The sequence below is a fragment of the Biomphalaria glabrata genome, chromosome 4, assembly GCF_947242115.1.
Source record: "Biomphalaria glabrata chromosome 4, xgBioGlab47.1, whole genome shotgun sequence".
In the NCBI taxonomy this organism is placed as follows: Eukaryota; Metazoa; Mollusca; class Gastropoda; family Planorbidae; genus Biomphalaria; species Biomphalaria glabrata.
Genome location: NC_074714.1, coordinates 18,178,946 through 18,234,081, shown reverse-complemented (window position 1 = coordinate 18,234,081; position 55,136 = coordinate 18,178,946). Strand labels below are relative to the sequence as shown.

Below are 55,136 nucleotides of genomic sequence, written 5' to 3'. Positions count from 1 at the left end.
TGCCTTCGAAGAGTTTCTTTTTCTTGGGGCAGATAATTTCACACGTCTGTAGCGTACACTCTTTTACAAACTTGCCTTCAGTGAATGGTCGTGATGCCTTTGCTATCATCTCGCTGACAATAAAGCCTGCTTTCACAGAATCCTCCCTTGCAGTGGGCGGACACCTCATTTACTGATTTGTGCAGTTGTAAATCATTTCACGGCTTATATGCAATCATTGTAAATTTTAGCTATTTTTTTTGAATTCGCGGACGTGGCCGCGGGCCACACAAAATTGTTTCGCGGGCCACGGGCCATGTGTTTGAGACCCCTGGTTTAGAGCTATCTATTGTTAGTTTCAAACTTTTAAGCGATGACTTAATTCTCTACAAAAATATATATATATATGCCATCACATCTGTCAAGCACAATTTCTTTCCCTTGTTCGATACCAAACAAAATAGTTAATTAACTATTTTTATTTATTTTTTAATTGATTCTTGTTTGTCAGGTACAAGAAATAATTGTGCAAAATTTATAACTACTTTCTTTGGGTAGGGGATAAATAACGTTTATTTTTTTTTATCAGAGTTGAATTAAGCTTTGAAAAAAAGGATTGAAAATGCTCTTTTGACTTATATTTCAATTAATTTTCTTACTTAAGCATAGACAAATCTCATTGTTCATAATAGATTTTTACAAATGTAAATTAATTCAACGCTGAAATTTTGTTTCAAATCGAACTATTGACTTATATTTGTTCTACCCAAAACTTTGAGAAATCTTATTATCGATAATTGGTTATTCCGGATTTTTTAAATTGATAAAATAAATCGATGCCAAATGATTGTAAAAAATTGCTCTCCTGAGATATAAGTTGTTCCAAATTTTTCTTTTATGAAAAGCAAAACATTTTTTTCTAAGTTCAAAATAAATTAACGCCAAAAGATTTGTTAAAATCTCTCTTCTGAATTATATAACAATTGAATATCTTGATAGAAAGTCCAGAAGTTTACATTTCAATGGGTACCTCGATTCCTCGCTGGTTTAAAGGATTTGTTTGAGAGGCACGAGAGGTAAGATTTTCACTAGTTGATATTTGAAACATTGATGCAAATGCTTTAAAAAATCGTAAGCAAATGTTTTTAGTCCTCGTGAATAATTTAAACGCTCTCGTTTTTATAAAATAATCATAATTTTTTTGTAAGAATTTAATTGCTATTAAAGATCTTTATATCGTTGCGATATCACTTTTTTTTTCAAGCAAAAGAACATGGCTTGAATATTACTTATCCATCGGCGGATACCATGGGGGGCTGGGGGCCGACTCTGAGTACAAACTCTCTATGTAATCTTTGTTTTCATATTGTGTCAATTTGACTAAAAAATATATATTTCTAATTTCCTTATTTAATTAATCAATTTAGAACTTCCTATCATATGTATCCATGGGCGTAGCCAGGATTTTTTTTCGGGGAGGGTTTTGGGGGGGGGATTCCCCCCGACCCCCCCCCCCCCGCGGAAAAATATTATATATATATATATATATATATATATATATATGTGTGTGTGTGTGTGTGTGTGTGTACATAATTAATCTTTATTACATTCTGACCCTTTCAGAAGACGTTTATTGTTTATTGTAGACTCCCCGTCCTTGCTAGCAAGGGGGTCTGGGGGAGTTCGCAGCGCGAAGCCCCGCCGCCGAGCACTATTTCTGGTATTGAAAGCCAACAAAATGCATATTCTGAGGTATCTACAGTGCATTATCTTGCTTTTAAAAAGTTTTATTTCAAAAACCTAATGTGCTATTGTTACTAACTTAGACCCTCTCGCGCCGTTCGGTGCATTTTCCGGCAAGCTGTTTCCGCAACTCTTATTTTGCGTAATTCATTTTGTCGGAGAACATGTCCCGCAAAACCTCATGCGACGCTCTGTCACAACCTTACTAAGGATTTGACTCCCAGTTCGGCATATGATTTATTTGATTTAGATTCGATCTCAATGACTGACTCCTAAAATCTGTATTAGCCATCTTTGTTGAGACACATTTAATGATTTTCAATTTCGGCAGAAGACTATTCACACTGTATTAATGGAGCCCAAGCCACTGGTAGAAATTTGTAACCTTTCTTGACTACGCTCTTGGAATTTCGCTTTGGATTTTATAGCGAAAAGGAAAGTTTTTTCGTCAAATCATCTGTTGAGGGGTTTTAAACTAAGAAATCTCTAAATCTCTGGAGTTTTTTGTTTTGTTTTTAATTCAAAACCCCATTAAGCTACGATCATAGAATTTGGTGACTGTAGTTTCCTTTAAAATAATATTGAAGAGAGAGGTTTTCAACTCTAAACGCTCTGTAGGGGAATTTTAAACTCAAAACCATCTGGAGGGGTTTTAAACTTTAAAGAAAAAGCCATCTGGAGGAGGGGGGTTTAAACTAAAAACCCCTTTGGCTACGCTCATATATTTTATAGTGTGTAATTTGCTTTTTTTTTATATTGAAGAGGTACTTTTTAGCTTCAAACCCCAACTGGAGAGGGGGGGGGTTAAAACTCAAAAAACCCCTTTGGCTACGCTCATAGAATTTTGAGTGTGTAATTTGCTTTTTTTATATTGAAGATGGGGTTTATCGTAAATTTTGGAAAGGGTTTTAAAATCAAAATCTTCCTCAACTGTGCTGTTGGAATTTGGGGATTGTTGTTTGCATTTTTTTTTGTTTTATAGCAGAGGGGGATTTAACTACAAAAACCTCTGGTAGGGCGTTTTAAACTCAAAGCCCCCTGGTAGAGGGATTTGTATCTCAAAACCCCCTGATAGGGGTTTTTTAAATCTCAAAACCCCCTGGTAGGGGGATTTAAACTAAAAACCCCCTGGTAGAGGGTTTTTAACTCAAAACTGCCTCGGCTGTGCTGTGGTAAGTGATGATTTAGTATTAAAATCTCACCTAAAATAAACAAAATGAAAGCAAAAATCAGTCACTTAATTCCGCCCCCCCCCCCCGCAGGGGGGGGGAATTTCATTTCGGGGGTGGTTTGAACCCCAAGAACCCCCCCCCCCCCGGCTACGTCCATGTATGTATCTAAATTACCTTGCAATACTTCGATTGTTTATACTTATCTAACATATGATGCGAATATAATTTTTCAGCGCCCTTTTAAAAAATATTTTGTTTTTTTAATGTAACTATGGTCTACGATACCGTCACCATATGGGCAAGTCTGCTTTTTAGCTAGTCAACTTTAAAACGGTTACGGAAGAGGTCTATTTATTCAAATAAAAATACTTTGAGAATATAGCCGTATATTAAGAAAACCGATACGCCTTATCGTGCCCTCCCCCCCCCCCCCCACTTCCCTCCTTAACCAACATGGATAAACTGGAACAGATCGCACAATAATCTACAGGGTCATCCAAATATCCCTCCAAACGGAACTGTTCAACACTTCACCTGTTGATTTTTTTCCCGTTTAGTGGAACAGGTAGACTGATACGGAGAAAGAAACAGGAAGTGATATAGATCTAGACTCTGGTGACACAGACTACACATCTCTAGGACAGTCCTCCTGGCTGGTATGTTGTTTAGTTCGAAAACTAGACTTGGACTAATAAGGTGTGTGCTGGGAAATTTGAGAAGGTTAGATTTCATGTGTATATGTTAAATGATATGATGATGTTTTTTCTTGTATTAAGTATGCATATATGTGTGTATGTATGAATCTCTCTCTCTCTCTCTTTATCTGCCTACCAACCTATAGATCTATTTATTTATCATTTTATGTACCTCCCTCCCTCCCTATTTATCTATCTATCTATCTATCTATCTATCTATCTATCTATCTATCTATCTATCTATCTATCTATCTATCTATCTATCTATCTATCTATCTACATACCTACCTACCTATCTACCTACCTACATACCTATCTCTCTTTATTTACCTACCTATCTACCTACCTACCTACCTATCTCTCTTTATTTACCTACCTATCTACCTACGTACGTTCCTATCTCTCTTTATTTACCTACCTATCTACCTACCTACGTTCCTATCTCTCTCTATTTACCTACCTATCTACCTACGTACCTATCTCTCTCTATTTACCTACCTATCTATCTACCTACGTACCTATCTCCCTCTATTTACCTACCTATCTACGTACCTATCTCTCTCTATTTACCTACCTATCTACCTACCTACCTATCTCTCTCTATTTACCTACCTATCTACCTACCTACGTTCCTATCTCTCTCTATTTACCTACCTATCTACCTACCTACGTTCCTATCTGTCTCTATTTACCTACTTATCTACCTACCTACGTACCTATCTCTCTTTATTTACCTACCTATCTACCTACCTACGTACCTATCTCTCTCTATTTACCTACCTATCTACGTACCTACGTTCCTATCTCTCTTTATTTACCTACCTATCTACCTACCTACGTTCCTATCTCTCTCTATTTACCTACCTATCTACGTACCTACGTTCCTATCTCTCTTTATTTACCTACCTATCTACCTACCTACGTTCCTATCTCTTTTTATTTACCTACCTATCTACCTACCTACCTATCTCTCTCTATTTACCTACCTATCTACCTACGTTCCTATCTCTCTTTATTTACCCACCTATCTATCTACCTACGTACCTACCTATCTACCTTCCTACCTATCTTTCTTGTTTAATTCTCACCATTACTTGTACTTCTATATTTAGTTAGTGTATGCATGTGAACCATTAAGGCTATGATTCCATTTCGCACCAACACACTAGACAGTCAGGCATGCCTTAGAAGAACAGACTATGTTTACGTCGCATATCCTTGAGAAACTAAACAGACCGGTGTCAATTCAGTGATTGTTCTCTTACCAAGAAAGAGCTATCAGATTTCTTGTTCAATTTAGACGGGTGAGATATTTGGAAATGAAATCATGAGAAGCAGACGATGACAGTCCTATGCCGAGAGCCCCAATGACTCCTTCATGTGAAGGCACACTCTTTGGCAAACTCTTTGCAAGATTCTAAAGGCCACATCGTTCTATTTGTTCGGCTCTAACCTTCTCTAGTGTCATCTATTACTCATGAGCCACAATGGAAGGGGAGTTATGAAGTAATGATGTACACTGCCACTTTCTAAACAGAAAAGTGTTGCCTCTCTTTCTCTCCCTCTCTTCTATGTATATGTATATAATAGCTTACAGACGTACAAGCAATTAATAACAAATATCTTCTATTTTCAGGGGCAGCTCTTGTGGATATGAACTACACTGACACGGACATAGAGGAAGATGGCTTACGATTTCATCCCGAACAGCTGACACTAAAACAAATTGTCAAGAAATTTCCTTTACCTGCGTAAGTTAAGACTTTATGTAAATATAATTGTACATAAACATACAACACACATATATATTGAAGAAAAGCGTGACACACGGAAAATGGCCACCTCCTCTACCACCAAAGCGAAAGCCACCTTGACATGCAATATATGTGGACGGGAGTGTCTCTTCAATATAGGGCTCCACAGCCATATGAAAAAGTGTTCCAGATGAACCATAGTCGTTTCACGACTGAAGGAGGCCACTGATATATATATATATATATTTGAAAATCCCCGGAGCCCACACTTAAGGGGGGGGGCCCAAATGAGTTTTTTTTTACATTAAATATTAAATATTACTCAAAATGCAGGGGCCCCTAAGAGGTCAAGCCCCCCAAACCCCCAAATGGTAGAAAATTCGTAGCTACGCCCCTGATATATATATATATATATATTTCGATCAAAACTAAATAGGTATTTTAGACAGAAATAAAAGACAAGATAGAACTTACGTGAAATGAATGCAACTTACAATAAGACATCAATACAATTTTGAACATGACATTTATTATGATAGTTATCATGTTATGTATGTGTTGCGGCTGAGTGGCTGAAACCGCTTGGCTAACCAACTGAAGGGTTCCATTTTTTTCATTTGCCTCGAGCTGAGCTCTGATCGCCTAAAGGCAGCACGGAAACCTTCTCCCTTGTCTCCCCCCTTGCCCTAAAAGAGATTGACCAGAACGCACTAAGCATGTTGCAAAGGCAAACATAATAATGCTTTGCCACACTGTCAATTGTTCTATTAATAGTTGCGGGTGTAAATATTTTGAAATTCAATGCCACAATTTATCCTTTAACATCAGTATATAAATATCACATTAAAAAAGGTAGTTCTATTTATGATTCTGTGTAACGCGAAACACTTGGTTTTCAATGTTGGTAGATAAACATAAGGACTGTCTCTCAATGCAGAAAGTCTTGGCTGATATGTTTAGAACTATTGAAATGTATAATCTATGTATGTGGGTTAACTAGGCAGTATCTATCTATCTATCTATCTATCTATCTATCTATCTATCTATCTATCTATCTATCTATCTATCTATCTATCTATCTATCTATCTATCTATATCTATCTATCTATCTATCTATCTATCTATCTATCTATCTATCTATCTATCTATCTATCTATCTATCTATCTATCTATCTATCTATCTATATCTATCTATCTATCTATCTATCTATCTATCTATCTATCTATCTATCTATCTATCTATCTATCTATCTATCTATCTATCTATCTATCTATCTATCTATCTATCTATCTATCTATTTATATCTATCTATCTATCTATCTATCTATCTATCTATCTATCTATCTATCTATCTATCTATCTATCTATCTATCTATCTATCTATCTATCTATCTATCTATCTATATCTATCTATCTATCTATCTATCTATCTATCTATCTATCTATCTATCTATCTATCTATCTATCTATCTATCTATCTATCTGTCTCTCACCCTTCTGTTTTTATAAGTATTACACATTTCATAATGATCGTTTACTTATTTAAAACCTAATGTATTTGGTAAATTCTTCTTCGTTCTCATCTATATGTTGGAGGGTTCAGACTCAATTTACAATATCTGTGATGAACTGTGCAGTGTTTTCTAGATCTGAAGTGGTAACAAGAAACCGAAGCACAAAGTTGACGCTCAGACAGTAGTCTTTAATACCAATCGCAACCAATCTCCGTTCAACAACTACCTTATCTGCGCGTTATTTGCTTGGCAGCTTTCCATATAGTTTGTATTCTATAGATGGACTTTGGGGCCAGTGTCTTTTTCAGACCTCTCAAAAGAGTATGCAGCTTTGAAGGACATGGTCGGGCATTCTCTGGTGATGCAAGGGCGAGTCTTACTAGCACCTTTTATTTACTTCCTGAACAAAATGTGTTTTCTCTTTCTGTTGTGCCCAGTTCTGATATTGGTATAGATATTGTTCACTTTGGCATGGACTTGTACTAAACTAAAATGCATGAATGGATTCTGAAGCATGTACTCAACGAAACCATGACCATCCACTGAAACCATGAAACTATGACCATCCACTGAAACCATGAAACTATGACCATTCACTGAAACCATGAAACTATGACCATTCACTGAAACCATGAAACTATGACCATCCACTGAAACCATAACCATCCACTGAAACCATGAAACTATGACCATCCACTGAAACCATGAAACTATGACCATTCACTGAAACGATGAAACTATGACCATCCACTGAAACCATGAAACTATGACCATTCACTGAAACCATGAAACTATGACCATCCACTGAAACCATGAAACTATGACCATCCACTGAAACCATGAAACTATGACCATTCACTGAAACCATGAAACTATGACCATCCACTGAAACCATGAAACTATGACCATCCACTGAAACCATGACCATCCACTGAAACCATGAAACTATGACCATCCACTGAAACCATGAAACTATGACCATCCACTGAAACCATGACCATTCACTGAAGCCATGACCATTCACTGAAACCATGACCATCCACTTAAAACAATGACCATCCACTGAGCACAATTTAGTGAATTTTTCACCTTTTACAATTGGTGTCAGTAAAGAAAAAAAGTTTTAATAAATAAAATAGCAATAAAATATTTTACTCTAAGTAATAAAGAAATAGTAAGGTGAGAAAAAATGAAGAAAAAACTACAAACACACAATCTGTTCCACATGCAAGAATCGTCAGAAAACTAATTCTTTTGTGAAGGTCATTGAAGCATTAGGAGGCGCAGTGGCTGTGTGATAAATTCGCTTGGCTTCCGAACAGGGATTCCGGGTTTAAATCCTGGTGAAGACTGGGATTTTTAATTTCGGGATCTTTGGGCGTTTCTGAGTCCACCCAGCTCTAATTTGTACCTGACATTAGTTGGGGAAAAGTAAAGTTGGTCGTTGTGCTGGTCACATGACACTCTTGTAAACCGTAGGCCACAGAACAGAAGGTCTTTTAGTGAAACATTTATTAGCCACGGAAATCAAGGTAATTGTTTATAGCACAGTTTGTTTTAGTTTAAATGTTTCGTTTGTTCTTTCATAATTAAAGATTATTACATGTAAACCTCTCGAAGGGGGGGGGGGGGCGGGGATAGCGGCGGGAAGGGTTCGAATCCGGGATCATCGAGGCGACAGTCCAAATTGCATACCACACGACCAGCCTGGCGCTCCTATTCATTGTCTCGGCTATAAGGCCCTTAAAATTCTTAGAAATGAGACACCTATCTAGATCCTGGTGAGGTCAACACTTTAATATGGTCTTAAAAGAAACACTTCATCACTCATGTCATCTTACTAGTGAACAGAAACATGTTTGCGTTGTGCATATGTTGAGATCCAGTTGTTGCCCAAAATATTTGTACACATTTTGTTTTATATCTTTCTGTTATAGAAAGTGACAGACCAATGTTGTATAACTTACTCCAGTGTTACTCTCCTCTTAGCGTTACAATCTACTGCTTCAGTCTTGAGGCTTCAGCTTTTTAAGGCTTTCTTTTTTTTATATTGTTGTTTCCAGAAATAGTCTGAGATTTATTTAAGAAACAGATTAAGAAACTCCCCTTCATAACTAACAATTCATCACTAGTCTATATGAACTTAGTCTTAACGGTATATTCTTTATTACTGCGATTATCCTCTCCCTTTCTCTCTCTCTCTCTCTCTGTCTCTCTCTGTCTCTCTCTCCAAAATAATGTGGGCTAATCTAATCTGACTTCATGTTGTGCAATTATTACTTTAACATTAGCCACAGAACATTACAAAATAGATATACTTGATAACAACATTCAGTTCTATAAAATGATGCTTTAATAACCACTGGGAAATCCGTCCAGTCTTTCTAAAACGTCGCTATAACTAACTACTATTCAATTACTATTCAAAACAGCCTACTTCTAACATAACGCCATGTTGGTCCCTTGTTCGCCTAAGTCTACTACGTCATTAGTCTGTCTTACTACGTCATTACTTTTACCGTCGCTAAAAGTATACACAATATATTTAACTAACTGTCTCTCTCTCTCTCTCTCTGTTGATTTAGAATGCGGGAAATATCAGGGATTTTTTTCAGATCATTAAAACACTTAAATAACAAGAAAGCATATTTGTGGAAACAATCAGAATTGTACATTTTTAAACAAAATATAGATTCTGTCGAGAGTATTTCTAATTTTTACAAAGCTTATATTAACTTACTCTGTCTCTTTACAAAGCTTATATTAACTTACTCTGTCTCTTTACAAAGCTTATATTAACTTTCTCTGTCTCTTTACAAAGCTTATATTAACTTACTCTGTCTCTTTACAAAGCTTATATTAACTTACTCTGTCTCTTTACAAAGCTTATATTAACTTACTCTGTCTCTCAGGTACAAAGTTTGTCAACATTTTTTTCTCAACTTCCCAATCTCGGATCAAGTTGAAATTTTGCACATAGTCCATGACAATATGTGAATCAATAAAAAAAAATTAATTAGTTACCAATTAATGGTAATTAATTGTGTGTTTTATAGTATTGTGTTTTATAGTATTGGCGGTTCTTCCCCATGGAAACACTTTTTTTTTCCAAATTTTGTTTTTTATTGTTAGAACAAGTTGCATCTCGAATGTGTTAACTCATCCAAACAGAAGAATTACCTTTTTGAAACATTGAGTCAAATCGTTGTCAGGATTTGGATCTAACTTAATTGACATATGGTTTCATACCTTTGTATTATCAATAGTCATACATTCGATTGACGAGCTAGAGGTCAGGGCTTTCCAGGTTATAGTCCATTGGAAGCTAGTGTATTGCTGACATTGTCACGAGGCTTTAGCTTCACTGCATATTTTCAACTAGGAAGCTTCCACACACAAACACACACACACAACCACTGACACACAAAACACGGACACTTTTTCTTTGAAAAGAAAATGAGAAAAGAATAAAACAGAAGGCTGTTTTTCTTGACTTTTTAATCGTTGGCTAATTTTAGCCGTCTCCGAAAAGGGAAAAACCGACATTTTTTTGTTATTGTTTATTTCGTCCGTCTGTCACATTTTAAATATACATGTTAACAACAAAAATAAAATAACTATAACTATGTCAAAGTGCAACGACAAGTTTTTATGTCCTGATAGTGAACATTAAAAAATATATGCAAGCCTTTTTTTTCTTTTACGAAATAAACTATTTTTAAAACACTACTTGAAAGGCAAAGGTAACTCGTAAATACGACCTCCTCATTGCTCAATTAGACATATTCTTTTCCAAAGCTACATAATGAATACCTACAATGTTCCAGGGACGCTGTTCCCCAACCGTAGCCCCCTCCCAACGTCAAGTACTCCTGTCGTTTCTTCGGGAGCATAAAAATGAACCACATTTTAAAAAAAAAATGTAAGCGAGATTATATTTATACAATTTTTAATATTTTTTTTTTGGTAACATGAATGCTTACAGTTTTTCCAATGGACCTCATTCACCAATTGTAAACAAACAACATCCGATTGGCTGAATATTTTAGCCTCGTTCATATCCGTGAGTATGTTATCTAAAGCAGCAAGGTTCCTTAAGTAAAACCTTATTCAGGGCTTATGGATCTATGCAAATTCTAATTTTTCCATTAGCTTATTCTACGATGACATCTGACTAACCCACTTAGTAGGCTCTGAACTGTCTGAACTAGAGTCTTTAACTTCTACTTTACTCTTTCTTGTCAAGCAATTCGGATTTTTCTACTCGGCAGAATCTTAGGCCTAATGCTGCTATCAATCTTTAAAGACACTTCTAAACCACCCAAATCATCAGTAAATTTTGTCTACAGCCTTCATTTTGGTTATTCACTACTGATGCTAAGAACCTCTCTTTATTGACGTTGATTAACTTCATTCTTGTTAAAGTTTCATGACTTAGAAGGCATGGCTAGATTGTTTGGTACAACTATATATTCTATTTTAAATGTTTCGTTAGTTTTCTCATCGTTAGTGTGGCTTTTCCTATGGGGTTCATTTCAGTCTTATTCCACATGAGTAATCATTGCGTTGCCTTTTCTATCTGATTCCTATTGACGTATCTCTCCTGTATGGTATTTACATCAGCTGTCACGATGACCCTTCACTGCCATAACTTCTGTCATCCGTTCCGTTTTGCGCTTCTCTAAAGACATCCACCATTAGTTGTCGATCGTCATGGTTTCATCTATTGTGTCCCCAACTGCAGCTGTGTTTCATCCTCAGAAATACTTTCTGACACCTTCTGAATTTTACATTTGCACATCAAAGCGAAATGATGTCTCCCCTTACAAGCTAGGCGCAGTTTACCCCATGCAGGGCACTTCTCCTTCAATGCGTTTTTTTTTTGCCAGTTAATAGCGCATAATGCACAACTAGAAACATTTTCTTCCAAAATTTCCAACATTAATTTTTTTTCAACCAAAACATGGCATTGACATAAACATTCCTTGTATTCTACAAACAGAAATCTGCACTGTGCTAATGTTTATATTACGTCATTATTTGCTGTGAATGTTTTTGTGAGAAAGTAGGCTACTTAAAAGGATGTCATGTAATAAAAACGATAGCTTTCAATGTCTAATTTATGGACACGAAGTCTCTTAATTTATTGTTTTGTTTAATGGACCTCATTCACCAATCGTAAATAAACATATTTAGCCACGTCATAATATTGATAAAACAATGAAAAATACGTATCACGGGACAGCCACTATGGATTACATAATTTGTATAGAAGATATATAGAATCACGTGGCTAAATGTTGTTTGTCTACAATTGGTGTATGAGGTTCATTGTCTACAGTCTATAGTAATGTATGAATCTCTCTGTGAAAACAGAACATGCACTACGGACCCTTGGACGGAAATATGGGGGGGGGGGGGGGAGAGCCTCTGGAGCTTATGTAAAAATATCTTTCTGTAATCTTCTTCATTTTTCTTTCATTGCAATGTCCTTGCACGTGTTTTAATACGCATCACGTGTCAGCCTTGTACTGGGTGAATTTAAATGTGACAGTATAATTAACACATGGATTAGTAATTAGTACTAATTAAAAAAAAGAATTTAAACAAAATGTAATAACTGTACAGGGATTTTATAATAGATTTTTTAAAATAGAAAAACAAAATAATGATCCTTAAATAAGGCTACACTTGTCTATAAGGAGAGAGAAGGTTTCGATGACCTAATTCTCTTTCTGCCGTAGCTTTTAATGGTTTAATTTTTAAATATTTATTTTAGCCCCACCCCCTTTCCTCTGATTTGGGAGGGCAACTAAACATGTCCTTTATGCTGCTGCTATATTATTAGTGGCGAATACGGTAGTAAGGTATAAATAGCACTGAACTATGACTTGGCTGATACAAGTGAATGTTATCTTAGTGGATCAAGTGGAGAATGATGGTCTCTTTAAACTTATCGCTACTCTCTCACTCTCTATCTCGAAATTTCGCACTGTCTCATTCTCTCATATTTTGCTGTCTTTCTCTCTTTCTTTCTCTCTCTCTGTCTCACTCTCTATTTCGCTGTCTCTCTCTCTCTCTCTCTCTCCATCTTTTGTTTAAAAGAAGTAAGTGTCCAATGTTGAGTTTGTAATTTCATCCTTTTATTTCCTTCCCTCCAACGCTAACTGGAACATCTGATTCCATCTGACTAATTCTCGCTCATAGGATTCTCAGCGTGCTCTGGTCCAATCAGTTTTGTGGACATTTTCAGAGAGTGGGGGAAATCTAAGACAAGATTTACGCGCTGCCTTTAGGGTTAAGGTGCTCAGCAAACATATGTCAACTGCAGTCAAATCTTGTTATGGAATTACAGGTTTAAATCAGGATTTGAACCAATGTCCTCTTTATTATCAACTTACCTTCATAGGTTTCTCTTATTGATTATATATGGATACTTATTTGTTTTCTAGCATTGTTAGCCAATTATCTAAATAGCTAGTGAGATATATTTTTGTAAAGAAAAAAAAATACTATTGATATGTTTGAAGCTAGTGGAAATGAATGAGCTTTTCCACGAAACACCCCCCCCCTCCCTCCTCCCTCATTTTTATCTTTGCCTCTACCCAACAAGTAGATAGCGAGGGTAAAATCTAGTTTACTAGCTACAAACTTAAATTCACATCCGTATTGCAAACAAGACGAGTCCGCTCCGCTATGCATGAAGATATTGCGACATTTTCAACAAGAGTATCAGAAGCTATGAACTACACACCAACTCTAACCACAACCCTATCTCCGCGATACCAAAAATTAATATGTAGGCTACACTTCCGTGTTTGCAATATGTTCAATTTAATTTCTCCAACATTTAAGTGTTGCATAATTAATTTTAAAAGCTAAAACAGTTTGCTTTCAGAAGACAAAAATTAGCCATTAAACTTGGCAAGCCACCAAAATAGGATGAAATTACCTTTATAGTTTTGAGCTCTCGGTGTGACAGTCGGTCAGACAGACTACACACACACAATTAATTGCGGGCTCTTTCCCTTACACTGGCCCTTGAAAACAGAAGGCAGTTTGATCTTGAGGTTTAGTTTAAGATATTTAATATTTAAATGTTCATTATTTCTTCACAAAAACTGATGATCAATGTATTGCCACCTTAAGTAAACTATTTGTCATTGTGTCGACAGAGATACGCAACCAACCGACATCTAGTAGTGTTAAACCCTATATTTGTTGGATTATAAAATGTCTCCCATGAAGCTTACATCCACATCTTAATGTTCTGAAAGTCAATCAAAAGGAGTAGGCCACTCTATGCTCAATAAAGGATTTAATTGTTCGATGTCTACCAAAGTGCATTTAATGTGTGCTGTTGTGATGGATAAATAGTACTTTTAAATATCAATAATTTAAGTTTATTTTGTAAAACTCAAACTTAGCTTTAGAGGATAATTCTAACATCTTTAGAAACATCACGTCGCAGTGAGCGCTCAAGAGACTCAAATCCTATAGTGAAAAAGCCCTGGACAGAAATCCTGCTGTTGTGCTTATTGTACGTATGGCACCCTACAGGTCAAGAGCTTGAGGCTTCCCAGATGGAGGTCAACAAGTCTGGGGCAGTCGAAAAGAATGAGACACTGTTTTCTTTTCCTCCCAGCAGCGGAGTCATGGTGAAACGAAGTTTGGCTCGAGTCGTGCCTGGGACGTTTCTACTACGGGGGTGGGGGAGGCTGTCAGGGCGCCTGATATCCGCCTAGACTCTGCCTTTTGGGGATCGTCCTAACACCCAAACCATTCTTTAGATTTTAATATCTAGAATCTAAGAGAACGAAATGTACCTCTCATGCTCACACCGTTTGTCATAACTAAAGCGACCTGCAGAATTGCGTTATTTAAATGTTTTTCACTAATTGTAATGTTTCAAACCAACAGCGTGATTCAGAGTGACCTGGGCTTCCTGAAAGAGAAGCGGCTAGACCTGTCCCAACCTTTATTTGCATACAGCACGAGGTCAATCAATAAAGTCAGTGCCAAGAGTGTGCGGTGGTCGAGCAGTAAACCTGCAGACTACGACTTGGTCGGTGATGATTTACTCATCCCAGAAGACTATTCAGGTGAGTAGATTGTAGTGGTTAGAGTCAACTAGACCTTCACCTTGCTCTAGGACAAAAGAACAGGAACGTTTTTCTCTAGAGATATTTATATAAAAATAAAATATGACTTTTTTATAACAATAATTTCAAATAACACTAATAATAAAATATATTATAAATATTTAAGCAATATTTAGCAGAAGGAAAACTCTGAATCCAAACCTCCGTTGCCTTGCGGCTATACCCAAACACGGGAAAGGCTTCGGGAGACAACCCTGAGGAAAAATCAGGAGCTGGTGACCCTTAGGCAGATTGCTGCACACTGTGCTGCAGTTTGTCAGAGCCTGCGGCGCTACTGATCCCAAACTGTATCGGAGATTCCGTTCCTTTGAGCTCATCAGCTGCGCGGAACTGCTGTGGGCGACATCGTTCCGACCATAAACAATGCCCAGGCTTTCATCTCGCTTGTTCGAGATGAACCATAGTCGTTTCAAGACTGAAGGAGGCTAATGAGATGGATTAAAATGACATTGTGGTACTTAAAAATACAAATGCATTGGATTTTATACATAGATTGAGAATTTCAGAATCAAACTAGTGTATTGTTATTTTTGATTTTATCATTATATTGGGTAGGGGGGAGTATGAGGGAATAGATTAATCAAAATAATTTTGTACAATAAAATGTCATTTCAAGAACTCCTATGTTCCTTTTATATTTTTTTCTTATTTGGTTATTTTCGTAGCGTTCGACATTTCTGCCACAAAAACACTGCTTCTGAGATCAATTTATATTTTGTTTTTCTGAAAGTTGATGTGGCTTTTTTTTTTAAATTTAAAACATCCTTCACCGAATAAGCTACCTGTTTCTTTTATGTCGTTTAGAATGAGTTATACAAAAATTTTACCGAGAAACTACTATCCCCCTGCGTTCTGAAGATCAGAGCGTAATAATCTTCCCTAATGAAGAAACATACGAAACGTAGACAACAAAAATTAGCCAAATGAATGAATACGTGCTAGGAAAAAAAAAGTTCATAGCCATTGATAATAATGAAAATGTTTACTGTAAGCCCTGTAATAGTCGATTCAATGTAAAACACATTTTCATTTTTGCATTTTCTTTGCCAGGATGGTTCACCGTTTTGAAAGAAAATACCAATAAGCCATCCTCGCCCTACAGACGTGTGTCAGAAATAAACCAATCAAGCATGACTATGTTTTTAGTGGCGGGAATATCTCCAGTCCAGTGTTATTTTGTGAGTCACTCAGTTTTTTTTTATCTGCAAAGGAATTCTTTAAGGAAGTAGACCTCAGGGGAATTCGGCAATTGAGAAATTCCATTTGTAAAGATAATTTAGTTTCATTATTCTGTAGTGCATGATTTCACATTGCTCAGTATCCACTAACTGAAGCATGCCAAAACGTTCTCATATGCCGATGTCTAGGTATTTTCCCACTTTTCGAGTTTTCCCCCCAACCATTTGATCTTTCATTCACCTCACTAAAGGCTAGAAATATTCAAATGTAACATGACTAAGAGCTGAAAGTGGTTTAATATCGTAGGAAAACGTAACTGTTATACATAGTAAACTGAAGTTTGATGTCCATTTCATTACTGAGCACTTAAATATGTTTTATCTTTTATATTATTTTTACTTTATACTGGCATATTACTTTTATTAGAAGAAAATTATAAAAACAAACAAATAAAGTTTCAATCCAGTCCAAAGTACTAAGTCGAAGAAAGCAAAGCGTTGTTTATATGTTAGGCTATATGTCTGCCTAGATAGTCCATATCTGTAATTCTGTATCTTTCTTTCCTCCTTTGTTCTTCCATAGTATGTAGTACACTGAACTAGGTCAACTGTAAAAACGTTTCATCAGCGCACAGTAACATGATTCTAAGACGACCCTAGTGACCTAGTTATTCTGTCAGACCACTATTGTTACTACACTTTGTTTGAGTCGTTCTGTCAGAAATGGAGTTTGTCCTGGTCCGAGCAGTCTGCAAGATATTTCTCATTCGGAACCATTGTGATGTCAGTCTGATCAAACGCATACCACACGATCAGTTATCTATTCCAATTAATTTGAAACTCTCAGCCATAGGGTCCTGAAACTCTAGGTCAGCTAAAACCAACAAGAGCTCCCTCTCAACGTCCTGATTGAACAATGTGTTCTGTCTAGAAAAGGCTCATACAAGTGTCTAGAATGAAACAGTTATTTCCAGTGACTCGATCACTACGAACTTGTGAACTAGAGAGGGGAAGGCCGAGAACACCGGGAACCACTACCATTTTCTTTATCCACACCAGGCTAACCGTGCAGGACTTACCATTTTCGAGACGGCCCTTTAGGAACGGCCCCAGGTGTGTTAACAAGGGGATGAGAGCTCTTTTAAAATGTGGGAAATGTGAACACGATCTTCTTTTTTTTTTATTTTTATTTTTACAAAGCTTATAACAACTACCTATCTGTCCTTCTGTCTGTCTGTGTAGTAAAAAGTTTGAACTTGTTTTTTCTCATATGTCCCATTCTCGGATCAAGCTGAACTTTGCACCATTATTCATTGAACCTGACAAGACATGAATCAATTTAAAAAAAATTAGTTTATTAATAGTTGGTGATTAACTATTTTGTGAATAAATGCTACTTAATTAGAGATGCATATATATATATATATGTATGTATGTATGTATGTATGTATGTATGTATGTATGTATGTATGTATGTATGTATGTATGTATGTATGTATGTATGTATGTATGTATGTATGTATGTATGTATGTATGTATGTATGTATATTTGTATGTATGTGTGTATGTGTGTGTATGTGTGTGTATGTGTGTGTGTATGTGTGTGTGTGTGTGGATTTAACCCCCCCCCTTATTACGCTAATTCACGTTTTCTTTTCCTCGTTCTTTTCTTGGATCAAGTTGAAATTTGGCATCATTGTTCCTAGTTGATAACAATACACGAATCTATCAAAAAATTAACCAATTAGTTTTTCATTTAGTACTAATTAATTAATTTTGTTTTACTTATCAGAAAGGGATCTACACCCTGTAATTGTCAGATACATGGGGCAGTACTTAGCATTCCCTTCACTTAGAGAAGCTTTGTTTTTAAAAGTAGTTTGTTTTTTCTTTTACTCGTTTTTAACTTAGCTTCAACATTTTTAAAGGAATTATGTTTTCAAAATTGATAAAAACGACTTTTATTATTATGTAGGATCAAATAAAAGATTCTTTTTAAAAAAATTTGTCCCGTATGAGTAAATAATTTTTTTTATCCATTAATATAAATTTGTCGTACAATATATGGAAGAACATTGAAGCTCAATCTAGCGTCCAATCGTCACATTGTTTAGTTGTTCGTGAATATCTACGCTCAGAGGATAAGGTTATAAACGTGAGATTAGGGCGCCGAAGTAAGAATTACTCTAGCTTTGAAGACTTTTATAAACGATAACCCTTAGGTTGGGGTGTTGCGCACGCAGACGCCTTGGTCCCCGTTAAGGTTTTTTTCTGTCAACATTCACTCCAAAATCTGCCCAAGCATCAATCTTAAATGTAAACTAGCTGATCCCCGGATACGCTATGGTTTAATAATAATAAGGCTAGTCTGAAGAGTCCGAAGTGAGGAATGCAGTATTTCACGTGGCTGCGCTGTCCCAGCTGTGACCTACATATTTTGCCACATCCAGAGCAAGCATAACCATTGTTCACAGGTGGTCGATTTAGATTTTCTTTTCGCCGTCTGCGTTTGTCCTCGGCAGCAGATTTTCTTTTGGTCTCAAATGTGTATACCGCGGCCTTCGTGAGTGACCTCCAGCTGTTTCGTTCTGAGGCCGCATGCAACGCTACGGTTTAAATAGTTGGTGTATATCTTGCCAGGAACACTCTTAAACTCTTTAATAAAATATGGCCAGCATTACAATGCTACCCCACCACACAATTTTCTAGCCATTTAATTCTAGTGTGCTTTTTTGTTTCTTTCATTTAAGCTGACATAATTTTCTAGCACTTCATACTTTAATCAAACGGCACGTATTATATATTATGGAGAATGCACAAACAATTCTTAGGCCCATAAGTTGTAGCCTTCCATCTCCCTGCACTACAATACCCACCTCCCCCCACATATACACACAATGTTTTCAAAGGAAACGCCCCTTCCCGTGGAACAGTTTGAAGAAGAAACATCACTATTCCCAACGAAGTCCACTCTTTACATATTGCTCCAAGTAGGTTATCTAGAATAAGCCATGGATTCCAGAATTGTACAGTGGAATTGTAGAGGCCTCAAGGCCAATTACGAGGAAATGCAGCTACTGATGGACTCTGAGACTCCTGTAGCTGTCTGCTTACAGGAAACATTTCTGAAAGATTGCATCAGCTTCCGAAGCTACCGTGCTTACACCAAGAATGTTGAGGATGCAGAGAGAGCATCAGGTGGAGTCTGTATCCTTGTGAAGGATAGCATCCCCCATGAGAGGATAGAACTACAGACCACACTACAGGCCGTAGCAGCTAGGATAACCCTTCACAAGGTTATCACTTGCTGCAGCCTGTATCTACCACCAGGCGCTCCATTAAACCGAACAGACATGGAGGACCTATTGAAACAACTCCCCCGGCCTTATTTAATCCTTGAAGATTTCAATGCCCATAACACCATGTGGGGATCCAACAATACCGACACAAGAGGTCGTATGCTGGAGGATATCTTCCTCCAACATGATTTATGCATACTTAATGATGCATCACCGACCTACTTGCACCCAGGAACTGGATCATTCACATACATTGACCTCACCGTATGCGTCCCCGGACTTCTGGACGATTTTAAATGGTCAGTTAGCAATGATCTACGGGGAAATGATCACTTCCCAATCATCATTACTAACAATCTCCCTTCTTGGGACGACCTCAGCGGTGGAAACTGAATAAGGCCGATTGGGAACAATTCCAAAAAAGATGCTCTGAGGATATCACAGAAAATATCCTCCATGAACAGAACCCAGCTGATACCTTTGCTAGCAAGCTACTAAGTATAGCCAGGAAAGTTGTACCCCTAACCTCTGCAAATCCAAAACGGCCTAGCAAACCATGGTTTGATACAGCTTGCAAAAGTGCTATTGGTGATAGGAAAAAACGACTGGCTGCATTTATAAAGAATCCTTCCCAGGAAAACCTAAAGCTATTCAGGATAGCTAGAGCAAAGGCTAGACAAACCATACGGTCAGCCAAAAGGAATTCCTGGAGAAGTTTTGTCGGCAGTCTGGATGCCAAAACTTCTGCTAGAGCGGTTTGGAAGGCAGTAAGGCGAATCAAAGGGAAAGAATCAAATGCAATAGGGCATTTGAAAAACCAAGGACGAACTGTCACGTCCCCCAGAGAAATAGCTGACTGCCTTGCATCCTCAATAGCAGAAAAATCATCCACTGCACACTACACGCCAGAGTTCCAAAAAGTCAAAACCAGGGAGGAAAGACACCCCATTGATTTCAGGTCAGAGAACAATGAAGACTACAACAAACCGTTCTCGCTTGAGGAACTGAGGGAATCGCTGGACAAGTCACATGACACAGCGCCTGGAGAAGACGAAATCCATTACCAGTTCCTCAAGCACCTTCCCGAACCCTCATTGGCAGTCCTGCTAGGGGTCTATAACTGTGTGTGGCAAACAGGCGCTTTCCCAAACAGCTGGAGGAAAGCCACAGTTATACCGATACCTAAACCGGGAAGAGACGGCTCTGACCCAGCTAACTATCGACCAATAGCACTAACAAGCTGCATCTGCAAAACCATGGAAAGAATGATTAACAGTAGGCTGGTCTGGTACCTGGAAAGGAATAAAGTGATCTCAAACTACCAGTGCGGATTCCGGCAGGGGCGGACAACAACTGACCACCTGGTAAGGCTGGAAGCTTATATTAGAAATGCATTACTCGGAAGAGAACATCTAGTAGCTGTATTCTTCGATATAGAAAAGGCCTATGACACAACCTGGAAACATGGCATTCTACGTGACCTGGCGCTTATGGGGCTTAAGGGACACCTCCCCCGTTTTGTGGAGGAATTTCTGAAAGATCGAAAATTTCAGGTTCGAGTGGGCAACTCCGCTTCTGACACTCATGACCAGGAAATGGGTGTACCCCAGGGCAGCATTCTGTCAGTCACCCTGTTCAACATTAAAATAAATAGCATCATAAATGCGCTGTCCCCTGGCATAGAGTGCTCTTTGTATGTTGATGACTTTGTCATTCTTACTTATGGGAAAAACATGAACACCTTAGAAAGAAAATTACAGTTATGTTTAAACAAAATTCAGGGTTGGGCAAACTATAATGGTTTCAAATTCTCAGACTCCAAAACAGTTAGTATACATTTTTGTAATCTAAGGGGACTCCACCCAGACCCTGAACTATTTATACACAAAAAGAAGATCCCTGTCGTGAAAACTACAAAATTTTTAGGCCTCACCTTAGATTCCAAATTTAATTTTCTCCCCCACATTAAGGAACTTAAGAAGAAATGCCAAAAGTCATTAAACATACTAAGAGTACTCAGCCATACGGACTGGGGAGCTGACAGAGATACCTTGCTGCTGCTCTATCGGAGTCTAATTCGATCCAAGCTAGACTACGGATCCATAATATATGGAGCAGCAAGGAAGTCGTACCTAAAAATACTGGAACCAATAAAAATGCTGCCCTGCGTCTCTGTCTCGGCGCGTTTCGTACATCACCTATCCCAAGTCTCCATGTGGAGGCTGGAGAACTCCCCATGGATATAAGAATGAAAAAGCTTGCAATGCAGTATATAGTCAAGCTAAAATCCAACCCCACGAACCCTGCTTTTGACTCCATATTTAACCCCACAGAGGTAGAATTATACAATCGAAGGCCTAACGTCATACAGCCGTTGGGCCTTCGAATGAGAGAACCCATCCAAAATTTAACCCCACCCATTGACCAAATCTCTGAAATAGAAACCCCTCAGAATCCTCCTTGGCTAATGAATAAACCCAAATTAAATTTATCCCTCCTTAATTTCAAAAAAGAAAATACAGACCCAAGCATACTACAAGTCCACTTTAGGGAACTGCAGGAGAGCTACGGAGATTGTGGCACCATCTACACAGACGGATCCAAAATGGAGGGAAAGGTCGCGTGTGCCTGCTCCTTTCGGAACAAAACAATCTCCCGTAGACTCCCCGATGGCTGCTCCATCTTTACGGCTGAATTGCACGCAATATTGCTTGCACTTATGGCCGTAAAAGCATCAGAAAGGAGTAAATTTATAATGTTCTCCGACTCCAAATCTGCATTGCAAGCTTTGGGGCGGATGAAGACTGACATCCCATTGGTACATAAGAGCCTGAAGCTGTTGGACCAAATAACAGCCGACCATAGGGATGTCACCTTCATCTGGGTCCCCTCCCATGTTGGCATTGAGGGAAACGAAGCCGCAGACAGAGAAGCAAAGAGAGCCCTAAATCATGCGGTGTCAGGAACCCAAATTCCCTACTCGGACCTGAGACAAAGTATTGCCTCTGCCACCTATCGAGAGTGGCAGAACCGATGGGAGGCTGAGACTCACAGTAAACTCAGGCAGATTGTGGCGGATGTCAGGTGGCGGCCCACATCTAAGGGTCTGACAAGGCGTGGTAGCACAACCATGTCCAGACTTAGGATTGGCCACACCTACATCACGCACTCTTTTGTACTGAAGAGAGAGGAGCCCCCACTTTGCGAGTACTGTGACTCTCGCCTCACCGTGGAACATATCCTCGTTGATTGCCCCAGATACCAGGATGTCAGGCGAAATATTTTAGAGCCACTAATCTAAAAACACTATTTAATAATGTCGACCCTGGGAAGGTACTGGGCTTTATTCGGGAAGTGGGGCTATCTACGAAGATCTGATTTCTGAATTTGTGAACATGCACTATTTACATTAGATTTTTACCAAATATTTAAATTTTTACTACCTTTACTATTTTAACTGTGAATAGACCTTGATTTTAATTATATGACTGTATAGAATCTGGCCCTCGTTGTTTAGAGAAAGAGTAGTCCTTAAGGGACTGCAGGCACGACATGGCCTAAATTGTGCCGATGTGCCTCAAATCAAAAATCAAAAATCAAAAAAATCTTTACATATTTATTTTTATTTTCTCAGTCATGGATCTAAATCTAGAGAGTGACAAACCGTTGCGACATACACAATGATGTAAGGATAATTCCTGACATACACTCTGACAATTATCTAGACCTAGAGTCAAATTACATTGATGATCTAGATCTGTGTAGAAATATACATAAAAAACTAATTGTTAAGAAATAAAGTTATGCACCAAAAACAAAAAAATGTTCATCAAAGCTAAAGGACTTATTGTTTGGTACTGTAGACATTAAAACGTCGGCTTTCAAATACAAAGATCTGCAAAGTTGGTAGAAATTGGGAATAAATCTTATTGGAAGAAGCATGATAGAAGTAGGCGTAGCAACCATGGCACGAAAAGGTGCATTGAGACTAATACGGGCCCACAAGGGCCATAGAATGTCTCTTTTTCACCCACGCTTACGAAGATTTGTAAGCATCTGAATGTGACATCAATATTACTTGTAAAGCATATGCAACATGGAGGCGCGGTGGCTGAGTGGTAAAGCGATTGACTTCCGAACAGGGGGTCTCGGGATCGAATCCTGGTGAAGACTAGGATTTAATGTTGGGATCTTTGGGCGCCTCTGAGTTCACCCAGCTCTAATGGGTACCTGATATTAGTTGGGGAAAAGTAAAGGTGGTTGGTGGTTGTGCTGGACACATGACACCCTCGTTAACTGTGAGCCACAGTAACAGATGACCTTTACATCATCTGCCCCATAGATCGCAAGATCTGAAAGGGGAACTATATGCAACATACATGTAATATTCAAATGTCTTTTGGTCAATGTGCTGATACATACAAGATGATTTTTTGGGGGTCAAATTCATGGTTTTTAGTGAGGGGGCCCCATCATGACATTCATGAGCTTGAGCCCACGTGTAAACAACTTTGCTACGCCACTGAAGAGAGTGACGTCACTTGTTAAGTAGGCCATCTCTCCACACAAAACCAACTCTCCATTTATTAAAAATTAAAAACATCAAAGATAAGATGTTTGGTCATGTTTATGTGTTAGGCTTAGATCTACATTTGATCTCCTTCAACAGATGACGAAGAACAAAACGGCTGTCACTCATGCGCCCCACCAGCTACTTCCTGGTGATGTCATACGCAAGGGCAGCAAGCAGGTTTTACACGAGGGCTCGGAGGCTTTGAAAGCCCTTTACGAGCAGCACAGTGAGTGCAGTGGCGTGTCCTTCTCACTCTTTCACGACGAAAAGGACAGGAACATTCTGCTGAGCTCAGAGCAGAGCGGCGTGTTTTATCCCATATATCAGGAAGGTGGTAAAAAGACAGAGGAGAGAACTCTAGCAATACAGTTAGCTGACTTAATAAAGATGTAAGTTACCTCCCTTCTATGTTTAAAAAATAAATGTGTGGGGAATGTGTTCAAACACTCAAAATGGAAATGAAAATAAATATCGAAAATTCAGTTCAAATATATTTAACACTTGATAATTGAGACTAAAGACAGGGAGAAGGCTGACAAGCTTCATACTGGTCATAAATGATGATAGCACTCTAATTAGCAGCAATGCAGGACTAAGCCTTCAAACCACTAGATCAGTGTTTCCCAAACTGTGTTCCGTGGGACAAGAGGCCTGAACAGGTCTTCCACGAACTACTAGAATAACTAACTAGTAGACTACCACTTGATTTAATCTCTCTATAAAAATATGTAGGCCTAAAAGTGCCCCATTATAAATACTGAAAATGTGCAAAGTGTTCCGTTAAAGAAGACATTTGGGAAACACTGCAATAGATCATCCGAGCTGCAAGTCGGAAGTGGAATTGAAAGGTTGCATGCATAGACATATATATATATAGACTGGACGATAAAGTAAAAATTATTATGGGAAACATTTGGGAAAAGATAAGTTTGTATGAGCTATACAGCAGTTATGAGCAGTGTAAAATTAAAAGTATTTATAGTTGGTTTTTTTTTTCAGCCATAACCTATACAATTGATAGAACCCCTTCTGTATTATTATATCTCTAATCGTGCCTACCAAATCTAGACTCTATGTCAGGCGAGCATTCTGATTATCTTTTGTTATAAAATGTTTTCATTTTAGCTTATTTGGGTCTTCTGCTGAAAAAAGATCCGTTAATAGATGCCATGTTTTTTTTTACTATTAAATTTACATAATTAAAATAATTATAAATAGTTTTAAATACTAGATTTAGATCTAGTCTATATAAATACTATAGTAAAAAAAAATACTACTTACTACTAGTACTATACTACTATACTATAGTCTATATTATAAACTATAATTGTAATCTGTATAGTCTAGTCTAGTCTATAGTCTATAGTTAGTATATAAATAGTCTAGACTAGATTGTCACTAGATCTATAATCTATACTTAATACTTATACTAGATCTAGTCTATAGTCTGCATGCATAGATGATAGACTGACTAGTTTAATAGTTAGTAGTAAAAAGTATGAAAAGTATTAGACCTAGTTATTACAAATATTAGTCATATTTATTTGATTTAGATTCTATCAATATTAAATTAGTCAGTCACAGTGATACTGAATTATTCTGACTTACTGAAACTGAAAGTTACTGTGTATAATATTCATTTTTTTTTCAACCTTTAGAATTTATCCTTGGCCTATCGTACTACGAACATTAGAGCACGTTCTGCTCATTTTCTTTGACTTTTTTGACTAAAAACTAATTCTAACAATTTGAATCGATAAGACGACCGCCATACATTAATAAAGAAGCCATGTCAACAAACATAGATCCACATCACAAACCTATATATATTTGCCTATGTCTATGATTATGAAACAAAGGCAAAATATTGGGAATATGGCAGTTTTGTACTTTTCAAAACTAAAGATCATAATTATATATTGGCTGAAATGTTGGTCCAAAAATTTATAGCTCAATTGCCGCCATTTTTTTTTCACATAGATATAGTACATAAAACATATTTGACTTCCCCCAAATAAAAATAACTTCCTACTTCCAGTCTATATTTATTTATGTCTATGGTTGCATGCTTCGAGCATTAATCAATACTGTCCCCATTTGTTTCTTTAATTAATTTGTCATTGTCTCGCATTAAAACATTGGTCCCTGAACCAATAATGTTCCTTGTTGTTTGTTTTTTTTTAAATCTAACATTCATTAGTTATTAAGAACAAAATTATGGCTCTCTATGGAGGAACTATCTTTTAAAAGGAGTAATTTTTTGTTTTGTTTTGTTTAGATCTATCAAGGAAATTTGTTTTGTTAAATCAAATTTAATTACAAGCAATATTTGAACTTTTGATGCTTCTTTTCTAGAATCATTCCATTTCATTTAGGTTTATTTAAGTAAATTACGATGCAGATATCATATTTAAAACAACTTACTTTAACGGATTTGTCTAGATTAGAATAATCGTGACCTGCTTTTTTCTATTATTGTTTTTTTTTCTCTTTTTTTTTTTAAATTTGGACATGTATGTTTAATGTAATGTAGCTAATGAAAAGAAAAAAAAAACTTTTTATGTTTTGTGAATCCTTCCCTAACACACACCCCACCCCCCTCCCAACACACTTTCTTGAAAGCTTTAACAAGTAAGAAATGTTACTTCTACAGAAGCAAATTGTATAATTAACTAACTGACTATGCATAACTATGAGAAGCAAATTGTATAATTAACTAACTCATTATATATAATTTTGAGAAGCAAATTGTATAATTAACTAACTCATTATATATAATTTTGAGAAGCAAATTGTGTAATTAACTAACTGATTATATATAATTTTGAACTGATTTGTGTAACATTATGAATAGACCCAATGGATCACTTAGTCAGTCTTGGAAGCTTGAGCCAAAAATAACCAATCATATTACAGAGCAAAAACATCAATATTTGTGTTTTGAGCTTTCTAGCTAATATTGATTTAACCACCGCGTTGGTAATGGTACAAAAATAAATATCTAAATTTCCTTTTTTTCCCTAGCACTACGCTTCCTGTGATAGTCAAGTTACTCCACGGTTGGGTGCCGATGATACAGTGTGACTTCACGGGAACACTGTACTTGTTTGATATGGACCTGGAGGACACTGTGGTCGCCTCAACTTTCGTCAGAGAGATCGTCGTCAGCCTGGAAATTCCACTAGGTCAGCGGACATCTGATTTTATGTATAAATTAGAGCTTTTGATGGTCTCATTAATAATAATGTTGTCTCAAACAATCATGCATATCAGCCATAAGACAATTAAGTTTAGAGCTGTAAACTTATACAAAATATTGGTGAGGTTTTTATTACAACACTTCTATTCAAGTCAAAACTTCATGGAGGGTGGAACATGGACACAGATCTCAAAAAAAAAAGGCTCTAAAGATTTCCCAAGAAATGTAACAGTTGATGTATATCACTGAGAAGAGAACAGCTTATTGGCCACACTGGAATAAATCTAGTTTGAAGGTTTTAATTTTTCAAATAAAAAAGAATTAAACTTAAATTTGGCAGAGAACTAAATGTAGATCACAGAGCTATATATTATACCTAGACTGGAAAACGGAAACAAATTCCCTAACCCTAACCCTTTTCCTTTTGGTTTCCATTGAGATAATATCCAAAATATCCTAGATTGATTGATTGGTTTATCTAATAATTTTAAATTGTACATTTCAATAGATTGATTACCTAGATGTTTCTAGATCCAGATTATGCATCTAAAAATTAAAAAATAATAATTATAAGTCGAGAGTAGTCTTATTGTCTATGTTTAATTAATGGACTACTAGATCTAGGTCTCTATATTAAATGTTAAACAGGTTAGGGTTAAAAAAACAATAACAACTCTACTTCTTTTTATTGCTTTACAGAACAACACCTTGTTTCAGCTTTTTACAATTTTTGTGTAGTCTTAGAGATCTCCATGTCCAGTCTAGCAATAGTGGATCCAGAACTTTTCAGGGGGGTAGGGGGCTTTTTTTTTTCCAAACCCTAACCCTAACACCCAGTAAACCCTAACCTTATGCTCCGCTCTGAATCCAGAGAAACATCGCTCTAGTTGTAATATGACCACTCTTTGTAATTCTCTGTTATATATATATATAATACATCCATCTTTTTTAGATCTGCCCAGCACAACCACCTATTTAGATCTACCTATCACATTCATCTATTGAGATCTACCTAAGACATCCACCTTTTCCAAATCAACCTCCCCCCCCCCCCCAATTTCGATTTACCTAACACATCCACTGTTGGGTTACTAAATATTTTCCTTCGATACCAGTGAAATTACAAAAAAACACAAAAGAAAAAAAAAACAATTTTGCTAAAACAGTTTAAACATCCTTGAACTTTCATCTTCTTATTATCTACCATTCCCACACACAACAAAAAATGTAATATACAAGAAATATGCATCGAATGCACAAGATATACCACTAACATTCAACCTATGATCTTCACTTCAGAATCTGATATCAAGTTTCAAGTAGCCAATACAAATGTGCAACTCAAAAGCAGCCCTGAGTGGACCAGCGCCTTAAGGCATTGCAAAGCCAATGCACCCAATTTCACTAAAGCGATGAAGGTAACACATTGTGACACCTAGGCTATCATCTTTTTGATGTTTACATTCTTATAGTATGACATCTTTGTCATCATCTTTTTGTTGTTAACATTTTTATAGTATGACATCTTTGTCATCATCTTTTTGATGTTTACATCCTTATAGTATGACATCTTTGTCATCATCTTTTTGATGTTTACATCCTTATAGTATGACATCTTTGTCATCATCTTTTTGATGTTTACATTCTTATAGTATGACATCTTTGTCATCATCTTTTTGATGTTTACATTCTTATAGTATGACATCTTTGTCATCTTCTTTTTGATGTTTACATTCTTATAGTATGACATCTTTGTCATCTTCTTTTTGATGTTTACATTCTTATAGTATGACATCTTTGTGTAAATGTTGTATGTGCGTTGACCTAGTATTATACTATTACACCTGAGGCTGGTTACTATTAGTGTGTCGCGACTACTGGGTTCGTGCTTCCTGGAGTCACACTTGACACGTGACAGACACAGACATTACAGATTGACTCAAGTTCTCTTTGGCAGACAAATATAATGTTTATTTAATGACGATAATAACAATACTGCACCTTATTGGCAGTTACATCAAGACTTCCAATGTGAAACATAATTACATCCGCATAACAGCGGTATTGAATATCCAAGATGATTAGTTACAGAATAAATCAGAAGTAATGTCCGCATCACAATGGGTAACGATAAACTTCACAGTTACTACTTTACTATCTAAATTCAGAGAAAAACTATCAAAATACTTAAATGCGTACTGGGCCAAAAGATACTACTTGACTCAAGTTACAACTCGACTCTCAAAGTCGCTACTCCTAAGATAATACATAGCTGCCTCGTTCAAAGGATAACACTTGACTCTCTGACTGAACTGATTGAACTCTAAGTTAATTTTATTCATTCTACTTCCTGTTTTCTACATCAGGAATTCACGGGACTTTTCAATGTCTTACCATGAGGTGAACATTCAATCAGGCAATGTCAACTGAGACAGGGACATTCAATCAGGCAATGTCAACTGAGACTGGGACATTCAATCAGGCAATGTCAACTGAGACTGGGACATTTAATCAGGCAATGTCAACTGAGACTGGGACATTCAATCAGACAATGTCAACTGAGACTGGGACATTCAATTATTAAACACACACCTCAGAGGTCTACATGAAAAAAAAATAACACACAATAAAAAATTAAACATTTCTACTTTTCATCTGCAACTGTAGTTTTAATCGAAGGCATTCATAGGACTAAAGTTCAGTATTTTTTAATTTTTTTTTGTGCAGATGTGGAGGGAGTGGGAGAGAAACAATGTGACAATCTTTGGGTAAATTTCAGAACCAGATGATGTGAGAAATACAAAGTTCCAAATTTTTCACTTTATTGTGCTACGATCATAAATGTAATATGTAAAGATCTTCTATTGTAGAGGTGAACAGATGTATAGAATATGCAATGGGGAGATTATACAGTCAAAAAGTGCAGGATTTTAGTAAAGAAGGCCATGTGCAGAGTTTTTGATGAAGACACCAATCCTCTTGGACTTTCAATTTAAATGCACTTTTTAATAAATCTAATAGAATGTCAAATATTTAGAAAGCTAGAGAGTTATGGTCAATTCAATCATATTTCTCTAATGTTCTTCTACTTAATATCAGAGTCGGACTGCATGAAAAATCCTTCTAGGCACTAACATACGATCTGGCCTACAAATTGATTGCCATACGACGACGTATAATTATTGTTCTTGCTCTCCTAATAATTACATTTTTGTTAATGCGTAGAAAAATGAAGGCCAGGATGCCAAATGCGGGTTAATGTAGGCCTAATTTAATGTATTGCATTGCTATATCTTGATAGAATTTTAGGTTATAGGAAATCTCAATTTGTACAACTAATTGGACGATTGCGACCTTAATTAGTTTGAAACGATGGATATAATTAAAAGAACGAAGCATAAACATTTAAAAGAGATCAACATTAAAATTTAAGTTTTGGCATTAGCATATCCACATTCAAGGGATAAGAAGCTTCAAACTTGAAATATTGCAACTGTTATTGTGTCGTAAGGGGCGCGGTGGTCGAATGGTTAAGCACTTGGCTTCCGAACATGAGATCCTGGATTTGAATGTCAGTGAAGACTGGGATTTTGTATTTCGGGACTTTTAGGGCGCCAACCCTACTCTAATGGGTACCTGATTTAAGTTTGGGAAAGTAAATGCGGTTGGTCGTTGTGCTGGCCACATACCACCCTGCTCGTTAACTGTTGGCCAAAGAAACAGATGACCTCAACATCATCTGCCCAATAGATTGCAAGGTCTTAAAGGGGAAACTTTACTTTTTTCTTGTGTCTTTATGATTTTCAGTTTATTCTTTCAACATTTCACTGTGTCAAAACTTTCTTCACACTGTTCTTGCATACATTACAGAGTAAGCACTAACTCAAACAACTGGCATACATTACAGAGTAAGCACTAACTCAAACAACTAGCATACATTACAGAGTAAGCACTAACTCAAACAACTGGCATACATTACAGAGTAAGCACTAACTCAAACAACTAGCATACATTACAGAGTAAGCACTAACTCAAACAACTAGCATACATTACAGAGTAAGCACTAACTCAAACAACTAGCATACATTACAGAGTAAGCACTAACCTCAAAAAACTGGCATACATTACAGAGTAAGCACTAACTCAAACAACTAGCATACATTACAGAGTAAGCACTAACTCAAACAACTAGCATACATTACAGAGTAAGCACTAACCTCAAAAAACAAGCATACATTACAGAGTAAGCACTAACTCAAACAACTGGCATACATTACAGAGTAAGCACTAACCTCAAAAAACTGGCATACATTACAGAGTAAGCACTAACTCAAACAACTGGCATACATTACAGAGTAAGCACTAACTCAAACAACTAGCATACATTACAGAGTAAGCACTAACTCAAACAACTAGCATACATTACAGAGTAAGCACTAACCTCAAAAAACTGGCATACATTACAGAGTAAGCACTAACTCAAACAACTAGCATACATTACAGAGTAAGCACTAACTCAAACAACTAGCATACATTACAGAGTAAGCACTAACCTCAAAAAACAAGCATACATTACAGAGTAAGCACTAACTCAAACAACTGGCATACATTACAGAGTAAGCACTAACCTCAAAAAACTGGCATACATTACAGAGTAAGCACTAACTCAAACAACTAGCATACATTACAGAGTAAGCACTAACTCAAACAACTAGCATACATTACAGAGTAAGCACTAACTCAAACAACTGGCATACATTACAGAGTAAGCACTAACTCAAACAACTAGCATACATTACAGAGTAAGCACTAACTCAAACAACTAGCATACATTACAGAGTAAGCACTAACTCAAACAACTAGCATACATTACAGAGTAAGCACTAACCTCAAAAAACTGGCATACATTACAGAGTAAGCACTAACTCAAACAACTAGCATACATTACAGAGTAAGCACTAACTCAAACAACTAGCATACATTACAGAGTAAGCACTAACCTCAAAAAACAAGCATACATTACAGAGTAAGCACTAACTCAAACAACTGGCATACATTACAGAGTAAGCACTAACCTCAAAAAACTGGCATACATTACAGAGTAAGCACTAACTCAAACAACTGGCATACATTACAGAGTAAGCACTAACTCAAACAACTAGCATACATTACAGAGTAAGCACTAACTCAAACAACTAGCATACATTACAGAGTAAGCACTAACTCAAACAACTAGCATACATTACAGAGTAAGCACTAACCTCAAAAAACTGGCATACATTACAGAGTAAGCACTAACTCAAACAACTGGCATACATTACAGAGTAAGCACTAACCTCAAAAAACTGGCATACATTACAGAGTAAGCACTAACTCAAACAACTGGCATACATTACAGAGTAAGCACTAACCTAAAAAAACTGGCATACATTACAGAGTAAGCACTAACTCAAACAACTGGCAAACATTACAAAGTAAGCACTAACTCAAACAACTGGCATACATTACAAAGTAAGCACTAACTCAAACAACTGGCAAACATTACAGAGTAAGCACTAACTCAAACAACTGGCATACATTTCAGAGTAAGCACTAACCTAAAAAAACTGGCATACATTACAGAGTAAGCACTAACTCAAACAACTGGCATACATTACAGAGTAAGCACTAACTCAAACAACTGGCAAATATTACAGAGTAAGCACTAACTCAAACAACTGGCATACATTACAGAGTAAGCACTAACTCAAACAACTGGCATACATTACAGAGTAAGCACTAACTCAAACAACTGGCAAACATTACAGAGTAAGCACTAACCTAAAAAAAACTGGCATACATTACAGAGTAAGCATTAACTCAAAAATTTGCATACATTACAGAGTAAGCGTTAACTCAAAAATTTGCATACATTACAGAGTAAGCACTAACTCAAAAAAACTGGCATACATTACAGAGTAAGCACTAACTCAAAAGCCGATCTGTTGATTACAAAACACGCAATTGTCACTTCAATTTTACTACTTTAAAATTCAATAAAACCCATTCGAACGTTTCTAACTGGGCAGCTCTCTCTGCTCTCTACTCCATTGCACACAATAGTCTTCATACTGTCCATGCTCTTTATTTCCCATCATCAATTCATTGCGCAAATTGTTAATGCCCGACCCGAGCAAGTTGGAGCTAAATTAAATTACTGTCTCAAGGAGTCAAGATACTACTGTTTCGTGTGCGAATTTAATTCGAGTCTTGTTAAAATGCTTGGAAAGTTGAAGACGCCCATGTACATCTATACTCAAAGGGTTTCTGCCACTTCGTGGGTATGGGTTGGGTTTTTCTACGTCACATTTCACGTGACTCGGTCTCCAGGAGGAAATGGTTTGTGGATGTTCCTTCCTGAAAGTTATCATTGTGAGACTCAACAAGGTTTTTGAATCGGTTGTGCCAAATGTTCCTGTCTCCTTTGACAGAGGATTCTAGCAAGTTTTTATCTTTCAATCAGTCTTCTCATTCACGCCATATCTCTTTTCCCTGACGGCGTAAAATTTTGATTTGTGAATGACTTTGAAGCGTGAAAAACCTCGGACATTTTGACTGGACTTAGAATCAATTTTGGTGATGTATAGAAATTATTGTATACAATAAGTGAAATGTGTTAGATTACTGTTTACAATAAGGGAAATGTGTTAGATTACTGTTTACAATAAGGGAAATGTGTTAGATTACTGTTTACAAGTTGGGAAATTCGTAACTAATTAGAAGCTCATCGTCACCTTATATATCATAGACTAATATATAGTCTATGTTATTGATTCACCAGAGTATATTGACACTAGCGCAATTTCTACAGGTCTATAAAATTATAAACCTTATGTTATTTGTTAAAATCACTTAGTGTATACATAAGATTTGTACATCAACAGTAGAATGGTATAATGGATATCATTATTACTAGAGTATGTGGCTAGTATTACACAGTAAGTCTGTAAAGGTCGTCTATGAAAGGTAAGGTGCCAATCACATGTACGGTTCTTATTGTCATTCAAATTAATTCATTCGGCGACCCCACTTTCCCATTTGGTACCGGCCCACCGGGTAATGGTCTAAATGTCCTGATACCCACTCCGACCCTGCTTAATTTGTATATTTAGTTAAACATTCAATAGCTTTTTAAATATGCTGGACCTTTTTAAGGGGTAGTCCTGGGAGGCTGCACTATCTTACACTGCCGTAAATACGAAACTACAGATACGAATAGGAACCCCCACAGAATAGAAGTCTTTCAGTGACTCAACATATATATGCATATATTTATTGAATTTTTCATTAATATACTCTAAACTCTAAGCAACATTGTATTGGGTAATCGATAAGTTTTAATTTACAGCTGAAATGGAGTTGTATAAAGTTGGAATCCCCCCCCCCCCACTTCTGATAGAGTTAAATAGAAAGTCTGAGAAGAAGCAATAGATTTTAAAAAAATATCTTCACGTATTCTTGTGCCTTATACTAATTAGGAACAATGACATTATAATTTAAATTTCCACAGAAACTTACAAGTACAGAAATACGCTGTATTACAATCTACAAATCTTTTTTTTTTCGATGTTTAGGTTATCCGCCCTCAAGGCTCAGTGGACATTGATGAAAGTAGCTTGGGAGATCGTGAGTCTCCTTATAATAACTTATCAGAAGTCAAGACCGACAACTCGCAGCAGCCTTCTTCCATTACCATGGTTAAAGAGGCATGGAAAAATGATCTCGAACATTTGCGTATGCTTCAGTCCAGCTTGGGCGGTGGTGATTCTTCTTATAATAACTTATCAGAAGTCAAGACAGACAACTCGCATCAGCCTTCTTCCATTACCATGGTTAAAGAGGCCTGGCGAAATGATCCTGTCCAGCTGCGCAAGCCTCAATCCGATCTTCTGAGCCGATCTTTTCGACTACCATCAGTAAACAGCCTCTCCAGGCGTGTGGGTGTCTACGCTTCGGACCAAAGCTTCAACATGGACATTATGCTGCGGAGAAAGCAACGCAAAAATGCAATCAGGATTGGGAAATCTGGGCAACTGCGCCCAAATACTACTCCACAGACACTTCCTAGAACGGCAGGCCATACGCGTAATCCACTGCCTTGCAGAATAAGTTCCCCCGAAGAAGGCGATTCGTCATATGAAGACAATACAAACTGTGACACAGTCTACAATACAATACACGTTATTTCGAAGGATGATTACAGTTTAGACCTAAGTGCTATTCAAATTTCAGCCAAAGGAGGTAGACCTGTTGACACTCAACCAGACTCATACATAAACTTGCCAATAAAAGAATCCCGCGTTCCTCCGGGACTTCCATCTATAAGTACAAGAGGGAACTACGATGGCACGAATCACGAGGTGGCTAGGTCTCCGAGTAGACTAAGAAGCTCTGTTTTTCACTTAGTCCAAGGCAGCGAAGGCATTATCACCATCAGCCCTCGGACGTTCAGGGAAGAGACCCAGGACGAGGGTTACGGTGAGAGTGACACGGAAGACGGAAACACCCCGTTGTTTCTCTTTCACGGCTCCATTGAGAACCAAGACCACGAGTACGTCACCCCTTCAGAGCTGGCGTCCGAGAGCGATGTGGACGAGAACACAGACTATAAATTTCCCTTCCATCCTCAGGAAAGCTACAGGCCACCTCTGCCACCTCGACCTAAGCAGCTTTTAACCAACGCTGAATATGGGTGCTACAATCGCGAGATGTTAATAGACGAGCTCAAGAAGGCCATTCCCATCAGCACAACTGAAGAACTGGCTTTAAAAAGTTTAAACATGGCGGAATTCACTTCTTTATTGTGGCATCCAAAGGAAGAAATTGAGAATCTTTTAGTGTCTTTAGTTCCCAATATTGGAGCTTTAAATTTAAAAAACATAGCTATGTATTTCCTTTCAAAGCGCAGCAGAGTCCGAATCTTGACAGAAATTTGATCTGTTTTACCCTCAATAAAAATACTAAACTCTTACTCTGCACTGAAATTCTGTTAGTTTTGAATTAAACAAACAAATCTGAATAAATTACTGAACCTTGAACCTCAGTATTATAATTAGTCAAAGGATTGACTAAACCAGAACTCGACCATGAAAATTAAACTGGCCTTAAGCAAATGCTTTATTTTATTTTGTTATATAAATTATATTATTATATAATTCAAATGTTTGGATACAAATCGTCCTTATATATGTATTATGATTGTCTGTCACTGTACTTGTTACTTAACCTTAGTAAAAAAAAGTCTAAGAATTATTTTTTATTGTCAACTGTTTCAATAGAGAAAACAAAATGTAGTTTCATGTATAATCAGTACAAGAAATGTGTAGGCCTACGCTGTAGCCTCTTTTGATTGAACTGTAAACCTCGGTAAAAAGTTTGGGGTTAGGGCGTGGAGACGGAAGGCTCAGGAGAGATCTGAATGGAGGGATGTGTTGAAGCAGGCCTTATCCCTCCATGGGCTGTAGTGGTCACTGGGGTGGATGGATGGCAAAAGGCGGTATGAGCTTCTTATAGTCCAACAGTAAGGGCTGGGCAGGACAAGTATCCCGTATGGTGGACGAACATTTGCCAAAGGCTAGGTGATCGGCGTAACAGAGGTGCCCCATGGAAACGTTTCTTTAGAAAAATAACGCATTGTTTTGTCTTTTTAGAACAAATGCGCCGTTTTACTCTTTAACGTAGAGATTGGCATCACTTGAAGTTTCGTATTAAAACCATAATGAATATACTTATTGCAATATTAAATGTCTGAACCTAAGCATTTGAGAAGTTACACTACAAAGACTTCCTTCCAAGCCAATAATAGTACAATACTTTTACACAAAAAATGCAATGTAAAACGACACGAAGTGAGCTGTAGTTTGTCTAGACTGTAGGAGGACGTAAGAGAGTTTATATTAAATTGCTTTGTACAATTACATTTAGAACTAACAGAACACACAAAAAAAAACAACTCTTCAAGTTAGTTGTCTTTACCTGATCGTTCATTTTCGTAATTACACAAATATTCCCAAAATGACTTCGGGTATAATCTTTCCTTATGAAATTATTTAACCGAGCGAGGCTCGGCAACCTGATATTACGTTCTAAACGGAACGGACGGATGAACGAACCGTCAGAAAGACCACACAAAACTAATAGCGGCTATTCCCCTTTAGAAAATTACATAAATAAAAAAAGAGTACATTTCTAAAATATTTTTTCGCACATATAAAATGTATTCTTTGACGTACGAGCGAAAGTGTTATATATTGTGGTGAGATGAATATCAAATGCTTCCTGAGAAATAAAATGACAACGATTTTGTATCCTGGTTTTAATTACATTTGAATCCAGCTAAGTGGTTTAGTTTTATCCGTGATGGAGTAGCGCCATTTTTTTAATTTTTATTTTGGGTGGGGTTAGGAGTGAATCCGGAAAGGGGGGTGGTGTATCCGTGATGGGGTTGGGTGCATACCAGTACATGGGTTAGTACGTATAAATGAAGGCGCTCATTAATTGCTTCCTGAGAAATAAAATAACGATTCTGTATCCTGGTTTTAATTACATTTGAATCCAGCTAAGTGGTTTAGTTTTATCTTTGATGGAGTAGCGCCATTTTTTAAATATTTGTTTTGGGTGGGGTTAGGAGTGAATCCGGAAAGGGGGGTGGTGTATCCGTGATGGGGTTGGGTGCATACCAGTACATGGGTTAGTACGTATAAATGAATGCGCTCATTAATTGCTTCTTGAGAAATAAAATAACGATTCTGTATCCTGGTTTTAATTACATTTGAATCCAGCTAAGTGGTTTAGTTTTATCTTTGATGGAGTAGCGCCATTTTTTAAATATTTGTTTTGGGTGGGGTTAGGAGTGAATCCGGAAAGGGGGGGTGGTGTATCCGTGATGGGGTTGGGTGCGTACCAGTACATGGGTTAGTACGTATAAATGAATGCGCTCATTAATTGCTTCCTGAGAAATAAAATAACGATTTTGTATCCTAGTTTTAATTACATTTGAATCCAGCTAAATCCGAAAAGAAAGCTGCAGGTCCATATTCATCCACGTTGCAAACAAAGTCCAATGCGCCACACTTATCCTCAGTTACCAGTCTTACGTCCATGAGATAGATCTCTTCAAGTTCAAGTTGAAGATGTCTTCCTCTTGACAGCTCATATTTAGAGTAGGTTGACTGACATTCATCTATGCCAATGTCAATGTAGATGGCAGAAATACACATGCTTTATTGGTTGGCATTCACATTCCCTGTGTAATGTGCAGCAAGTACAGTTTGCAATGAAATGAAGAAAGAAACATCTCTCTGTATTTTCTTAAAACTTCTTTAATAATACTTCTTCAACTTTCACATAAAATAATGTTATAAACCTGGTGGTGGCACAGATGGGGGTGGTGTGTGTGTGTGTAGTCAGCCAACGCCAATCGCCCCAGGCCAGCGCTAGATGAGCGGTCGAGCGTGACGAGTTACGACGGTCAGCTGAGACGAGTTTCAACATGACGGTTCGGGAAGGATCGGCGTCGTGAACACAGCTCAGGAGCGTCACGAGAATTGTAGTCATCTGACCACCCAGAATGGTCGAGCGACGTTCTGTCCGGTTCTAGAAGGCCAGCAGGGACCTTATATAAAGAGCGAGGGTATCAGAGACGAGTCAGTCACAACTTCCCGATCTACAGTTCGTTACAACGGCTCAGTACAAGTCCGAGACGAGACAGAGAGAGACCAGTGCAAGAGTTGATACGGCGGAGAGATATTTGTACAGTCTTGTGTTACGTGCTGCCAATTGTACAGTGTTGGCTGTTATTTATTGACATTAAACTATTACGTTACTTTGAAGCCCAGAGTTGTCAAGTTCTTTAAGTTGGTGGTGTCGTTTGGTGCCATTTGCAGTGAGCCTGGATAGGGAGATTCGTAACAATAACTTCTCAATTCAATAACAACTTGACTTGATACTTCATAAATAAAACTTAAAGATTTTGGACGCAGACCTAACGTTGTCCTAATCTGTCCGGCTCATTGAGGTACCTGGTAATAGGTACAACAAAAGCAAACGCTTCAGGCACATAACAGACTTAAGTTTCTTCATTTGTCTCTTTCCGTTCGATTCGGTACACCCCGTTGAGATTGTCGCAGCCATCGTTGTCACGTTTCTCGTCTTCCCACAAGACTTGCCCACAACACAGACGGCGCTTTAATCACCAGCGTCTCCATCACCACTGTTTGTGCAGCCACAGTCTTTACCATGCAACGTCTTCACCAGTCTACAGGCAACTGCTCCTTCACCAACGAGTCTATTCTTCCTTTCGCTTGAGACACCATTTTATCGAATTGGTCTGTTTGTTCTTTAACTTGCCAATGAGCTAAACAATCTCCGGCTCAATTTCAAATAGGTAGGGTTAGGGTTAGGTAGGTCTCCGGATCTTTATCTTCATCGATCAGGGCTTGCCGGAGAAGAGCTGTAAGCACCTCAATGCTATCACCAAACTTCAGACGTCGGTAACGAATTTCCTGCCTTAGCTCGTTAACTAAGAGTTAGTCAAGTTGTTTCAAAGATGCTATTGTGAGAGAATCCTAACTCCTATCGTTGAATCGCCTATAATCCACTTCTTACACAAATGTAAAAACTGAAGGGAGGCAAGTCAACGAGACATGGATTTTTATTTACATGGAGACAACAAACACATAGGACATCTGCCTTGAACACAGCATCTTAGTTATAGGTTTTGGACTTGGGCGGAAAATCGTTCTCTCTCCTTCTACTTTCAACATCCGACTCAACGAAACATATTGTTGTAACTCTAGGTTAGCACTCAACGAATAGGCATGCAACTCAACACAGTTTAACAGGAAATAATAGTTGTGTTTATTCACTAGGGTAAACACATAACATGATGATTCATCCTTCAGCTTCCTCAGAGTCTCACTACTAAGTATACCAGTGCTTTGCTACTTAACCCGAATGTGGACCAATGACAGCCTTCCCCGCTTCGCTCCAGGTCCCTACTACAACCTTCAGGCAGCATCAAAAGCTGGCTTCTTCTTAGTTTCCCAAACATTCAGACTCTTCACAATCCCTGATGCACTGTTATTCTCTTCGTTCTAGTCTCTTCCTGTTTACGTTCACTAGTGCGCTAGTGCGCACCTCAAGCACTGGTGCAAGGCAGGGTTACAACACTACCCCCACCCTAGTCTTTTCGTCCCGAAAAGAAATATGTTCACGGTTGATCAATGCAGGTGGAGGTCGGTCAGTGGGAGTCACAGATTGCACGGAGCGTGCTCCCCACAAAGCGATCCACACTGCTCTCTGCAGGTGCCGTTTTCTCCTTCTCCAGTTGACCAAGTTTCTTTCGATACGATGTCGCAAACGGTTGTCGCTGGCGTCAGCCACCTGACACATCGAGTGGTAGTGACAGCTCTTGTTGTTGTTAATGCAGTTGATTCAGAACTGCGCTTCATCAGGCCCTTTCTGAGGATGACTTGTGAAAGAGCTGTAGACCCACACGAAGCCACGCTGTTTAACAAACTGTCAGCCTCCGCCGTCTCAGGGAGAATTTTTTGTAAGGCACCTTTACAACGTTTCAGGTGCAAAAGTCCATCAGCTGCAGGGTTCCTCTGACCACCTTCAGAGCCTCTCTCGTTGGTGAAAACAGCAGTATCGAAGTCCACTGGTTTCAGACCCTGTTGATGAGCTTCTTGACATTTGCACTCCCTTCGTGAAGCACCGCATGTACAGTTGTTGCTTACCGCCTGAATGCAACAATCAAAATTCAAGTTCCCCTCGTAGGTACTGGCAGATCGACAGGGGTCCTTAAGGTCCAAAATGACAGGCTCTAACGCAGGCTCAAAGTTTTCCTGCTCCGTCCAGGTCATTGTTGCACTCAAAGTTGGTACAGCAAAAGTTTCAGTCGCGTAGCAGACTTCTTCTATTGCTTCGACTGTCTCTTTCTGTTCATCTTTGTGCTTCTTGTTAAGATTGACTCATTCTTTGTAACTATCAGTACAGCCACAGTCTTGAATGAGTAACGGTTCATTGTTGTTGAATGATGTTAGTTTCCTCTCTCTTATAGGATTGATCTGGCCTTGCACGTTACGTATCAGTTTGTCCATAGAATGATTCATCGAATCCTGGAAGGTACAAAGTTCCCTTAACCAGTTCTGCATGGTTTTCAGCACCTCACCAATATCTGGTTCTACCTCAAACACATATGTTTCCAGATCCTCCCCTTCATCAACAAGGGCCCGCCAAAGACTGGCTCTCATTTTTTCTTTGTCACAGAAGATCCTCAGCTCCCTGTCTCGGAGCTCCTCTTTTAACTGTTTACAGCTAAATTCATCTAGCTTCCTAAGCGTTGTCATTCTTATCCTTTTGTTGATCTGCCTAAATCCCACTTCTGACACCAATTGTTTTAACTCTAGGTTAGGCACTCAACGAATAGGCATGCAACTCAACACAGTTTAACAGGAAATAATAGTTGTGTTTATTCACTAGGGTAAACACATAACATGATGATTCATCCTTCAGCTTCCTCAGAGTCTCACTACTAAGTATACCAGTCCTTTGCTACTTAACCCGAATGTGGACCAACGACAGCCTTCCCCGCTTCGCTCCAGGTCCCTACTACAACCTTCAGGCAGCATCAAAAGCTGGCTTCTTCTTAGTTTCCCAAACATTCAGACTCTTCACAATCCCTGATGCACTGTTATTCTCTCCGTTCTAGTCTCTTCCTGTTTACGTTCACTAGTGCGCTAGTGCGCACCTCAAGCACTGGTGCAAGACAGGGTTACAACAATATAATGATTATTTACATGGAGACATGACAAACACATAGGAGCGCTGTGAGCTCCCCCAGCGGAGTTCAGGGTGGAGCCCCCCGCCCATCACTTTTGTTGAGATCGGGTCTCAAACGATGGAATCCTATGTAGAACAGGGCGTCGAATACTTAGAGAGGTTGTCACAGAGCGTCGCATGAGGTTTAAGGGACATGTTTTCCGACAAAATCAATTACACATTCCAGGAGTTGCGATGACAAGGAGGCCATTGCGAGGGAAGCGCGAACAGGGAAATCCTAGTACAACTTGGCGCCACACTTTCTTGGAGGACTCAGGTTGGGAGAGGTTTCAGACAGTACCAGTGAGATTTTTCTGGAGGCAGCTTGCCGCCCAATGCGCCGAATGTCCCAAGTAATTTAAGTAAGATTGTCAGATTAGGTTTTTGAACCAAACTTTTTCAAAAGCAGAATATTGTAATGTAGATACCCCAGACTTTCCTTTTTTTTCTTTTAAATACCGGAAATAGTGCCTGGCCTCCCAGCGCTCCCCGAACCCTTTTGCTGGCATAGGCTGGGTGTCTACAGTTTTTTCCATTAACTCCGGGAAGAACCTACTAAAGGATTCAAGAAACGTTTTCCGCAAGAATGAAGGGTCAGAATTTAGTAAGTTTTAATCTACACCCATGATCTCTAAACTAAACTAGGTCACAACACTATGCAGCATAGGTCAATTTGTCATAATTATCTTCTTTGAAGAAGCATCTGTATTTTATAACAAAAAAATATGTATGACGTCATGTACCAAAGAATGGCACCGTTTTCGATTCCGAAGATTAAGGATGGGTGCTGTGTTTTACTATCTAGGCAAACCCTATTGCGACCTGCATAATTTTCTGCAACTGCAGCAGACAGGGCCGTTGTCCATTGGGGTGGTCTAAGTTTTTCTTTTCGTTAACTACGCCTATCTTTAACAAGGGATTTGGGTCTCAAATGTGTATCCCATCTCAATTCAGAGACCATTAGCAACTAGTTACTTTACTCATTGCCAGAGAGGGCGAAATGGCGATCTGACCTTTAATGCGCCAACTAGTTTACACCTCTGTTACGCTGTCAACCATGTGGGATGTGTCGAGCCAGCGCAGCAGTCGAATGGTAATGAGTGCTTCTTATCCTTCTATCAATACTGTCCACATTCCAGCATCCAGTACCAATACAAATGCACATCATATGGCAATCAATATTTCGGCTGGTTTGTATGGCTTTGCCAGGCCGACTCTGACACCAGTTCGTTTTCTGAAGAATAGCACTGAATGAACTATCCTTTGCTATTTATTTTGGTCATTTCATTGCTTTAAAATATTCTTTTTCACCTTTCGTTTAATTCCCAGTTCTTTTTAGAATATGTTCACCTGCAATAATTATATTTGTTTCTGATATTTTGTACAGAAAATCAGAATATTAATATTGTTTTGTACTTCATTTAAATACATGACTTTTTTTTTGGTACTATGTTTAAATGAGCAGTATAAATTAAGATCAAAGAATTGTTGCATATCATCTGACATTATTGAATATTAAAGCACAATCTTAATCTTTTTTTTCATTGGAAGAAAAATAAAGAAAGGCGAATAATAAAAAAAAGAAAAAATGTTTTAAGATAATGAGGTAACTCCATCTAAGAACCCACACTCATACTTATGTTCTATGATGTTGAACATGCAGCAAATTTACATAAAGACTTTTTCATAACGGAAATTTTAGAGATACGAGTAAGTAGACAGCTTTCTATTCCTATACATCTGGGATGGAGTTACCTATGTTCTCAGAATAAAGTGGACTTTTTAATATAATACTTATATGAAAAAAAAACACAATAAATTTGTAAGAAATATGTTTAAAAATTATTTATTATATATTAATTTATATAAACAGCAATAATATATGCATGTAGGCCAATGTCATAAGACCTTTAACTAATGAACAGTATCAGGAATAAAAAATAAAAACTTAAAAAAAAACAACAGCTTTAGCATCACTAATTTCACGCAGTGATTATTTTGCTCTTAATAAATAATAAATGAATGTTAGATTTCAAAATACAAATACACATTTTTTATCCCGCCCCTATCCACCACCACGAAAAAAAAATCAAAGTTAGGCGAATATATTAATCTACTGATTTTAAAATATTCTAGTAATACACCTCTAGATCTGACTTAAAAGACAAAACTGAAAATTAGTAAAATTATTTAAACTCTTCAATAAATATGGCTTTCAAGATGAAATACTCAAAACAATAGTCTTCTCAATATGTTTTTTAGTCCTCTAGCTAAATTTAATTATTTTTTTATAGGATACTTTGAAAAATTAGAAGTTCCTAGTATGGCCAACTTGCTAGTTATTCTTTTCCCAAAGATTAACACGAACTTTCAACATTTCTAGGAAAATTTTCAGAGCCGTCTTCGAGAATCGTGACCCAGTTACAAGATAAATTTGTTTCTATAAATATGTGATCCTACCAGAGGAATTGTGAAAAGAAGAAGAAGCAAACACAGCTAGTGATGAGAAGACAACATAAAGAATGGATTTGTCATTGAAAGAGACTCTATTCAAGGCAAAAATCAGAGGGGAAGGGAGAAACCGTCAACAAATCATGTGTGATGTCCTAAGACTAAGGGATAGGTGAAACTGAAGGTATAAAATGCATATACATATATTACATGTAAAATAGAACAAATGAATAAATACACATGTAAAATTGTTAGATATCTTAGAATAACAAATAAGTAAATGCATAATAATACAATGCTGCATAAAATTATGAATAATATATGCAATTGAGATTTTCAAAATTAGAAAATACCTATTTCTACACAACTGAATATTGTTAAAATAATGATAAAAATGTTAAAAAATCAAAGTACTTAAAGAGCCTTTTGAAAATTTAACTTAAGCTTTGCTTGTAGAGATATTTTCAACAGAAATACATACACTCTCGTACGTTAGCTAAAGCTAAACTAACGATACATCAAATAAAACTTGGTATTATTGGTCTTGTTTTTCGAAATGTCTCTGACATGACAAGTTAAAAATTACTCTCTTTTGCATTAAACATTCCACGGGGGGACAAAAACGCCATGGAGTTAAAGCAAAAAACTTGGAAGGAGAAGTCTTGAAAGCAACCCTCTCTGCTTGACTTGTTTGCTGTTCACGGTAACAAATGGAACTCTGTTGAAATGAACCTTGGCCAAATCAATAAGAATTCCTTCACTTGATGCAGGACCGAAGAGATTTATTGCTTGCAACTTTGAACACCTATAGTTAAAATACATAATACATTTAAGCTTTTTGGAAAGGTTGGTATGTTTCATATTATGACATCAAATAGTTTTATTTTTCCATTTTTTCAAGTATATATAAATATATATATATTTAAAACCCCTTTCCTTTCATAAATGTTTTTCCTTTACACAGCAGGGGCCTGTCTGAAAGAACCAAAGCCATAACTTATTTATGTTAATTACATTGATGGCATCATCTAACCATACTTGAAGGGTTAGAACCTCTTAAATATAAGCTACCAGCTCAGCTTGTATTATTTTGGCCACTACACCTTCCTAGTAGCAACTAGTGGAACACCAAAACACAATAACAGGTAAAATACAACAATACAGGCAGAAATAAATGTTTTTATATAATGTATTTGTCTAGGTGTTTTCTCAGGAAAGCCAAAAAACAAACAAGTTTTACAAAATTTCACGCGGCCAATTCCCGTTTCTTTCTTGGATGATGCATTACTAAACCGTCGACAAGTTATGACCTTTTTATTATAAATAATTTTAAAATAACTTATAATTCTTATTTAGATACATAGATATCTTATAAAATCTAGCCTTCTATAAAACGATTTTATATTTGTAGACAGTTTTCTTTTAATTAAATGTGAAATTTAGAAAACAGCTTATCATCGAACTGTCTTTCCGAATAGTCAGTATAAATAATCTAAGCATTAATTACAACCATTACGGGGACATGTCTTCACAATTCCTACACCAAAGAACGCTGGACCATTTCGTAAGAAACGGAAGGCTGATGCACTAAAGAACTAATGTTAGCGCGTCTATCTCCACACACATGCCTTACATGTGCAATCTGCTTACTTCTGAAGTAACTCACAGGAGAGTTGTGTTGGTGTTATAAAAGTTTCCTTTTTTTTTCTTGTAATTATCCATAACATAGCCTGAATCAAAAGTTATACTACTTTAACTTACCCTGCCATTAGACTGAAAACGTCTTTCGTCCACGTAGGAGTTCCCATCAGCGTTAGAGTCAATTTAGTCATTGTGCTCTGAAGAATAAAAGCACAACAGATGTACAACTTGTAGCTAAAAGATAATAACTTATATACTTATATACTTATAATAATAATAATAAGATAATACAACCTTCTGCTTTAGGTGCTTTTACAGGAGAAAAAAAGAAAAAAAAAATATTCTTAAAAACAAAGCTTGTCTGAGGGGAAGAACCACAAAATTACTACATCACTCAATACTGAAAGATATAACTCCGTTTTTCTATATAAAAGAAAATTGATTACCACTAATTAATTAACTAATTAGTAAATTTTTAACTAATTTATTTATTGTCATTGACTATGATAATGATAAATGTTGTAACGAAAGAAATAAAAGATACTAATTTTACTGAAAGGTTATTCATACTGTTGTAACTCTAAGGCGGAGCGACACAGGTTAAATTACTGCTGAGCTGTGAACCGTGTCAGTGGATAAGGGACAGTACTAGTAAATGCAAAATCACTCGTGATTGGTCATGTGATTGAAAACCAGAAACTGAGATAGTGCAATGTTAGGCACTTCCGCGCTGTGTATTATGCAGCTAAATCAAACGGAGATAACTCTCAACGAAATCCAATATTCTCAGACGAAAGGCCAACACTAGAAGTCAGTCGACGCTGATAGAGAAAGTCGAACTAAAAGTTTAATAATAACGAAGGGAACCGTTAAATGTTGTCAAGCTAAATCTCTACGCTTGTAAAAAGCTCCATCTCTCTAAAGCGGTCAATAGTAATATGTTTACATGTTTTTATTTTGCTATTCATTTCCATAGCCGAGTTTTTACTAGTGGCGTTATTGTCTGGCAAAACGTCCCCTATGTACGAAACTAAAAACTGATTCCTAATCGTGCCATACCTGCTTGTTTGAAGAGGTGTGTGCACCTAAATAATGTCAAAAGTTTGGTAGCTAAGTTTTTTTTAAGTGCGGAAATATAGCTTTAGGCGAAGATTTGCCTTTCAGAAAAAAAAAGTCTGTTTTCATTTTCTTGCCTGGAGAAAAGGGGAGACTTTAATTGAATATATTTGACATGCAAATACTGCCCAGAAGTTTGACGTTCATTTCGTTCATTTTCTCCGTAGAGTCAATAGAGAACATAAAGTCTATCTTCCATTCTTCATTAGCAATTATAGTAATAAAGTCACAATCAGTGATGAAGGAAAAACATTTTCTTCCTTGGGATTCCACACACTTCTGAATACCTTCATCATAGTGCAGAATATCTGAATTATTTAGTTTCTAAATCTTTAAGCAGTTGTTGGCATTGCTTTTAATCAAGACCTCTAGCCCTGATTTAGTTGATCAATGAGATAATTAGGTCAATATATTGGATAAATCTTGCCACAAACTTTCCCGATGAATGACACATAAGAGAAGTAAGAGTGAATGCTCAAGATATGTTTTTTTCCCAGTCAAAGCATGTGCTCCTTCAATTGTTACACTTTCAATCTTGTTCCAAACTCTTTCTACACAGTTCTTCGTAGCATTGAATAAATCCTTCCTGAGGTTGTGTATTTGAGTGACTCTCTCAACACTTAGTAACTGTTGTGATTGTTGTGAACTCCTTACTGGAATTATACTTGACACAGAACGTACTAGTACTTCTTTCAATAACTCAAGAGACGCCAGAGATGAATTAACAACAAAAATATAACTTTAATAAAAGTACACAGGGTAGCTGTAGCTGAAGACAATACATCAAACGTTAACTAAGTGAATATTTACATAATTATAAAACTGACTTCTATATTACTCATAGAGTACGACTAGGCTCCATAACTCAGGTCTCTAACAACGACAATAATACAACTTCAAGCGCTGTCACTCTGTCCCAACCAATGGACCAATCAAATAATATTACAATTAATACAAAAAAAACAATAACATAGAATTCTTTATGCCTTACAACCCAGGTTCTATGAAGTGCCGTTTACAATATCTTATACAAAACATAATCACCACATTCCCCCCTTACCAAAATAAGCTATTAATATAACTTATTAATAGCGTAAAGAAAGAGTGAAATGGAAAAAAAAATACACAGATCCACACTACCATCAATGGCATTGGACTTAAAACTAAATTGGAAAAATGACAGAATCACATAAAAAATTACATGTTAACATCTCTGTTTAGTTTACATATCTACATTTAAATCAACAGGTTTGTCAGTATTGGTGGCAATCTACGAGAAAAGAACTAGCACATTGATTTCTTTACATTTAACCATAGAGTAGAATAATTATAGAACAGGGCATTTAGTCTATAGTTAGGTCGCCTCTAAGTACATTGAACAATTCAACAACTTCAACATAATTCTCGATGTTTTTTTCAGTTCATTCTAAGGTCTCCAGCTATGAAGCTCAATAACAAAAGTCGATGCGTAATGGTCTCACTATTTTTACACGGTGGGGTCAATTGTTCTGAGGGTGTTATGGTGGTAAGCTGCCCCACCAAAGGACTTGTACTGTCAGACGTCACCTTGTTTGACTATTTCTGTATTCTCTGATGGTAATGTTGATGTTAACAGTGGCAAGTGTAGATAGTATCTCTCTATTGGTGTTGTAGGCATTAACCAGAAATACACATAGTCTCATACGCCCAGGACTCAAACGTTCTTCCCACACCAAGAAGATTACATGTAGTGGGGTAAATGTTGACAATGCTCTGCAGTATGGGGGGGGGGAGGAACTGTTAACAATCTGCTCTGTTGCTGTTTTCAAACTTGATGCACATCGTCTGAATCAAGAGTGACTGAAAGGCGATACGAGAAAGTAATGCCAGTTGTCAAGGAAAACAATGTCTCTATACACAGCAAACTTGTGACTGGTACAGACAGATTCACATTGTCTCAGACTAACACACAGATGTTTCCTTCTGGTCGCTAGATCAAAGGTCACTTAGTAAAATATTCTGCCTAATACTTCAACCCAGGTATGTTCGCTTTGTTTTTGTTTTTTTTTTCGGTCACAGGAACTGAAAGTAGTCTCCACACACACACAGTCAGCTACAGTATGGCTGTAACTCTCTATTTGACCTTGACCTTGAGGAAATTTAGTCCAAACTATACTAGTAGCTCTACACATGTGTAGCTTCAAAATACATGCACATTCTAGAAGCAGGTCAACCTTGAATTTCTCCACCACTGTCAATCAAAAAAACATTCATCCCTCTACTGGAGCGTGCACTGCCCTCTGAACATACTAGTCAAACGTTTCTCTCTGTGGTCTCCAGTAAACGAACAAGTTCTCATTCCGTCCTCTTTGCTGTTGACAACGGTAGAAGCTTGAGGGTGTCATTGCTTACTTCAGTTCTTGGCGTCTGACGTCATCGTCGTTTCTTCCTTTTCTACGTCTATAACCAGCTCAATCAAATTATCTTCGTCGCCATGGACCTCCCCATCTGTCTCCTTCACCGTAATATCTGTTGACTGGTGGGCTGCCATAATATCTGTAACGAGGTGTAATGTCATTGATAGCCTTGGTATCTTTGAGGCTGGAATTCTCCTTGGTCCTCTGGATACTGCCGCCTTCCTCCATTGTCATTTTTTCTGTACGGTGAAAGGCTATCCGCCAAGCCTCCAACATGGGCTACAACATCGTTCTTGTAGTATTCTGTTCTCCGGGCATCTCGACAATACTTCTCTATGTGCCCCATTCTCCCTCAGTTGTAGCATCTCACTTCACTTCTCTGGGCCGGTGACTGATTTAGTCTATAATCATTTCGTTCTCTTTGTATATCTCTTTTTTGTTGTGGACTTTGTTGTTGTGCTGTTTCTTCCTTTGTAAATCGTGCTGTTGTAAAGACTGCTGCGGCGGCAAATTCGATTTCTTCACTGTTTTCAAACTTTTGTAGTATTTCGCTCGGATGTGCCGCTACATAAGTTTGACACAGTTCCATAACGGTCTCCACACTTCTCGGTTTTCTTTCCTGTAGGAAAGCAAACAGATTCTTCCCAGCTGTTGATATGATTTTGTCCACGATGATAAACTGCTTCAGACTCTCGAAGGATTCTTCAATTCCAGACGCTTGAACCCATTTTTCGAACGTTATTTTCACATCAGAAACAAATTGTTTCATGTTGCCGTCTGATGGTGGTTTTAGCTCATGAAACTTCTGTCGGTAGTCGTCCTCGATGTATTGATAGAAATCAAGCAATGTTTTCTTGAGGGTGGCATAGTTGGCTACCTCGTCATCGCTTGTAGTGCGTCGAGGGCCTTTCCTCCGACCAGACTGAGAAATTGTATGGCCCATTTGTGTTGTGGTTCCTTTTCAAGTTTCATCAGCATTTCAAATCTGTTGATAAATGCATCCATCTTATCCGTGCCTTCTTGTGGCAAATTCTGCCGCTCTAGAATTGGCTTGATTAGTCACACAAGGTTATGCCCCATCTCAAGACTAAACCAAAACCAGTGACTCATCTGGGCCTTTCGAGACAAAATGGAGCCGTACAAAAGTTATAAATGTGAAGTTCTTATCCGAAGATATGTTGTTCTTTTATTTTTTTTTTGGTATTTTCTTTGTTTTTTGTGTAACAATTACACACACTCGAAAGATATGATTTAAAATAATCACGTGACAGAAGTCTTCATTTGAATAATTAATGAAAATGTTATGCTGTTACTTACACCTAGAGACATAGTAATAAGCTCAAGGGAATCCATTGCCTTTGTCTTCATTGAAAGAAGAATAACAACTAAGTCTGCTGGTATTTTGTCTTGAAATATGCGGTGCACTTGTTCAGTTGTTATATTTCTCCAAGTGCTTAAAATAAAATTATACATAATATTGGTTATAAATAAATTATTCATTTATTGTGTAAACAATAATACAAAAAAAATTAATATTACTAATAGCCGAGGGATTAGCAGCAAACTTAACAAACATATCCAAGACCCTAAACATCCCTAAGAAGATTCTAGTTACCTGTCAGAGGACGGCACTGCCGCATACTTACCACATTACCACAAAATCCCATAGTGGACATCGTGAAAGGGACTACACCGATTTATGTTTCCCTTTAACGAATCTCAACACTGGCAAGGCCAGAGGAGTTAATTAATAAAAAAAAATATTACTATTATTTCAAAGATATTTTAAATCCCTGGCAAAGAATGAATGGAAGTCCGCCTCTGCTAAACAACCCGGCCGACTTTTTAAATCACACAAATTGTATACAAAATCATTTACGTATCTTTATAATTTATAGACTTATTATTTGTATTTTGACCAATTTTATATTGATATGTTGGTCAATTAGAAGGCTGATCGATTACGATTGTATCCGTAGTATTTCTCCGTTGTTCTTCACTGGTGAGGGCGATTCAATTTGTGTGCAGAAATAACAGCTTCTGAACAAAGGTTATATTATTATAGTTTAATATAACATATGCTACTTATTGATATTTTATTCCCGATGTATATTTTGTAAGAGGTTTGTAAGTAATCTTACATTCTTAGATGTACAAATGCATTACAAAGCCCAAATGAGTTAGGGCTTAACAGGGGGTTAGGGTTTGAAAAAAAAAAGCCCCCGCCCAGCCTCAAATGTTCTGGATCTCTGGTGCTTTCAGACCTTGTGTTCTATAGGGCAGATGATATAAAGGTCATCTGTTTCTATGGACGGGGCTTCGAACAAATGGTTGCCCTATATTTAGTTTTTGGCGATGTAGTACACATTAAAGTTGAATGTACTCAACTACTAATTGGTATTACGAATCATCTCCTGGAGATGTTTAAGGCAAGTTCTGTGATTGATATCAATTGTCAGACCAGAAATTAAAGACAAACAGCCGCACAGATAGATATAATGATACATAGATGGTATGTATATATTAATTTAACTCCAGAGCTAGAATGACGAGAAGGTTGTTAATTTTCTATATTTTCACCGTGTAGTCTCCCTTGTTCAAATCTCCAGAGTGTTCACGTGTTTCTGAAGTTTGTTATTATTGTTGTGTCTGTCTTCTATAAGTGGTCTGTGTTTGATCTGTATAGAGACCTAACATCCATTGTTGAAAATATGTCAACAGATTAGCTGACAGACAGATAGCGGTATTGTATTCTATTAATACTAGTATATTATATTATATTATATTATATTATATTATATTATATTATATTATATTATATTATATTATATTATATTATATTATATTATATTATATTATATTATATTATATTATATTATATTATATTATATTATATTATATTATATTATATTATATTATATTAGAAGATTGCGAATTGAGTAGGAGCAAGTACACAGTCCTGCTTCAAGACATTTTCTATTAGAAAGTGATCAGAAAGGGCACCATTGTGTCTGATCTGGCCTTTTTGTCCCACCTGAAACTGTTTAAGAGTAAATAGGAAAGTAGGCGGGCATTCGAGCCTGGCCAAAATCCTCCACAAACCATCGCGACTCGCGACTCACAGTGTCGAAAGCCTTGGTGAGGTCCACAAAGTTAGCGTATAGGTTTAGGTTCTGCTCTGAAGCAACATTGGTTATCGGATAATACCTCGTCCACTAAAGAGTGGGTTAGTCGGTCGAGCAAGACTCGTGCAAAGATCTTTCCTGCTACTGACAGAAGTGTAATGCCTTGATAGTTGGAGCAGTTAGACTTGTCACCCTTTTTGTATAGGGATATGATTACGGAATCTCGAAGTTCAGGTGGAACCACACACTTCTCCCAGCTTAGAGCGAACAAGTCAGCCTGTCGGTTAGGAAGACACCACCCATTTTGAATATTTCAGCGGTAAGTCCATCAGAGCCAGTTGCTTTGTGTTTTTGAGTTTATGAATTGCTGTTTCAACTTTCTGAAATGTCGGTGAGTTGTCGATCTCCTCTCTCATCATTTTCTAAGGAACATTTGCCAGCAATTCCTCCGCTACGTGCCTTTTGTCACCAAATAGCAGGCTGTAGTGTTCTATCCAGCCATTCCTCCGCTACTTGCCTTTTGTCACCAAATAGCAGGCTGTAGTGTTCTGTTTAGTATTTCCGCCTTGTTAGTTAATAGGGTGGAACCATTGAAGGATCCTAGCGGCGCTGTTGACTGGTAAGTTGGGCCATAGGCACTTCGAAGCGACTTATAGAAAGAGCGTTTGTCACCACTGAGTCACCAGTGTCAGCATGCATCTCGGTTGACATTGTCTGTTCTATGTTCACCTCGGGTGAAATACACGTGAATCCTCTGAGATAGAAAGAGGAAATAAGAATGACTAAATGGACTTTTGGTCAGTAGTAACTTTTGGTCAGTCGAAGACGGTAGTAGCTTGAAGTCACTTGAGACAGTACACATATTTCTAATAGTTGTTTTCTGTACTTAGAGCTGGAAACATATTATTGTTGATTGTTTCACACTGTGATGCGGACGTATTTTAGTAGTGAAGTTGTGTTATAAAGGATTTGTATATTTGATACCACGGTTATGCGGATAAAGTTATATTTCAAATACAATATTTTGATGTAACGACAAGAATGTGACAAGAAGTTTAATAGAGAGTTCTGGATGAGTTGTCATTAGGGTTTGCAAGAACAGAGCGATAGTAGTTGTGCTTATTCTTTAACAGTTTTTGAATTTCCATATTGTTCTCATCAAACCAGTCTCTATTGCGTTTAATGAGGTATCTCACGACTTTGGCTGTCACGCCCTGAAGTAACTATTCGCTATCTATTTTGGCGTAATGCTGGGTTAAATGAAGCAGTGTTTGTACGAATGCATCTACATCAAGTTTCGTTCGGACGACAAGGTATTCATTCTTTGACGTCTACTAGCGCAAAAAAAAAAACAAAAAGAAACGGTCATTACAGAGATTCTCTATACCGATGATTGTGCCGTGCTAGCACACAATGAACATGATCTCCAGGTGGCAGTTAATGAATAAAATTTGAATACACTACCGCCTCTCTGTTTATCTATAAACCTCGGAAAAACAGAATTCATGTTTAAGAAGTCACCCAATATAACCTACTCAGCCCAAAACATCACCGTTAATGGACATCCCCTTAATGTGGTAGACGACTTCACATATAGGAAGTATAGTATAGTATCAAATGACACCTCACTTTCAAGGGAAGTTGATGACCATCCGGCCAGGGCCAGTAGTGCTTTTGGACGCCTTCAGGCAAGACTTTGGCGGAATAAATCGTTCCGCCTGCCTACTAAAATCAATGTCTACCAAGCGGGGGTTCTGTCAACCCTTCTATACGGATCTGAGACATGGGTATTATACAGAAAGTAGCTAAGACTACTTGAGAGCTTTCACCAAAGATGCTTGCGCTCCATCATGAACAACGGTGGCAAGACCGCACTATGAACATCGATGTCCTTCCAAACGCCGATATGGACATTAGAGAGTGATTTCTTATGGTCCGACAGTTACGCTGGGCAGGGCACGTATCCCGTATGTGGGACGAACGTATGCAGTCTTTTTTGGTGAGCTAAAAGGTGGTCGACGTAACAGAGGTGCCCCACGGAGACGCTTTAAACACCAGCTTAAGCCTCAACTTGCCTTAGCAGACATAGAAGAGAGCACTTGGTAGCATGCGGCCTCAGAACGAGAATGCTGGAGGTCATTGACAAAGGCCGAGGGGTACACATTTGAAACTGAATGAAAATCCGCTGCCGAGGACAGACGCAGACGGCGAAAAGACCAATGGCGGACAATTGTTAAGCTTGACATGGTGTGGCAAAATATGTAGGTCACAGCTGG

At 37.5% G+C, this 55,136-nt stretch overlaps 2 protein-coding genes and 1 long non-coding RNA gene across 7 annotated transcripts in view; 1 reads left to right on the top strand and 2 right to left on the bottom strand.

The window, feature by feature from the left end:
- Nucleotides 1-3,434: 3,434 nt before the first annotated feature.
- Nucleotides 3,435-36,557, top strand: LOC106050637 (uncharacterized). 5 transcript variants are annotated; one of them, XM_056026270.1, is made up of 8 exons: nucleotides 3,435-3,590; nucleotides 5,226-5,340; nucleotides 14,779-14,960; nucleotides 16,071-16,198; nucleotides 24,167-24,459; nucleotides 27,095-27,255; nucleotides 28,569-28,687; nucleotides 34,883-36,557. In XM_056026270.1, the coding sequence occupies exons 2-8, from the start codon at nucleotides 5,243-5,245 to the stop codon at nucleotides 36,242-36,244; spliced, it is 2,343 nt and encodes a 780-aa protein (XP_055882245.1). In that variant the 5' UTR covers nucleotides 3,435-3,590; nucleotides 5,226-5,242; the 3' UTR covers nucleotides 36,245-36,557. The 5 variants fall into 5 exon arrangements, with proteins under 5 accessions (XP_055882245.1, XP_055882244.1, XP_055882247.1 ...); XM_056026269.1 differs by having other exon boundaries at nucleotides 3,452-3,614; XM_056026272.1 differs by lacking the exon at nucleotides 3,435-3,590 and adding an exon at nucleotides 4,761-4,893.
- Nucleotides 3,626-4,742, bottom strand: LOC129925774 (uncharacterized). The gene is made up of 3 exons (XR_008777483.1): nucleotides 4,470-4,742; nucleotides 4,138-4,423; nucleotides 3,626-4,065 (listed from the first exon to the last, which is right to left on the bottom strand). It is a non-coding gene; the product is annotated as an uncharacterized LOC129925774 (long non-coding RNA).
- A 7,304-nt stretch (nucleotides 36,558-43,861) lies between the features above and the next one.
- Nucleotides 43,862-55,136, bottom strand: part of LOC129925773 (F-box/LRR-repeat protein 3-like) — a 45,650-nt gene continuing 34,375 nt past the window's right edge. The window contains exons 9-11 of the mRNA XM_056026274.1: nucleotides 51,053-51,188; nucleotides 46,344-46,420; nucleotides 43,862-45,387 (exon numbers count right to left, since the gene is read on the bottom strand). Coding sequence (XP_055882249.1) covers nucleotides 51,165-51,188 — 24 coding nt within the window. The 3' untranslated portion in view covers nucleotides 43,862-45,387; nucleotides 46,344-46,420; nucleotides 51,053-51,164. The remainder of the gene's footprint in view (nucleotides 45,388-46,343; nucleotides 46,421-51,052; nucleotides 51,189-55,136) is intronic.

Excerpts from the sequence above, each read along its gene's own strand:
- LOC106050637 (XM_056026270.1), top strand. The coding sequence starts at position 5,243 with ATGAACTACACTGACACGGACATAGAGGAAGATGGCTTACGATTTCAT. Across the intron at positions 16,199-24,166 it reads CTCCAGTCCAGTGTTATTTT|ATGACGAAGAACAAAACGGC; the intron begins GTGAGTCACTCA and ends CTCCTTCAACAG. Across the intron at positions 28,688-34,882 it reads ATTTCACTAAAGCGATGAAG|GTTATCCGCCCTCAAGGCTC; the intron begins GTAACACATTGT and ends TTCGATGTTTAG.